General features: G+C 35.5%; 2 pseudogenes; one reads left to right on the top strand and one right to left on the bottom strand.

Moving 5' to 3' along the window:
* Nucleotides 1-26,584: 26,584 nt before the first annotated feature.
* LOC129045494 (transmembrane protein 138-like) lies at nt 26,585-27,700 on the bottom strand (annotated as a pseudogene).
* Nucleotides 27,701-34,224: 6,524 nt separating this feature from the next.
* Nucleotides 34,225-35,311, top strand: LOC123835818 (elongation factor 1-alpha 1-like; annotated as a pseudogene).
* The last annotated feature ends 36,778 nt before the right edge of the window (nt 35,312-72,089 follow it).

The raw sequence follows: 72,089 nt of genomic DNA, 5'->3' as shown, positions 1-72,089 counted from the left end.
GGTCCCGATCTCAGGATCATGGGATAGAGCTCCACATCTGACTCTGAGCTCAGCATGGAGTCTGCTTAAGTTTCTCTCTCCCTCTCCCTCTGCCCCTCCCGCTCTCTCCCACGTGCACCCATGTGTTCTCTCTCAGATAAATAAATAAATATTAACAAAAAGAAAAAGAAAAAGAAAAAACAAACAGGGGCATCTGGGTGGCTCAGTTAGTCAATCGTCCAACTCTTGGATTTGGCTTAGGTCATGATCTCAGGGTCCTGAGATTGAGCCTGCCTCGGGCTCAGCATTGGAGTCTGCTTGAGATTCCCTCTTTTTCCCTTTGCCCCTCCCCCTGCACTCTCTCTCTCACTCTCTAAATTAAAATGAATAAATAAAATCTTTAAAAAAAAACCACAAATAACAAAAAAAGTGGAAGACAAAGTAGGAAAAAAGAACATGGGCAACAAATAGAATAAAAGTGATAATTAGGGTAGATATTAATTCAATTAGATCAATAATCATTTTGAATATCAATGATCTAATGTACTAATTAGATAACAGAGATTGCCAGAGTGGATTCAAAATATGACCCAACTACATGTTGTGTATAAGAAACCCACTTTTAAGTAAAAGATACATATAGATTAAAGTAAATGGATGGAGAAAATTATACTGTGCTAATGCTAATCAAAGAAAGCAGGAGTAGGTATGCTATATTAACTTTAAACAGAGCAAACTTCAAAGCAAGGAAAGTTACCAGAGGGACAGCTGGGTGGCTCAGTCAGGTAAATGTCTGCCTTCAGCTCAGGTCATGATCCCAGGGTCCTGGGATCGAGCCCCACATCAGTTTCCCCACTCAGGGAGAGCCTGCCTCTCCCTCTCCTCCCCAGTCGTGCTCTCTCTTGCTATCTCTCTCTCCATCTCTGTCTCTCTCTCTCTCAAATAAATAAATAAAATCTTAAAAAAAAAGTTACCAGAGATGAAGAAGGCATTACATAATGTTAAAGGGGTCAATTCTCCAAGAAGAATTCCATTACAGTTCTTGATGTGTATGCACCTAACAATGCTGTCAAACTATGGAAGGCAAAAACTGAGAGATCTGCAAGGACAAATAGATGAAACCACTATCATAGTTAAAGACTTCAACACCCCTCTCAGAAATGGATAGATCTAGCCGGCCCCAAATCAGTAAAGACATAGTGGAACTTAATAACACCATCAGTCAACTGGATATAATTGACATCTGTAGACTACTCCAATTTAACAATAGGAGAATACACTTTCTTCCCAAATTCACATGAAACATTCATCAAGATAAACCACATTCTGAACCATAAAATACACCTTAACAAAATTTAAAAGAATAGAAATGATACAATGTCTGCTTTCAGACCACAATGGAATACAGCTAAAAATTAATAACAGAAACAAAACTGGAAATTCTTCAAATAGGTGGAGATTAAATAACACATTTCTGAATAATACATGGCTCAAAGAAGAAATTTCGAGAAATTAAAAAATCTAACTAAATGAGAGAATACATGACTTATCAAACTGTGGAATATAGCAAAATCAGGTCTTAGAGGGAAATTTATAGCATTAAATGCATATATAGAACAGAAGAGAGACCTAAAATCACTCAGCCAAGTTTCCACCTCATACATTATAATAATGAGGGAAAATTAAATACAAAGTAAGCAGAAAGTAAGAAATAATAAGAATGATAGCCACAATCAATGAAATTGAAAATAAGAAGTCAATAGAGAAAATAATAAAAACAAGAGCAGATTCTTTGAAAAGATCAATAATATTGATAAGCCTCCAGCCAGGCTGACTAAGAAAAGAGAGAAACAAATTTTTGATACCAGTAATGAAAGAGAGGACATCACAGTAGATCCCATGGAAACTGAAAGGAGAATAAAGGATAATAAAGGAATATTACGAATAATCTATTTTCACCAATCTGATAACCTCAGTAATATGGAGCAAGTCCTTGAAAGACATAATCTTCCATACAATATAAAGATCAGTGGTTGTGGGGGACAGAAGAAGCGAGCAATGACCACACAGAGCGCAGATTTTTAAGGCAGTGAAAATACTGAGTGATATTCCAGTGATGGGTATGTATGATTATACATTTGTCCAAACCCATAGAATGTATGACATCAAGAGTTAACCCTAAGGTAAATTATGAACTTTGAGTGATCGTTACATGTCATTGTAGGTTCAGCCTTGGTAAAAAAAATGTGTCATTCTGGGGAGTGATGTTGATAATTGTGGCAGCTATACATGTGTGGGGGCAGGAGACATGTTTAAAATCTCTCAGCGTGGTTGCATATCTAAAAATCCTCTTAAAAGTCTTTGGAAATAAATAAATAAACTTACAATGTGCACACACAAATCTCCAGGGATGTGAGCTGAAGCAAAATTCAGATTCTTCCTCATATCTAGTCATCCAAATTTTATTCTTCCTTGTATGTAATTTACCATTAATTCTTCTGTTTATGAAAAAGTAATGTAATATGATAAGAAAACACAATTTGGGCTCCCTCCCCCGATTTTTATATTGAGAACTTACTGTAGTATATTTCAGCCAACAATGGTAATTTATACTTATTAATTGCTATGTGCTGGGCACTGTTTTAAATATTTTATATCCTAATCAATCCTCACAAATATATGAAATATTTACTGAAATATTCAGTCCCACTTAAAGATAAAGGAAATATGTCACTGAGAGTCTAGGTAAATTTCCCAAGACAACACAAATAATAAGTGGAAGAACAGAGATTTGAACCTATGCGGTCTGGGTATAGACTCTTTCCTGTTCAACTTCATTCTCTTTTGTGTAAATTAGACCCTACAGTAGGGACCATGAATGCAAAAAGAAGGCAAATGGGGAGTGTCGAATTTAGAAATGGATATATTGATAAACTGCCAACAATATTTAATAATTGAAGTAACTATGAATGCATGTTTGCCTGAGACAATCCTGGGTTATTCCCTCTGTTCTCTTATTACAATTAATACTGCCTCTTTTATTCTCAATTTTTCCTTGTTTGGGAAATTAATTACAAATTTATCTTATGAATAATGCATTTGTGCTGTTAGAACATAGGCTAACATTTCAGACAGTCACTGTACTTCAAAATAAAATCAAAGTCTGATAAATTAAATATATGAAATATTTGGGGTAACCACATAGGTAGAGATTACTCATTGATATTGTTGATGGAACTGATGTGTGCTAAATATATTTCTTCACATATTTATAAAGTAGGGAAAGTAATCATTAACTTCCTATTTTTTATTTAGTGATACATTTCAGCTTATCCACTGTGGTTTTCAATCTTACCTCATATTGATAAACTCTGAAAGATACATAAAGCTAAAAGAACAGATTGAGCTTCCAGTTTGAGAAAAATACATTGTATTGATTTAAAATATTTTTAAATTTATCATCATTGTTCTCCAAAATTCCAAACTACAGGACCCTTTACTGAAGATGTGCCATGGAAAATTTCAGATGCCCTTTCTGAAAGGACAGATTATGACTTTATTTAAGTGGATTATAGCTGCCGTAAATCTATTGTTTTATCAACTGAACAACCTTATCAAACCCTCCCCCAAGAAAAAAGTTAGAAAAACGTTTGGGGAGTATTTTATGGGGCATGAATTAAATAATAAAATAAATCTCTTGTTCATAGAACATGGTGATTAGGATAAATTATATTGTTTTTTTTCAATTTGACTCATCAATTTATTTGAGTATTTCTATGCAGACCAAAAAATATTTAATGTAAAGTACTTAAACCTAATTATATAAAACCAGTAGGCTACATAAAACAAGTAGCACACATAGAAGTGAAAAAAAAAAGATTTTTATGAAACAGTAACAAAATTTTGACAAGATTGCTCTAAAAACTAAGACATGAATGTATGCAATTTGCATTGGGTAATTGGTACCATCACTCAGGGCTGGCTGACAATAAGTTTTTGTATGTATGCCTGTATGTATTTTGTAAATCTCATGTTGTTTTTCATTTTTCCAATCTCCGTTTTTTCTTTTGGGTAATGGTCTTTGTTATATAAGGTTATGAGTGATATTAATGAGAGCACCTAACAGAAATACAGAAAGTATCAACCTTGTCCTTACTAGGGCACAAGATTAAAGTTCCTTCTTAGCAAAACACAAAAGGGAAATCAGAAGAAGTGATTTAGTATTTTCAAGTAGGAAATTAGCTGCTTAAATGCATTTTGCAATTTACTGTTTACAAGTGAGAAAGCAAAGCATGAGTGTTTCAACAGGCTAAGGGTTCTCTTTTAACTCTCCAAAATTCATGTACATTTCTAACAATATTCCAAGTAAGGGGTGCTAGCAACTCAAATTCAAAACAATACTGAAGAGAAAATTTAAAGGTCAATATTCAGTAGTGTTTTTGTTGAAATACTGTCAATAGAACATCCCCATTTATTAGGCTCCTCTAGTTCAAAGCTATGTTACCTCTAAACATTTTATTTCTTCCTAAAGATGATATTTCATTTCACCTTATATCTAAAAGGGTAAGGATTTTCCTCTCAGATAAATGAATGTAGCTGAAGTGAATATTTAAAAAAGAACTACATCAGCTTTCTATCTCTTCATTTGATGAAACCTCCCTTTTAAAATAAAACAAATAGTAACTCTATCCATGGTAAGCAAATTATCTCCCTATATTAATGCATGCATTATGTTTCTCTTTCTAAGTCTGAAAATGTCTCAATGAGTCTTCCTTGTCACCTGGTTATTAAAAATAGAGCATGATTTCTTCTACTTCTTTGTTTTACTTTACAATGCTTTTGTAGTCAGATCAGATCAGAAGTGGAAAGAGTGTACAGATAAGTGGGAAACAAGGATTGCATAAACAAGAATAAGCAGGTTTTGAAACTAATCAAGAACCTTAGTGATTGGTCATGTGGATCCCAAAGGAGGTGCAGGAATTAGCTAATATGTACCAGCAGGAACATGATGGTGCTTGCTTAAGGGTGGCAGGGCAGACAGGTATAGAACTTGAGGCTGAGTGAACAAGAATTCATAGACTTGGGGGCACTTTCCCAAAACAGTTTAACAACCAGCGAAGACCCAGAAAATAGAACAAGTTTGCTGCTAGAGTGGCCCTTAAAAGCCTGGAGAGAATAACTGTCCACACTGAACAAAGTGGGAATGCCTGAGTTTCCCTGGGATACAGTTGTAGAAGGGGTCAAAATGGCTCAGAAAAGTGACTTTGTAGGAAGGAATATACCATGTGAGACCAGACCACTCAGTGGAGGATTATATTCTGTAAGAATAGCCAGAGAGCACATCCATTTACCAAAGTCATCAGGAACATGCTGGTGAAAGGGTACTAGGACCATTTTGTACAGGAGAGACTTTCTTCTGTAGGCCAGGACTGATGGTAAGAAAGACGATCACAGAGTTTGGCTTTATAGCAGTAGAAAAGATGGAACAGCAAAGCAATAGTGGGGAGGTGGGAGTTTTTAACTTCCAGAAGCCAAGGGACCACAGTTACTATAGTGATCGGCATATCAGAAAGGTAAGCAAGGGTCTCGACCCACAGGAAGTTAAGGAGATGATTAATAAAGCATAGTGTCTTGGAAAGCAAAAGAGTTGGGCAGAAAATGGATTCGATTACAGGCAGCTTTTTCTTTTCTTTTTATATCACTTGTCTTGTATTTGTATATCTTCCTTTTCCTCTCCTTAGATGTATATTTATTTTCATGACTTAAACTTTTCAAGATTATATTTGACATATATGTGTATATGGTTGTGCATATAACATGTATCTCCACCATTTTTTGGCACTCAATAACATTTCCTGCCTTTATTCATTCACTCAACTGATGTTTATGGAGGGCATATTACTTGCTAGTTTTACTGGAGATACTAAAGTCAACAAAACAACATTTGTGTCCATTTGGCACTTACATTCTCTGAAAGACAGAGAGAGTAGAGAAACAATCATGTGAAGTACCAGGAAGTGATTGCTGCTCTGGAAAAAATAAAGCAAGGTAAGTGGGATGAGGTGCCAGGAGTTGGCAGGGAAGTGTAGTTTTATTGTATTCTCCTCTCTTTCCTCTCTGTTAAAAAGAACAATTTTCATCTCAGTCTGCGGAGGTTTGAAAAGATTACTAAGGGATAGTAGTATTTGTGATTTTCATTAATTGTGAAACGTAAGATTCCTTCATTTTTTGGTACAGGAAGGATTTGAAGAGATCGGACAAAAGAATCTAATTGTTATCTTTGGACCAGCACTGAGTCCTCTGCTTATATATTACCCCCAAACCTTACATTAGTATCTCACACCTTTGTATATAAATTATAAAGACGAAAAACCAGAAATGATTTAAACTTGCGTTTGATCCTTGTATCTGAGCATCCACCACAAAATCAAAGTTTTCTCCAAACACATAGGTTTTAATATGAGATATTTTATAGGCAAACATGCAAATTAGTCAACCAGACATCCAAGCTCTAGTCTCCTGTTTTGAATTCTGTGCAATGGTTTAAACACTGCCAGGGTAAAACAACTGTCATTGCTGGTAAAGGCTGATATTACAGGCTGTTTTGCTCAGGTGGTATAGCAAGGTAGTATTCGCTGCCACTTTTAAGATAATAGTTAAGAATCTCACATACTGTTAAATTCTGTCATAAAACTAATAGCCTAGTTTAGGCAAAGCCAATGCCACACTGATCTTCTAGTTCAGAGAAGAGATATATTGTCCCCAAAATAATAGGTATAATCAGTGGCCCTGCTTTCTTCCTCTCTTCAGCACCAGAGAGCATGTGATCTGTTTTTCTCTTGCTATTGGGGTTATTTAGAAGACCTCATGTCCCATGGCATTTTTTTTTTTTTTTTGTCATGCTGCCTTTTCCTGGTCGTTGTGTAGAAGCACTAATATGACAGCATGCTACCTAACCTGTGTGCCCTGAGATTAATTAGCTTGCCTGGACCTCACAGTATCATCTGTAAAATGAGCCACATAGAAAAGAAACAGCAAAACCATACTAATCCTATGAATTACGGAACATTCCATTTTGGCAGAATTTCATCTTGAGAGATACATTTCAAACTGTAATTTATTTCATTTTTATTTGGGAAACAAGATTGTAATCTCAAAAAGATGGTAATCATGTGTTGGAATTAGATTAGGGATTTTGCTAATATGAGAGAAAAATAACACGTTGGAAAGCATTATGGTTAAATCCCTGGGAAGTCAAAGTTGCTGGAAAGGCATATTTCAAATTGGGTCACATGCACGTTGCTGCAGCCATTTGCAACCAAATCTATGCTAGGTGATGGGAAAGCGGAAGAAAATAATGCTGGAGCAAAATCCTCCCCTTAAATACTGGATGCAGGTAGCTGTGGCCAGATTGCTTATGCTCTAACTTAAAATCAATATAATTCTCAGTCATTTATTTACTCCCATATAAGGGCTTAAAAACAAAAGAGGCCAAATTTGAGTGTCCAGGGTAAGAAATAAGGCTATGTTTAAATAGCTTTGGACTTAAAGAAATCTGATTAGGGGCAAGAACAAGACTGCCGGTAAGTAAATAATAGAAAAGGAAAAGAATGGCTTCCATGTTGTTTTTTTCTGATTGGTCTTGTACTGAGAGAGTAGAGTTTCAGCTAATAATACCTCTTTTGTCTTCCTAGTAATGCACGATATGAGCTACATCTCTCTGGTTATCCCTGGATGTGTGGCTCCTAAAAATATATTAATGGCATCAACAACAAAGGCAAGAACAAATGGGAGAAATAAAACTCTATCAGCATAATCAGTATGGTGGGGACCACAAACCAGAACAGAGAACAGCATTCCTCCTATTTGCAAAGCCTTCCCCTTCTTTGTCTGATTGGATCCGTCTCCTGCATATTAAACACACCTGGAATCCCAGTGAATACTCTGCAGTTTAGCAGAAATCATTGATTACAGGACTATTGTATGAGCTACAGTTTGTTGTTGGGTTTTTTTTTTTTTCCGCATAAAGGTCTAGAAAATCTCAGCTATGTGTGGATCCTTTACACTGATTTTGATTTTGTTAGTTTTCTCTGAGAAATTAAAGTCTTGGAAAACATTTCTTCATAGTAAAATGGAATGGGGACACGATGAGTAGATTTCCCCATTTCTCTGAATTAAAATTCACCCTAAAGCATTTCAACAAGAAATTATAATACCAAATATTCAAAGAGGAACCAAAAATACTAGCAATGAAACAAAGAGTTGCTAGCATACATTTATCTCATCTGAAGCCTGAAATGACAATAAGTAGCGTAATGATACACAAGAACAATCTGGAAATATTCCGAGTACTCTTTGTTTTACTTCTGACTTGACCTTTGCTTCAAGTTTCTGCCCATTCCTCTGTTGCACATCTCATTGAGAGTGTTATCTATAGTTTCTGCCTATAATGCCTCCTCTCTTTCTCATTAACCCTCTCTAATCAGACTTTCACCTCACCATAACATTATAACTTTTTTGTCAAAGTAACCAGTCAGCCTCCATGTTACTAAATCCAGTAACAGGGGCGCCTGGGTTGCTCAGTCGGTTAAGCGTCTGCCTTGGGCTCAGGTCATGATCCCAGGGTCCTGGGATAGAGCTCAGCATCGAGCTCCCTGCAGTGGGGAGTCTGCTTCTCCCTCTCCCTCTCCCCCAGCTTGTGCATTCTCACTCTCTCTCTCAAATAAATAAAAATGTAAAAAAAAAAAAATCCAATATCAAATCTCAGCCATAATCTTAATAGGGAATTTAGGGAACATTCAGGAGCTGTTTCTGAGAGTCAAGACACAACTGTTCTTTTGCCGCTATGCATGTGGTTCCCTGATCTTTAACCTTCATGAAAGCTAATAAATTTGGTGCTTTATGAAGGCTATTGTGCTTTATGAGTTTGATTATCAATCAGAACCCAAGACCACTGCCGCAATTTAATCATTGTAGATCTTACAGGCTGGCATCGTGAAGAGGAAGGATTTACTTTCAGACCTACAACTCAATATGGCAAGGGTACTTTGTGGTGAGGCAAAGAAGAGGTAAGAAAGAGCTCAGATTTCAATGCCAGGGCAGTTCCTGACCCCCTCTCAGTACGAAGCAGCCAAACTTGTGTGGTAGAGGTATGTTTGCTTGTTTGTTTATTATATATGAGTGAAAAGTTTTGACTCCTGTTGAATTGGCAAAATAAATTCATAAGGAAAGGCAGACTGAGAGGAGACAGAGAAGGACTATAACTGGGTTAGTACTTAATTGATTTTTATTGTAAATAGAATTGCTGAAAACCTAAGAAAAGAGTCAATCATAGTAGGTAAAACAGACAGTTAAAAAAAGTGTTACGGTACAAGGAAGGTTCTGTTGGAAATTTGAGAAATACTGTGATCAGTTATGATTTTATTCAGATATTGTCATTAATCACTAGCCACACTCCCAAGCACATGACAGGAGAGAGGCGACCATGGAAGCTTATGAATGTAGTTCAAAGGAATGTGACATTTTGCTTGAAAGTATTAGCAACTGCCTGATACATCTTCATTCTCTCAGATTTGTTACTTAAATGATTGGGAGACTTACAATTTCATGGTAGACATAATTGAACAGAATGGACTGTTCAGGCTGAGTTCCATCAGTATTCAACACACAGGAAATCCCCCAGAATTTAGATGTAATTGCATTGACCAATTTGGAATGAGTGAAGTCATGAATTGAACAAGTTTATGCTGAAAATTTTACCACTTGATTGTCTTACCTTCTTTAAAGAATGAAATATCCCCTGAAACCCTTAAAATGTTACATGTACAAGCAAGGTGGACCTAGCCAAGATAAGCAATCACCCAGCCAAAATGATATGCCTCTGGTCCAAACAGATATACCTTGTGATACAGGCAGTTCTTTTTGCCTGGGCCACCTTATTTCAACCTCATGTTCAGAGGGTGATAAACCACATAGGAAACAACCTCTTGCTACCGTATCTGCCATGTATTGCTCTAATAATGAGAAGCCATTCCAAAGAACGAAGAAGGCTAATAGAAAAATAAAAATGATAATAAGAGAAATGGAAAAAAATGGTTTCAGTGAGTCAACTGTTCAGGTGATGGATAAAGAACAGGATGAAATTCAGAGTGAGATTGGCAGTACTGTTCTTAAATACTGTTGATACATAATCCCCAGATCATAATGGTAATGAATCCCAGCTCATGTGGCTGCCTGTCTTCAAAGGCACCATAAATCCTTCCCCATTTCACCTAAGTTGGAAAAATATAAGTCCAGTGATGCTTAAGAAGAACGGAGTGGGGAGGACCTGGGTGGCTCAGTGGGTTAAGTGTGCGACTCTTGATTTCGGCTCTGGTCATGATCTCAAGAGTCTTGGATTTGAGCCCCGAGTCAAGCTCCACCTCAGCTTGGAGTCTGTTTGGGATTCTCTCTCTCCCTCCCCCCCACCCCCGCTCCTCTCCCCACTCATGCACTCTCTCTTTCTAAAATAAATAAATAAAATCTTAAAAAGGAAAAAAAGAAGAATGGGGGGAATAAAAGGAAATGGTATGATACATTAATAAAGGCTTTCAATTGCTGGCCTGTGCTTGGATGTCAAGTAATGCTCTTCTATGTGCCTTTAATGGTCAAGCCAAAAAGAAACCTTTTTTTAAAAAACAGTTTTATTCAGGTATAATTTACATACTATATAATTTGCTCTCTTTGCAATTAATATTAAGCAGTACTGAATGTCAAGATTTATGTCTTAATTCTATTTTGTATTATATAAACAAATGTCCCCCATCCGCCTTTCATTGGTTAATATATATTTTTACATTTCTTTGATTTTAAAATTTTGAAAATCTTTTTGCCTAAAATATATTTATTATATTCTGTAAATGACAGGTTTTCTCTTTTATTCCATTCTAATAGTTTCTTCTTTTAAATAGATGATTTTAATATGCTTATATTTTATATTTTTCTATGAAAATTTCTTTTATAGTTATTTTTCAATTTAAACTATAAATATCACTTCCCAATTCCAAACTCTTCAGTTATATTCCCATCCTTTGAACATAACAATAAATTAGCATGCTTTATCTACCAACAGAACCCCCCCACACACACACACATATTCTTTTTATGGTTGTCTAGAATTTTAGTTCCACTGAAAATATGGTTATTTTGTAGTGAATATGCACCATTTACCAATAGTTCCTGTTTTCTTTATTTTTTTTTATTTTTCTTTTTTTCAATTTACCACTATCTTTAAGACAAGAAAGATTGTTTTATGTTAGAATCTATTGCATTTCGGTATTCAGTTTCAATAAAACAAATAAAACATCTTGGAAATTAACAAATTGAATAGCTTTCCTTTACAGTGTGTATGTTGAGGACAACTTTTTCATCAAATTGTTGAAAGTTAGAGAATTCATTAGTAGGCAATCCTGAGCTACATTGATGTTATTGCTACTGATTCTTTTGTGTCTGCTTTTAGGTAGCTTTTTTCCCCCAGGTTTGGAGGCTCCTATTGAGATATTCTCAAGGGCAGAGATTTTTTTCCTCAGCTGTGTCCAGTCTACTAACAAGCCCATCAAAGGTGTTCTTCATTTCTATCACTGTGTTTTATCCCTAACATTTCTGTTGGGTTCTTAGGATTTCCATTTCTCTGCTTACACGGCCCATGTATTCTCTCATGCTGTCTGCTTCATCCATTATAACCCTTAGCATATTAATCACAGTTGTTTTAAATTCCTGGTCTGATAATTCCAATATCTTTACCATGTCTGTTTCTGATGCTTGCTATGTCTCTTCAAATTGTGTTCTTTGCCTTTTTGGTATGCTTTGTCTTTTTTTCTTGATAGCTAGACATGATGTACTGGGTAAATGGAACAGCTGTATATAGACCTTTGGTGTTGCAGTATGAGGTGCGGGGAGAGGGGAAACATTCTATAGTCCTATGATTAGGTCTCGTGATATTTTAGTTAGTCTTTTAGTTAATGTATGCCTCTTCTGGACTATGAACCTCACAAGGATTTCTCAGGGTTTTTTTTTTTTTTTTTTTTTCCCTTTCCCTTAGGTGGTACAGGATGGCTAGAACGGGCTCTACTGGGCATTTCCCCTCTTTCCCTTGGAAAATTAGAGCGGCTGGACTTGCTTATTTTTCTTGCAGGTCAGCTGGATCTCAACACCCCAGCAGGTTAGACTGTGGTTAAATAGTTTCCCCTGAGGGCAGGCTTTGTTAAGGAGAAAGCAGCTTGCTCTGGTTCTTTCTTTCTTTTTTTTTTTTTTTTTAGCTTTCTATCATTGTTTTTATTACTGTGGAAAATTTCAAACATTCACTAAAGTAAAAGGAATAGTATAATAAGCTCCAAAATACTAAGCATTTCATCCTCAATAATTATCAACATTTGCCAACTTGAAATTTTCCCCTCCCCCTGCCCGAAACACAAGGCGGGGGAGTTTTCTCCATTACTTATTGAGGGAACCTGGTCAAGCTCCTGGAGGTAAATCTTGTGGGGGCCGTTTTATGACTTTTCTCTCCCGGAGTTTTTAACTCTCAGAGTTGTTTGTGTTGAGCCTCCAGTAACTCGGCAGCTGGAGTTCGGGATTCCTACCCTGGTTCTCGGTCCGTGGTGGTTTCTGCTAGAGTCTCTACTGTGGTAAGTCATAGCTCCCCTGTATTCCTGTGTTTGTGTCTCCAGTGTTGGAGGCAGTTGGTTTGTTCGCCTATGTCCTGTCTTTTCTTAGAGATCCACGAAGAGTTAATGATTTTTCAGTCTGCTTAGCTTTTTCATTTGTTATAACACAGCAAGAATTTCCAAGTTCCTTACGTATGGAACTGGAACTGGAAATTAGGGTTTTATTTTGGTTCTTTTTTTAATTAATGAATTATATTTTAGAGTAGTTTTGCTTATAGAAAAATTAGGCAGAAACTGCAAATTTTCTATATATCCTCTTCCTTCACTTATAGTTTCCTGTATTTAGTTTCCCATGTTAGTAATTTCCTGCGTTAGTGTGATACGTTTGTTAAAATTGAGTCATTACTGATATGCTATCATTTCCTACAGTACCTGGTTTATGTTAGGGTTCACTCATTGTGTTGTATATTCTGGAAGTTTTGCTAAATGCACAGTATCATGTGTAAATATATATATATATATATCATTACAGTGTCCTACAGAATATTTTCACTGCCCTAAAATTCCCTGTGCTTCATCTATTTATCTTTCGCTCTTACCCCTAATCCCCAGCAACCGCTTATCTTTTTACTATCTCCATATATTTGTCTTTTCAGAATGTCATTTAGGTGGAATGATACTGTATGTAGTCTTTTCGGACAGGCTTCTCCGTAATAAACATTTAGGGTTTCTCCCTATTTTTTCTTAACTTGATAGTTTGTTTCTTTTTATTGCTGAATAATTTTCTATTGTTAAGATGTACCAGTTTATTCACCTATTGTATGACATTTTGGTTGCTTCCCATATTTTACAACTATGAATGAAGTGATAGAAACTTCATGTGCTGCTTTTTGTGTGAACATAAGTTTTCAACTCATTTGGGTAAATATTTAGAAGAGTAGCTGATGGATCATATGGTAAGATTGTGATGAATTTTGTCATAAACAGCCAAACTGTATTTTTTTTTTTTAAAGATTTTATTTATTTGACAGAGACACAGCGAGAGAGGGGAACACAAGCAGGGGGAGTGGGAGAGGGAGAAGCAGGCTTCCCGCCGAGCAGGGAGCCCGATGAGGGGCTCAATCCCAGGACGCTGGGATCATGACCTGAGCCGAAGGCAGACGCTTAACGACTGAGCCACTCAGGCGCCCCGAGCCAAACTGTATTCTAAATGGAAGTGGCTATACCATTTTTTTCCTGCCAGCAATGAATGAGAGCTTCTGTTGTTCCACATTCTCATCAGTATTTGGTGTTGTCAGTGTTTTGGGTTTTAGTCATTCTAGATGCACAGTGGTATCTCGTTTTAATTTGCAATTCCCTAATGACATAAGATACTGAGCACCTTCTCATGTGCTTTCGTTTGTCCTTTTATTTCTTCCTTCTCACCTTGTGTACATTTTATGTACTTTTTTTACTTACTACATTAGCAAGGACTTCTAGTACAATGCTTAGTAAGGGTAGTGAAAGAAGATATCCTTGTCTTGTTGATGATCTTAGGGGGAAAGTATCTGGTTTCTTGCCATTAAATATGACATTAGTTTTGTTTTTTTTTAAATCAAGTTGATTACTTTCCCCTCTATTTCTAGTTGGAAGTTTTTTGTTTTTTTAATCATTAATGGTGTTGAATTTTTCAAATAATTCTTGTGTATCAATAAAATTTTTCATGTTTAGCTTGTGATGGTTTATAATAATTAATTTTAAAATGTTGATACAGCCTTATATACCTGGAATCAATTCCACTTGTTCATGGTGTATAATTATTTTCATACAGGGGTGAATTTTATTTACTAATGTTTCTTTGTAGGTTTTTATATCTGTTTTCATGAAACATCTTGGTTTGTAGTTTCTTTTTTTTTTCATATTGCCATCAAGTTTTGTTACTTGAGTAATGACCTCACAGAATGAGTTAGGAAGTGTTTGCTAGCTATTTTCTGGGTAGACTGTACAGAATTGGTATCGTTATTGAAATGTTTGTCAGAATTCTCTAGTGAAACCACCTGCAACAGGTAATTTCATTTTGGAAGGTTGTTAATCACTGAATTGATTGTTTTAATGGAGATCTATTTAAATTATATAACTTCTGTGTGAGTTTAGATGATGACTTTCAGGGAATGTTCTATTTCATCACGTTATCAAATTTGTGGGCATAGAGTTGTTCATATTCATTTACTAATGTTGCCGTGTTCATGGGATCAGTGATGATGGGCACTCTTCAACTTCTGGTATTTGTAATTTGTGTCTTCTCTTGTATTTTTTTCCTTTGGTAGCCTGACTAGAGGCTTATAAATTTTACTGTTAAAAAAGACTGAAAAAATAGTGGTCCATAGTTTGTTTTGGCAAAATTGAAAGTATTAGCCTAGTTAAAGCAGAAGGTAGAAACACCTATTGAAGTTGCTTTGGGAGAACAAGTTTGAGACAGAATGTTAATACTGCAAGTTATATGTTACTAATTTCATCTTACTAATGACTATAAAGTTGAATTCAAAAAGGAGTCGAACTGTTGGCAATCAGGGACTCATTGAAAGAAATAAAACACAGATTTTCTAGAACAATCAGCATGGAAAGTTGTGACTGTTTCTTTATAAAATCATAATAGAGGAGTTTGAGAAGGGCAATGAATAACATTTTGCTATCTTGGGTAAAGAGAACATTAAAGGAGGCATGTTTATAAAAGTCATTGCTAATATGCATGTCATTAATTTAGTTCTTAGGGAATATTTTCATATGGACATCCCAATTCAGCTTTCCTATAAACCAGTCAAATTAAGAGAGCCTAGAAAAATTGAACCAACCAACTGAGCTACAACCATCCAGCAGACTTCACATAACATGAGTCAAAAATAGAGGCACCTGGGTGGCTCAGTTGTTAAGTGTCTGCCTTCGGCTCAGGTCATGATCCCAGAGTCCTGGGATCGAGCTCCGCATCAGGCTCCCTGCTCTGCGGGGAGTCTGCTTCCCCCTCTTCCACTCCCCCTGCTCTTGTTCCCTCTCTCACTGTGTGTCTCTCTCTCAAATAAATAAATAAAATCTTTAAAAATGTTATTTTTGTAAGTCATGGAGAATTTGGTTGGTTTTTGCAGCAGAAAAGAAGTTGTGTAGTACAGGAAGAGGGACAAGGAACCATTAAAACTATTATTTCTCTAAAAAAATTCCAACCTTCCCAATATTTAATGTATGTTGTGCATTTTTTGTCATTAAAAAATGCTTTCACAGTGGGGACATCTGATCCTCATAATGTTGTGAGTTAGACCAAAACTCTAATCTCTAAAGTTTAGAGTCTAGAAAACTGAGGTTTATAGAGGTAATTTTCTAGTTCCTAGGAAAGCTGAGGAAAGACCTAGGTCTTTTGATAATACAGCTAGTATTTTTTATTACACTAACTTGTTTTGAAATGTTATGCATTAACTATGTAATTTTACCTGGTTTATACTTGTATTAGTCACTTAAATAGCAATACAAGAAATTAAAACTCTTCAAAGAAATACAGGTATTAACTTCTTCATTGGTTTGAGAAGGCCATAAATCATTCAGAAACCAGACTATGTGTGGTCATAAAAAGCACATATATCACCTTGATTTTCAGAAAATATCACTGCATCTGGCTTCCTGATTTGTATCATAAGTGACATTTAAAATCTGAAGAAATTACAAACGTTTCCTTCTGCTCTGTACCACACATTCTGACACCTGTTTTTATTTTCATTTGTTTTCACCTCCAAGACTTACATAACATCTGATGTCCTTACATGGATTAAAATTTTTTTGAGGACAAAAACTTTTCTGTTAACAGATTCACCATGGCTTTAAGAACAAATGGTAGATGTTTAAATTTTTTAATTTATTCAGTGACCAAACTAACATAACTTTTACTTTTCTTACCAAAATTTTAATTTTTGTTAAAATGGTACTAATCTATGCAAAGGCTAAACTTAAATTGTATTTATTTCTATGCATGAGCATTTTTCTTCTGATTAAGGAATAGTAAATGAATAGCCCTTCTTGTGTTCTATACTAACTTTTTTGGAGATTACCTGTTAGTATAATATGTATATATCTGTCGGACAAAAATAAAAACACAGTTCTGACCTCAGAGTTATGTTATAGAATGCTTTTAGTAAACGTTTGGTACGTGGACAGTTGCTATTATTAACAAAAACTTTTAAAGGAAATTATAAAATTGATTAATTCTCTGAAAAGGAAATGATTTCACTCTGCTTTATATTCATGAAATTTAATTTCATGGTTAACCAAAAAGTTCCAAACTGTCAGTGAAAACCTGTCTTCAGCCTAATTAATGTCAAATTTGGGGAATGTGCAGTCTATGCTTTGAATACTGATAGTCTGGTTAAGAATAACAAAATTAAACCTGGGTAGAATTTAAGAGGCAATGTATTACCTGTTAGTTTCATAAAATGTTGATCCATATTTGAAGCTTATGTAAATCTTCAGTGCTGCCCCATAGCTGCTTAAATCCATTTATAAGTTATTATTCCATTGCTCCATTCTAAGAGGAGGTAATTTGTCACTAGTCCCTATAGTCCAAAATGTAATAGTTCACCTGAAGATCGTTGAGTAACCCCTGAGGCTTTACTCCATGCAATCTCAAAACGATCATGCTTTCTTAGTAATGATCATGTTTTCAAAAGCAGAAGTAGACATCTATATAGATAAGTCAATTTTATTCCAAATTTTTCTTCAGAATGCATAATGGATTTATGTGTATATAAATAGGTTGTTATGTGAAAGGCTAACATTATTGTTTTAACTACTAAAATATTCCACTGTGCTGAACAAATTGTTTTTGTTTTTTGTTTTCTGTAATTTGGCTACTACAAAGTTCTTCGGGGTTTTTTAAAACACTGTGATGTCCAAATCCTCCTTGTGTGTTGGCTTTTCTAGTTGGTCCATGTTTTTATCTTTGATCCTAAGAGTCTTATTCGGCTCTCTAGAATTTAGGGATGACTAATTAATTAATTAAATTCCGAACTCCTATATTGAGCTAGGATCTGTGTTCAGCTCTGAGGCTGAGTAGGGTAACAATGCCCTATGAGTCTCCCTTGGGAGCGGACAAAAGAATATGAAAGGAGGCAGGGAAAAAAATAATTATTATAAGGTAAAGATGTAACAGAGTTAGGAAAATATTTGTTTTATGTGAATAAAAGGTGACAGTGCTACTCCAAATAAGAAAGATTTGATATTTATGTGCTACCAATAACCATCTGATTGTCTTATATAAAGCTATAATCTATAAATCTATATAATACCTCCAAACTTAATACCCTCAAACTTAAATTGTTTGCTTATTTTCTCCAAGTATTACAGTTTTAAATATATCCTTTAATTTCCTAAGCAGTTCTTAATACTAAAAAGAGTACAACGTACTTTATTTGATAAATGGGTCGAGCTATTTTTATTGTTCTCTTTGAAGCCAAGACTATGAAATCACATCTCTTGAGTGATTCTGAAAGTTCTGAGCAAGCATTACAGATGAATTAAAACCCCACATATGTATCATAGTTTCCTGTTAGTAGAGAAGGCAAACTGAAAACAGATCAGCTGCTACATTTAATTTTGGAAAACCTCAGATAATAGTGATATTGACAAGAGTTTGAGATACGTGTGTGTATATATGTGTGTATTTTTCTATATATATAGAAGACATGAAAATAAGAGCCTTATTACTCCTTATGTGGTTTATTTTGGTGGTTATTCAGTCTTTGTAATATCTTATTTTCAAAATACCATTCTGGTTCCTATTTTCTTAGCTATTAAAATATTATTTTGAGGTATAGTTTGACTTTAGGACTATTGACTTATTGAACTAGCTATATGGTCTTCGATACAGTGTTTTAATTTCCCTGGTAAGACTGAAACATGTTGTCTTGGTCCTGATCATGGGTACGGTGGTCTGTATTTCAGCATTAATTATGATATCAGCTATAGTTTTGGGTTTCAATTTTGTTTTTGAGATTTATGAGGTTGAGAAAATGTACTAGTATCCTTAATTTACTGAGCAATTTTATGATGAATGTCTGTTGTATTTTCTCAAGTGTGTGTGCTACATCTTTTGCAGTCAGCATATAATGTTCCTCCTTTAATTTTAAGAGAATAAATGAAGTAAATAGAAGGGTTTTTTATGTTGACAACTTTGACTCTGGGATTTTGGTCAACTAGCTTCTTTTTAAGATTTTTTTTTTAAAGAATTTTTTTATTATTTATTCATTTGAGACCGAGATAAAGAGCAAGAGAGCGAGCAGGAGCAGTGGGGAGGGGCAGAGGAAGAGAGAGAAGCCGACTTGCTGCTGAGCAGGGAGCCCGATGCGGGGCTCGATCCCAGAACCTGGAGATCATGACCTGAGCCTAAGGCAGACGCTTAACTGTCTGAGCCACCCAGGCGCCCCAAGATTTTTTTTTTCTTTTTTTTTTTTTTTTGAGTAATCTCTATACCCAGTGTGAGGTTTGAACTCCCATCAAGGGTCACATGCTCCACCCACTGAGCCAACCAGGCATCCCTCAACTAACGTGGAAGTTTATATCCTAGATTTGACTCTTGCTTCCTTTTTCTTTATTGCATTTAATGCTACGAATCTAAGCACTGATCAGCTTATGAGACAACTTTTATTAAGTTGTTATTATCAATTATTTTTGGGGTTTTTAATTTTTTTTTAGACCCATGGTCTATTAGAGATAGATCGTATAATCTTCAAGCCTGTGGAGATTTTCTAGATCTATACTACTTAGTTATTTAGAATTTGATATTACTAAAGTTCAGAACAAATTCTGTACAAATTCTCTTCTAACAAAATGTGACTTGTTTTGCGACTCAGCATATGGCTTTTATCATTGAATATTTCCAGTACATTTGAGAGAAATGTGTATTTTACCAATATTGGGTGTGATGTTATATCAATTAAGTCAAAATGCTTGGTACAGTTCTTCCAATCTTCTATATATTTACTGATTTTCTTTGCCTAATTAAAGACTGAAGGAAGGATATTAATGAGGCCAACTACTAGTTCATGAAGAGGTTTTTTAGGTTTTTTTTTTTTTTTTTAGGTTGTTATATTTACCACATATTTATTCTTCCAGGCATTGTTATCTCTTCAGAATTAGTTTTCTATATGGCATTCTTTCTCTTCAGTCTAAAGAAATTCTTTTAACAGGTTTTATTTAGCAAGTCTGCTGGAGATAAGTTCTTCCACATTTCATTTGAAATGTATGTATTCATTGATCCCTTATCTGCTATTTACAGTTCTCTTGAAAGTCCCCAAAAATGAATCTTAATGCCTAATGTGAGTTTTTTTATCATAGCATTTCTATTCAGTGCTTTTGAAAATTTCCATCTCTTTATTGAAAAGCATTATTTTTTCCCTCATGTTGCTTCCTTTCTTCTCTAAATTATTTAACAGGCTTATCATATTACCTTAATCCATTTCTGATAATTCCAACAGCTGGACATTTCTGGGTCTGGTAGTATTATTATGATAGTAATATGTTTTCACATTTCTTAATATTTGATTAAATGTGAGATACTCTGTATTAAAAAAACTGAGGTAAATGGTTTCCCATAAAAATGAGACTGTTTCATCTGTCAAGTTACTCATTTGGGATTGAAGGATAGAGGGCCTGATGCATTGTGTAAGGCTCAGCCACCTGTTAGCTTTCTCCTGTTCCTCTACATACATCCTTAGACTCTATCAGGCCCCTTGCTGTCCCTTGGCAGCAAGTGGCCCTTCTGCCTCAACTCCAGGGACAGTCATTTCCCATGTTTAAATTTCAGCTGTTTTCCTCTTAACAGCTTTTAGGGAGGTTTCTTTCTCCTCTCACTTCTCTGTTAAAAGTTAAAACCACCATGGATCTCATCTAGCAGGGGACTTGTTACTTTTTTGTATCCACAGGGTTTATATTCCCATGTCTGTTTCTAATGGCATAAAATAACTATGATTTTGAGTATTATTTGTCTTGAAATAATTACTGGGTTTTAAGAGGCATTCTTTAGTGATTCTTTTCTAGCCTGGTAGCATTTTAAAATGGCACTTGAAGATCTGGTCTTAAATAGTTGTACTTGAAACTACTGTGAAAATCAGTATATCACTACTTGTGCTAAAATACCCATTGTGGGGGAGGGTGGCTAACTGCAACCCCCAAATTACACTTTCCTTGAGCAAATTGTTGGAAATGGAAGAAGAAAAAGGAAAAGACCGTGTAATGTGTATAGTGAGAATTACAGGTTTGTTTTCTAAGGAATCAGGCAATAAGGCTTCCCAACTGAGTCTAATAGACACTCAAAAAAATACATAGTAGATAAGTTTGGGCCACTCCATATAAACATTCACTACTGCTATAAGAGTAAAAATGAGCATGAGTCCTCTTATAGGAGGTCTTTGAGTGGACAATTCTTATATCTTGCCAAATACATATTAATCTAATTCTGATTATATACTATGCAAGTGGAAAAAAAGGGACAATCACCAAAAAAAAAAATCAACAACAAACACATAAAGGACATGGGGGTATGTCTGCATGACCGGTAAGAAGACCTGTCGCTCTGAAAAGAGGGAGCCAGGCCATACTTTAGAAAAGATAGTTGATTAATAATCAGAAGACAACTTACTTTGGTGAAGTCCCATTGCTTTATTATTACTTTTGTTTTCCTTGCCCCAGGAGACCTATCTGGAAAGAAGTTGTTATAGCCAATGTCAAAGAGGTTACTTCCTGAGTTCTCCTATCGGATTTTTATGGTTTTATGTCTCACATTCAAGTATTTAACCCATTTTGAATTTATTTTTGTGTATGGTATAGGAAAGTGGTCCAGTTTCATTCTTTTGCATGTTGTTATCAAGTACTTCATCAAATTAAAAGCTGCTGCAAAGTGAAGGAAACAACAAACTAAAAGACAAACTACAGAATGTGATAAGATATTTGCAAATGACATATTTGATAAAGGGTTAGTATCCAAAATATATAAAGAACTTATCAAACTCAACACCTCCAAAATGAATTACCTAATTAAAAAATGGGCAGAGGACATGAATAGCCCTTCTTCCAAAGAAGACATACAAATGGCCAACAGGCACATAAAAAAATGCTCAACATCACTGATAATTAGGGAAATACAAAACAAAACTATGAGCTGTCACCTCAAACCTGTCAGAATGACTAGAATCAAGAAACCTGAAACAACAGGATGTGGAGAAAGGGAAACTCTCTTGCATTGTTGGTGGGAGTGTAAAATGGTGAAGCCACTCTGGAAAACAGTATGGAGTTTCTTCAAAAAGTTAAAAATAGAACTACCCTACAATTCAGTTGTACTACTAAGTATTTACCCAAACAATCCAAAAATAATAATTCAAAGGGATACATGGAACATTATCTACAATAGCCAAATTATGGAAACAGTCTAAATGTCTGTCAACTGATGAATGGATGAAGGTGTGTGTGTGTGTGTGTACAAATAAATTTCATAATTTTTTATGGCTGAGTAATATCCCACTGTACATAATATACAATGGGATATTAGCCATAAAGAATGAAATAGTGCCACTTTTAATGATGTGGATGGAGCTAGAATACATAATGCTAAATGAGTAAGACAAATACCATATGATTTCACTCATGTAGAATTTAAAAGAAAACAAGTGAGCGAAGAAAAAAAATTGAGACACCAAGAAACAGACTCTTAACTATAGAGAAAAAATAATGGTTATGAGTGGAGATGGGTGAAGTAGGTGATGGGGATAAAGGAGGGCACTTCTCATGATGAGCACAGGGTGTCTTATGGAAGTGTTGAATCACTGTATTGTACACCTGAAACTAATATTTACACTGTGTTAACAAATTTAAATAAAACTTAAATCCATTTTCTAAGTTACCTTTTTTAAAATTCATAATAGGACACAAATTCATGAAATTCAAGCAGGAATTCATAAGGAAAGAACAGATGAGAGGAAAAGAATGTAGGATAAAAAAATGAGTGAATAAAGCAAAATTTAAATTATTTAGTAATAAAATGTATTAAAGTAGTTGGAAACAGGAGGCAGGATTTTAGCTTTAAAAAATCAAATCAAAAAGACACCATTGAAAATCGTGAGAGAGAAAAAACACCTTTTTTTGTCAAGGTGGTAATAAAATATTTACTTTCAGAATGAGAGTTTTCTCAATGAGAGAAGATAGAACAATTGGAACAGACCAATGTAAATCATAATTTTGAGATGCATGTAAGGTTTTAAGGTTTTTGATTTTTTTTTGTATATTTAGTGATATTCTACACTAAAATGCATATTTAATATGATTTGAATATATTCTTCAATCCTTCTTAGCACAGTATTTCAGAGATTCTCAAAGCCCAAGCTAGGTATAAAGAGGGGATGTTTAGCTCCAAACTGTGGTGGAGTCAAAGTATTTGAGGAGCTAAACAAAAACCGTTGAATGGACTTAACCATCTTCCTCTGATCTTGTGCGTGCTTGAAAATGAAATATGTTGTTTCGCTAATATCAAACCTTTTTTTTTTTTTCCTAAGGGAAAACATGAATATGAGTGTACTCCAGCAACTCTGAGTTACATATAAAATAGTTTATTTCCTTGAAAAATGCTTTACTTCCTATTTAGCCCATCTGGTGTCATAAGAAAACTCACCTTCTTGGATACAAATACTCACCTCTCCCATTTTAGAGAAATGTAGAAGAATATGCTAAGATGCCCTATTTGAAAATACATTAGAATGTAATTCATTTTAAAATGATTATCAGTTCCGAGAAGGAATCCTTATAAGATTCTCCATAAAACATGGCATATGCAACTTCATGGGGCACAGACCTATTTTAAGGCTCTCCTGGTGAAATGATCTGTGCAGCGGTCATAAAATATGTTATACTAAATATTCTTTATGCTAAAAAATGATTCTTAAGCTCCAGATCCATGTAATACAGAAAACATCTGATAACACAGTGCCTGATTTAATCTAATATGAATCATAGGGTTATGATCCAGTGCCGTGTTTATCTCTGACAGGTGTACTACAAACTGCATTGCAGTCTGAGGCCAGTAGACATACTAAATCCTTGATTTACCTATCTACAATTTATAGCTAGAGGATTCATATCTTAACTCTCTTTAAATAAAAATAACCGTACTGGTAGTAGTAAAAAAAAAATGTTTCTTATTTAAGTGTGAATCAAAGAAGGAGGTAAAATGAAGTGGTAATCATTTCAGCTCTTTTCTTACCACATTGTCTCTCAAGGTGATGTAAAATGCGTGAAGTACTGGAATGCTTTTATATGTAGTTTATCTCAGTGTGGATTTGTTTAATCTTAGGTAGCTAAACTGATGAATGCATGCAATAGAATACAGTCAACATCTACATGTATCATTCTTCATCTCTACAATAAGATATTGAAGGAAAAGATCGAGTTGGAAAAGTATCAAGTTCCATTAATAAAGATTTTGAGAATGCACATATCAATACATACTTTAATGAACAAACATGTAAAAGTATAAAACACTTGAATGAGAATTATAAACACCAATTTCAGTATTGTTTATAGCTGAATTGGGAAAGAAGTACTTAACCTGTATCTATAAAACATAAAAATGTGAAATAGGTCTCCTAGGGTGCTCATGGAGAAAGAAGTAATGTACTGCTATTTCAAATTTAAATCTAGTTTAATAGTAAATAGTAACTTATAATTTTTCTCTGTCAACAAAGAATGACTTGGGCTATTTTCTGAGTATATGCACCATCTAAAAAAAAAAGAACAGGGCACAGAATAAATTAATAAAATAATGCGTGTACCAGAGAAGTGACCATCATTTTTTTTTTTTTTTCCCATAAAGCATTAGCCAGAGCAGTTCTATTACATACTTTCTACCCATCTTTGTAGAATTATATTTTTGGTAGGAATATTCCTAGGAACCTCCCCTTTGGTCTGTTTGGCCCAATGATAGTGACATTAATAAAAATTACAATTGTTAGATTTATTTGAAATTATTTTCTGCATGTAGCAGCACTTAGACTTTTACTTTTAAACACAAATCTGGTGGAACTCCGCAGTATTTCTCTTGACTTTTAAAGCCAATGTCAGGGCACCTGGGTGGCTCAGTCAGTTAAGCGACTGCCTTCAGCTCAGGTAATGATCTCAGGGCCCTGGGATTGAGGCCTGCCTCGGGCTCCCTGCTCAGTGGGGAGTCTGTTTCTCCCTCTCCCTCTGCCTCTGTGTGCTTGCTCACTTTCTCTCTGTCTCTCAAATAAATACATAAATAAATCTTTAAAAAATAAATAAAGCAAATATCTTCTGTGAGGCAGTCTCATGATCCCTAAAAAGGCAAGGAGGTAATTCTCAGGTTAGGAAAACCTGAAAGCTAGTTCTTACCTTTTTAGTGCTGTTATTTCGTGTGTGTGTGTGTGTGTGTGTGTGATGCATATTAAAAATCATACAAAAATATCTGCTGTTACATAATATGCACATATTATATGTATATAATACGCATGATACATAAAAATCATGGTTAACCTTACAGGAGATAAAAAAATGAGAAGGCTCATATATATAAAATCCTTGTTGATTGACAGGTCACATATTTGAAATTTCAGCAGTAAAATATTTTTCATTTGGGTTAAAGTGCATTTTCTAAAACTTTTGTCAAAAGAAAGCCAATTTACCCTGTTACCCAGGCTCCCCCAACATAGTAATGTATTAATAATGAAAATTACCATGGATTAATTTATTTTAATCTAGTTCTACTTAGCACGTGCTTGATAGATGGGTGAATGGCATACTGTGTAAGAAACAGTATCTGATAAATATACCAAGGTCATGGCCACAGAACAAATGTTATACTGATAAGAAAAGGATTGCAAAGAAGTGTCTATCAGGAGATAAGATTTATACCCAAGCTTTGTTTTTAGAAACAAGATGAACACACTAGGGTATACCTTCTTTCCATACAACACACACATGGGCACGCATATGTTCACACATATGCTTATGTGTGGTACAAATATTTTTGCTATTTCTTAAAATCATCAAAAATTCTATACAAGTGTATAAAATGTAGGACAGTAAAACTCAAGGGATATACTTTTGTATATATTTATCAATATATACATCTAGACTATTAACATCTGAACTCTAATAATTTTATAGTCACTAAATGTTACCATAATGAAAAATAAAACCACTTTAAAAAGATGGAACTTATGTACAGATTACTCTAATGTTAGTTTATGCATGAACCCTTAGGCTTCAGAATTCTAATACTGATTTTTCAAATGAGCATCTGTTTTTTTATGGAAAAAGAATTCAATTTATTTCCTATCTTTAAAGTATAAAAAAAAAAAGTGCCTTGGGTATAAAATCTAAATGTCTACTGTCTGATCAGTTAGGAGTTTAGAGTGCTCGCTTCAGCAGCACATATACTAAAATTGGAACTAGGAGTTTAGAAATGTCACTCTTCACGACCTCCAGTCCTTATTTAGTGTTTGGCGCAAAGAAAGCAGGTGCCAGGAGCCCCTCCTGTACCAGGCAAAGTGACAGCTTCCCAAGGATAATGTGTAAGCCTTCTGTGAGGAAGAGGGGTGGAGAGCAGGAAGGAAAGGGGGAGAATGGAGGTGGGAGGCTAGGGACAGTTATGTACTGAAGTCTGTATTGGGGAACACTTCAATTTGCAAGAGGGAGGATCTTCCTGCTTAACTGCTGAACACAAGTGGCCTGAGCCTGTCCTAGGTAAGTGAAACTGTTTCGTGTGCATGGGGCCAACCCCCATCCCACAGAGGCACAGATGCAGCCTCTATGAGTTAGGAAAGGCATCCATCAATGTGGCAAGAATTGGTCACCTTTGGACTTGGTGAACTTGTGCAGTTACAAAGAGTCCTGGCAAGAGCGAGAATCACCCAGTCTCAGAGCTGTCCGTTTGTGGAAGTAACGGTCTAACACTGCTGTGCTAGTCTCTGGGATACAAACAGCGTTTGAGTTCCCTCTGTCCGGACAAAGCAGTTGGAGTTTCGTGACCCAGACATGAAGGGAGATGCGGAGGGTGAAGAACACAGCTGTGAGGATGATGGTCCTTTTGAACTTACTGAATACAAGCTTGACCAGGCCAGCCTGGAAGACAAAGGTGTTGAAGAACAGGAGGAAAATGATGATGAAGTTGAAGAGAACGCAGTGTCCTGGATGAGGAAAAACACCAGCAGGATGGTAGGAGCCATTGGGAGTAGCTCTGCGAAGGAATGAACGAAGAGCTCATAGGACAGCGGCAGGGCGTGTAGGGAGAGCAGCGGCTATGGTTACCGGTCTGGAGCCTCTTCCTTTTGCTGAGTGGAGCACCTAGGTTCCATCAGGGCTGTTTCCTGAGCTCTAAGACAAGGGCTTCAAAGACCCTCTACATCGGGTGTCACAGGGACGCCATCCTGACTTCTGGAAACTGGTTTTAAACCCCGCAAGTAGATGGCGGATGCAGCCTCTGGTCCTCAGCTTTCCCACAGCACTCAGTGGCCAGCCGGCCGCCTTGTTTGGGCCCCTGCTTACCTGGGTCCGCTCTTCTCCTACCTTCACAGCATCACTCCTCCAGCTCTTGAGCCTCCCAGCTGCCGCCCAAGGCCTACTGCACACAAGGCAGAGCCTTGCTAAGGGCCAGCCCCAGGAGAGAGGCTTCGCCTCTGCTGGAACCCTTAGGTTTCCACACCATGGGCAGGTGAGGGACGGGGCGAGCTGAGGCGCTCCTTGAGGAAGAAATGCCTCTGGAGGAAATGGGAGTTGGGAGTCGGCACCTTGGTGCGCTAGGAGCGGGCCGCCCCAAAGCCCCGGACTTAATTTCCCAGGCCCGGCAACTACTTTTTAGTCTCCTGTCTTCTACATTGCTCACCTATTCCAATTTTCTTAGTTACAGTGTGTGTGTGTGATTGTGTAAGTGCATGCACGTTTGCATGTGCATGTGTGTTAACTTACTGTCTTTCTCCCACTACTCCTAAAATGCAAGCTCCACATTTGTTGGAAATTTCTTCATTTATTTTCTTTTTGCTGTATCCGCAGACCCTTAAAAACATGCCTGCTATATAGTAAGCACAAAGAAAACATGTTGAATGAATGAAAGATGAATATGAATGACTTATCTATGTTAGCAATCCATATCTCAAACATATCCTGACCTACTTATGAGATATGAAATGTATGACTTATATAGAATTAAACGTGTCTAATCGAAAGACCTGTGTTTACAGGAAAGCCAGTATAATATTTACATATTATACTGGGAAATGATACAATTTGATTAAACTATATTAAAAGATACATTTTATATCAATCTAAAATGCTAGTTAAAAGTTACTAAAATTACAAGGGTTTTATTAACATTAGAACAGTTACATTATTGAATATGTATGTGAGATTTTATGAAGACACACACACACAACTAGGTAATCCAGCCATTCTAAGAAGAAGTAAATCAGGCTTACAACTTTAGGCTTAACATTTTGAAGTAAGGGTCTTTTATTACTTATGCTGTACAGAAACTTTTTGTAGAAGACACTAAGAGAAATAGTTCACTTGTGAAATCCATATTCAAAAATAAAGATCCTCTGGACAGATGGATAATGATGTGAAAGCAGTTTAAGACATATTTAAGGTTTCTGAAGTTTGTCCATTACTGCTGATGATAAAGTTGTAGGAAATTTCAATCTTTGCCCAAAAGACTAAATTAGGTAGTACTCTGTAATCCTTATTACTGTATTCGAGGATCATATGAAAGGGTGCTGATAAAGAAGAAACCTTGAACCGCAAGGCTGACTAAACAAAATCACTAAGCTCTATATTAGTCTCAAGAGAAAAAGAATCCAATGAAGTGACAGTGTTGCTGACTCAAGAAATCCTTGACTTTCACCGCTGTCTCCAATTTCCTAAATATGATTTTAGGTTCGTGATTGGCTAACATTATTAACAATAGAATTCTAGGTTATATATATAGTATATTCAGAAGCACATGGGAAAGGTTTATAAAATTCTTCCATAAAGTTGTGGTGTCATATTCATTAGTTATATTCACACTCAGCTTTTTTACTATGTAATAGAAGGCATTCATCACCATCCAAGACAGCTATAATTGACTCTTTGCAAGACGGTAAGCATGCTTGAACATAGCTCCTCTTTCCTCCACTGTTCAAACTCTACACAGCAAAAATTAAAAATGAGTACATTTTCTAGCAATGACCCATGCTAGGGTCAAACCTATCCCATTTATCTCATTAGGGTTATTTTCTAGCTAATTGTTGAGTCATGCTAATATGTATCCTATAAAGTTTGAAAAGAGGGAAAAAACTAAGTTACTGAATGTATCCTCTGAGTGCATTTATAAATGTAGCATTTATGAAGTCTTGTGAATATCTCTACTCACATTTAATGTGCCTAATAAATCTATACATGTAAAAATTGAAGATCAAAAAGGTTAAGCTACCTGTTGAAAGTTGCACAGCTAGTAAAGGCCAAAACCAAAATTCAAATCTAGATTGTTCCACTCAAAATCTCACATTGTTAACCAAAACGTTACATTGAGAGTTCTGTCTTTGTGGTTTTAATTTTTTTTTTTTTTAGCAGAATGTATACGCTAGTAACCTTAGAAGGAAGATAGTGTTTTCCTTTTTATTAATAGTTATGTTAATTATAAGAATAATTGCACATTGAATATTTCAGGAGACTTGCATAATCAATAGGTGGTTTATATCAATAAAAATGTCACTGGCTTCAAACAAAAAGTATAAATCTGTAAAACCAAAGAAAATGGGGGAGATGATGACCAAGAACCTTAAGAAGATGGAAAGCATGTCATTAATGGAACAAGAAAACTGAATCCAGGGTCAGAAATAAAAAAAATCCAAACAAATGAATAATTTGAATGGCGTATACACAAGAACCTTAGAAATTCATGACATTAGGCACCTCTATAAGTGAGGTTGAAAATAGCTGACATAGGATATTGTTTTGAAATTCTATTTAAGATTTCAGTTGTGTGTAAGGGGAGTGAAATGGAACTAAATAGAATCTATTGATGAAATACAAATAAGTTCATATGTGATTAGTAAATAGAGGAATGATTATCACTTTTAGATGGACTGTATGTTGATACATATGAGAATTTTCCCAGCAGTTTAATATTTTGTGCTACCAAGTACCAGCAGTTGAATGCAACAGAAAGTGCCACCTGAAAGCAACAAGGTGCTGCGCATACATGATGCAAATCCCACTCCACATTCTTCTTTTTTTTGCCACAGGCTTTGACTTAGAAGTGTTATTGGGTGGGGTCTTCTCTAATCTTCCTATAGTTCAGTACCTTTGGCTCTTCCTTACATCCCCTCTGTTGAGGTACTTCATTTTTTTTTTTTTTTAGGTAAGATCATATATTTATTACAGTGCTCCACTATTTGATGATCTGCCATGCTTACCTAATACTAGTATTTTTCCGTAGGAATTATTGTTGGTATTCCAACTTTAAGTTCCATTGATACTGAGTACACTGTTCCTAATTCTGGTTTTTTCTTCTAACTCTGTTTAATTTAGCACCATGTAAAAATTTTTAGCAACCTGTCCATTATATATGATAAATAATAAGTCTAAACTGCCATGGAGGGGCACCTGGGTGGCTCAGTTGTTAAGCGTCTGCCTTCGGCTCAGGTCATGGTCCCAGGGTCCTGGGATCGAGCCCCGCATCGGGCTCTCTGCTCAACGGGAAGCCTGCTTCTCCCTCTCCCACTCCCCCTGCTTGTGTTCCCTCTCTTGCTGTGTCTCTCCCTGTCAAATAAATAAATAAAATCTTTAAAAATAAAAAACTGCTATGGAAAGATTTTCAAGATACACGTAGAGTTTTTAAAAAAGGAATACATAATAGTATGCATAGTGTGATTGCATTTTGGTATGAAAGAGAAAAAATGAAATTATATATAGATTTGCTCTTGTATCACAGAATATATTTAAAAGGTTTCCAGGTAGATAACACAATGGTAGCTACCTAGGTCTGTATCTGCAAATACTTTTTCCTAAAGCAAAAAAAAGAAAAAAGAATGTACTAAAATCACGCCTTCAGCTTTCACAAGTTGAAAATGGAGAATGCCCAAACTGTGTAAAATTAAAAGTAGGGAGAAAAGAGAAGTCGCTAGATTCCAGTGTGCACTGTGTATTAGCCCTGCTGCAAGGCTTTGTGTGAAAAGAGCAGAGAGAAAGAGATGATGAGAAAAGGGAAGAGTGAGAGGGAGAAAGGGGTGAAGGAGGAAGTGCTAGGAGGAGAGAACAGAGGAGCTAGTGATCTAAAGTTAATCTAAACCAACTGCCATTAAGAGTATGACAAGTATGGGGTGCCTGGGTGGCTCAGATGGTTAAGCGTCTGCCTTCGGCTCAGGTCATGATCCCAGGATCGTGGGATCGAGACTCAGGTCAGGCTCTCAGGTCAGCGAGGAGTCTGCTTCTCCCTCTGCCTCTGCTACTCCCCCTGCTTGTGCACTCTCTCTCTCTCTCTCTGTCAAAATAGAATCTTAAAAAAAAAAAAAAGTATGACAAGTATAATAGTGAAAATACTTTATAAAATAAAGTGTTCAGAATTATCACAGAAGAAACTTAAGTTCTTACAATGTGAAGTGGCTGTCTTTGAGACATAGTATTGGAGAGAAAAAAAGGAAAAAGAGAGGTACCCCTTGGGGGGTGGGGAATAATGGAATATAACCAAGATTTTAAACTAGAATCTCAAGTGTCTTTTTGAAAATAAATGAAGACCTGAATCTACAAATTAAAGGGCAAATAGGAGAAAATGATCTCAGAATGATTAGGTCTTAGAAGTATCCTAGAAAAACTATTAAACTTTGAAAAAAGAGATGAAAAAATATTCAAGTTCTTTAGCCAAAAAGATAAAATAACTTACAGGGCAAAAAGGAATTAGACTGATATTCAATTTTTGAAAAGCAACATTCAGAGCAAGACCATAATGGAGCAGGGTACGCAAAACATCATTAAAAGAAAGTGTGAACCAAGGATTTTATATCTAGTTAAATATTCCTTAAAAAGGTTATAGAAAAAGTTTTAAACATATATGAACTTAGGGAATTCTTTACTAATGAGACCTTCTTGGGGAAATTAGAATGAGCTCCATTAAAGCAAGAGATGCCTGGGGAAATTTCAACAAACGGATGGATACTGAACATTTTAATGTATGCAATTTAAACTTAATGCTGAAAACTGGAGATGAGGACAGACTACTAATGTACAAAATCCATAGATGGTGACCTAGTACAACTTTTTTTAATGGGAGGAAAAAGAAGGAATTTGGATGAGCTCATTGATTCTTTTTAAATTGATGTATAACATTATATTAGTGCTTGACACATGAATAGGCAAAAGATAGGAAATAAAGGATCCCATTAAAAACTGACAAACCAGATATTAAAAGTTGGTGTATGGAAACTGGGAACTAAGGGCATTCATAACTTACAAGTACAAAGGTAGTAACTAGAACAAAAATACAAGCCTTCCAAAATACACTTTAGTTAAAATGAGATTGTATCATATAAAGAAGCATGAAATTAAAATATAAAACCTATAATTATAAAATATTGTTACAGAAATAAAGCCAAATATATTTGGCAGAAAAATAAATGGGAACAAGTTTAGTTTACCTATTAAAAAAAGATACTGAATTTGCTCACAAAACAAGATGTGGTTATTTTCAAGAGGCAGATGAAGACAAAGTGATTTACAAAGACAAATTTTTTAAGGAATGTCTAAAGTTATATTAGGCAACTAGAAACTGAAGAAAGTAAGGGTAACAATGCTACTTATTGGACCAAGTATAATTTAAGTCCACAAGCTAAAACCTCATTTGACAGAGATGTTGATAAATCATAGTAATTATGATAGAGAAGAAAATAATTGATGTAACTATTGTCTTTTGATTATCTACTAAAGATTAAAGAAAAAAAACCTACACAATTATTGTAATCTAGATATTTTTTACAGGCTTATAGTTTAACAGTTCAAGCACCATGTATATTTGAAGATCGAGCAAATTAATATATTATGATGAAAGTCAAGGCTCAATTGTTAGAGAATGTAGTTAGACGTAAAGAAAAGGGAAAGCTAGAATAAACCCCAGGGTGTTGGTGTGAAATGGGTAGTATCTACAAGAACTCATTACTCTCTAGGTCCATCTTTGGAGAGATCCTAGAAGCAGTGGCACCGCAGGAGAAAATGAGCACCCCAATTTTCTTGATACTGGTTTTTAAATCTATTCTCAGTTAAAAGAGTCCAGCTTCCTTAAAGAAATGGTTGATTGCATGGCAAGGAGAAAGCAAGATGAGTTTGGAACATCTTGTGGTATAAAAAAGTAGGAAGTGCTCAACAGATAAAGGAGGCATTGCAAACAGACAAAACATTATATTGGTGAGATATGTGGTTGGTACATAAAGTTAAACTTCATTCATTCTTCTTGCTGCATTATTCCCATTGTATGAATAGACCAAAATGTTTTTATGCATTCCCTTCTTGATGGGCATTTAGGCAGTTTCCAGTCCAGGCCTATTTAGAACTGTGCTGCTATGAATATTTTTATACATGTCTGTTACTAAGCATGTGTATACATCTATGTTGGGTGTATATTTTAGAAGGGGGACCACTAAGTCCTAGGGTATATATTTTAGAAGGGGGACTGCTAAGTCATCTGTTAAGGTTTGATAGATACCACCAAACAATTTTCTAAAGTAGTTATCCCAATTTACTTTCTCATCAGTGGGGTGTGAGTTCCGCCTGATCCGTATTTTCTCCAAATCTTGTAATTTTCTTCATTTCTATGTTAGCCATTCTGATTTTTTTAAAAAGCCCGTAAAGAGAAACAAATTATCTTGAAATCGTAGTCCTATGACAACAGACGTCATAGCAGTTACTCTGGAAGTCAGAAGGTGGTAGAAAATACATCCTCAAACAGGTCTTCCAGCTTCTGCCCTTGACTTTGTGTAGCCTACCAGCAGCACAGCAACCCGAGTCCTTTTATCCAAACATTAAGTCAGATCATGTCACTCTTTGCCTCAAAATTATCCAATGGCTTTGCCTCTCATTCTATTTAAAAAGCCCAAATTCTTAATACAGTATAAGACCTTCATGAATTGGTCCCCTGTTACGCTTCATTCTACTCACTTACTCAGCCCTGACCACCTATTCTTGATCACACACCAAGCATGCGCCTACTCATGTCCTTTGCACAGTCTGTTCCTTGGCCTGGAAAACACTCCCCCCAGATGTCCACATGTCTTCCTTGTCAAATATTTTCTCAAATTGCTTAAATAGTGACTTTTTTTTCACTTCATAGCCTCTGTCTTGCATTATTCTATTCCTTGATATCTATCCCCATCTAAAATATTTTTTTTGTCTTCATCTCACGTGATACATAATTTGTGAGTTTTTTTAATCCTCTGTTGTATAACCACAGCTTAAAACAACTATCATGTAAGAAAATCTTGAAAAATCAATAAATTGCTTTTTCTCAATGGGTTTGGTGCCAGAACACAGGTGTCATGAAAACCACTGCCAAACCCAAACAAAAATGGGAAAGGAAAAGACTCACATCAAAACTGTTGTTATTGGACATGTAGATTCAGGCAAGTCTACCACTGCTGATCCTCTGATCTACAAATGTGGTGGGATTCACAAAAGAACTATTGAAAAATTTGAGAAGGAGGCTGCTAAGATGGGGAAGGTCTTCAAGTATTCCTGGATCTTGGATTAAACTTAAAGCTGAACGTGAATGTAGTATCACCACTGATATCTCCCTGTGGAAATTCGAGAACAGTAAGTATTATGGGACCTCCGTTGACACCCCAAGACGCAGAGATGTTATCAAAAACATGATTACGGGCACATCTCAGGAGGACAGTGCTGTCCTGATTATTGCTGCTGGTGTCAGTGAATTTGGAGTGGGCATCTCCAAGAATACACAGACCCATGAGCATGCCCTTCTGGCTTACCCACTGGGTGTGAAACAACTAATTGTTGATGTTAACAAAATGGATTCCATTTCTGTAAGATGGGTGTTCTTAAACCTGGTCACCTTTCCTCCAGTCAGCGTTACAACGGAAGTAAAAAGTCTGTTGAAATGCACCATGAAGTTTTGAGTGAGGCTCTTCCTGGGGGCAGTGTGGGCTTCAATGGCAAGAACTTACCTGTCAAAGATGTTCGTTGTGGTGATGTGGCTGGGGACAGCAAAAATGACCCAGCGATGGAAGCAGATGGATTCATGACTCATTTGATTATCCTGAACTATCCAGGCCACATCAGTGCCGGATATGCACCTGGGCTGGATTGTCACACGGCTCACGTTGCTTGCAAGTGTGCTGAGCTGAAGGAAAAGATTAATCATTGTTCTAGAAAAAAAAGCTAAAGATGGCGCCGAGTTCTTGAAATCTGGTGATGCTGCCATCGTCGATAGGTTTCCTGGCAAGCCTACGTGAGTTGAGAGTTTCTCTGACTAGCTGGGCCATTTTGCTGTTGGTTACATGAGACAGACAGTTGCTGTGGGTGTCACTGAAGCGGTGGACAAGAAGGCAGCTAGATCTGGCAAGGTCACCAGGTCTGCCCAGAAATTCAGAAGGCTAAATGAATATTCTCCCCAATACCTGCCACCCCAGTCTTAATCAGTGGTGGAAGAACAGCCTCAGAACTCTTTGTGTCAGTTGACCACTTAAGCTTAATAGTAAAAGACTGGTTAATGATAACAATGCATCATAAAACCTTTGGAAAGAAAGGTTTTGTGGACTATTTGCTTATTGTGTGTGTGTGTGTGTGTGTGTGTAGCAGTTTTAAGTTACTAGTTTTTAAAATCAGTACTTTTTAATGGAGACAACTTGACCAAAAATCTGTCACAGAATTTTGAGACCCATTACAACAGAAGTGTAATGGGGGAAGGGGAAGAAAATTTAATAAACTAATGTAACATAGAAATTTATATTGAAAGTACATTTTTAAGCTTAGTTACTTGTTCGAAGGAAATTGGTGTTATTTTCTCTACTGCTTTAAGTATTTCTTTCTCTTTGGTTTCAGAGTTTTAATCGTAGAAGCCTGCCTGTGCTTTGGCTTTATATTTATACTAGTGTGCATTCACACTCATTTTTGAAATTGTGGCTTGATAAGTTTCATACATTTTTGGAAAATTTTCAGCTTGTATTTCTTCAGACATCCATTCTCTCATCTTCTGTATTCTGGAACTGTATTTGCACACATTTTGAATCTAACATATTCATATGTTTCTTTCAGACTTTTCTATAATTCTCATCTCTGTTTTCTTCACATTTCTACCTGGCTGTATCAGTCTTTTTTTTTTTTTAAAAAAAGATTTTATTTATTTATTTGATAGAGATAGAGAGAGGGAGAGCACAGGCAGGGGGAGTGGCAGGCAGAGGGAGAGGAAGAGGCAGGCTCCCCTCTGAGGAAGGAGCCCGACGTGGGGCTCGATCCCAGGACTCTGGGATCATGACCTGAGCCGAACGCAGCCGCTTAACTGACTGAGCCACTCAGGCGCCCCATGTATCAGTCTTTGAATTCCCTAATACTCTCTTCCATTGTATCTTCAACATCTGTTTGTAGATATTATATTTTTAATGTCTAAGAGTATTTGCCCTTTTTTAAATAAATAGATGCTAATTCCCCAGTGAAATTATCCATCTTTTAAAAATCTATTTGATTAAAATTAGTAGTTTAAGTCCATTTTGAAAACTCCAGTATCTGGTTCACTTGCAGGTTTATCGTTTTATCTCTGTTCTCCTTGATTTTTGTCACTTGGTCTTATTTCTTCTTACTCGGGATAATTTTTATTGAATGCATTGTACATGAACGATAGTAAAGGCCTGAGATGATGTTTTGTTTCTCCACACTCTATTTAATTTTCTTTCTAAAGGCAAATGGAATGTAGGCAGATCATCTTACTCCAGCTCACGTTTGTCTGTTTGTTTTTTCCTTCTAGAGTTTACCTCTTTCAAGGTCTGACATGAAAGCCTGAATTTTAACCACAGTCCCTCATTCTTGTCAGGCTGTAAAACCAATTTTTGTCTTCGCTGTGTATATTCTAGAAACCCTGATTAGTGTTATAGACTCTTTGGTGTCTGCTTTAACATTCTCAGCATCTCCTCCAATGCAAGTATTATTTATTTCAAGATGAGATTATGTGAGGCCTTTGGGGCTCATTTAATTTTAGTTCCATAATAGTGACACTCCTTAAATCCCAGCTGCCTTTGTCTTTCTGCTAGGTTTAAACATCTTAAAAAAAAAACAAACACTTGTTTTAGTTTCCACAAGAACAGTTAAATACAAGTTTTATCATTCTAGCTAAATGTGGAACTTTCTCTAGAAATATATTTGAGATTACAATTTGCAACTATTTCAAATGAGAGCAAGTTGTGTTGACTGAGGTCCCAGAAAAGGAAAAAAAAAATCCTTCTTTCATTTTTAGACCAATACATATTAAACTCTAACACCTTTCTTTCTTTTGAGTCAGGCTTTTAATTTTAATATCAGAGAATCTATTGATAACTTTGAATTGTGTTAATTTCTTGTTGTACCATGGTTCATGGAAACCTATCTCTATCTGTCTACATATGGAGAGAGAGAGTTGGGGGCTATCTTTTTTTATTGTGAGAGCTGTTAAATCTTCCTAATAACAAAACAACAACAAATAATAATTGTCTGTATTAAGCAAAAGAGAAATAAGAAGGAAGACTGGCTACATAATTTGTCATAATTTGACAGAACGTAACATGAAAATGCAGGGCCCTTATTTAAAAATGAAGAATTTCAAGACACCTAAAGCAGAACATTAAGTAGATTTTAGAATAACAACTGTTCCTTCTTTATTTCTAAAGTTTATAAATAGGCTAGGGTAGAAGCAACTCTAAAAATTCCCCTCCTTGTAATGTTCCAAGTAATTTCTGTAATGATAAGTTGTTTGGTGCCCAATATGATATGTATACAGTAATACATAATCTACTAGGGAAAAAATTCCCTACAATAAGAATGTATTTAAGAAGTATTTTTTTTTAAGTATATAGGTGAGTTATGTAGGAAAATAACTTATACCTCTCTGGTCATAGTTACAAAAATACATAAACATACGTTTTATATATTAACTATAATGTGTATTTTCTTCTTGAGAGCTCCTCTGAGAGCTGCCTATTTTATACTTAGAGTCATTGTTTGCATTCTGCTGTTACAGGCTGAGCCCAAATTTCCACAAATGGTACAACTTCTTTTTCATGTCGTGATACTTTTTCTTGGTAAAAATTAAATGTAAAATTTGATACTATAGTCTTATAACCCTTCTAATTAGAAACATTTGATAAAAGTGACTTTGAACCATTGCTTAATTAAAAAAAAATAGTGACTTAATTTTGTTCCTCATAATCATGTTTTCTCATGCTTTGAAATTTCTTATTCTGTTCCTTGGCCTAAAATGCTTTTATCATCCTGATTTCACTGGCAAGTCCTTGGTTTAATTTTAGGATTCGGTTTAGACAGAAAGTCTTGTTGGAACTTGCTGGCTGAGCTCTGACTGACTCTGTGCTCCCTTTAGCATCTTATACAGACTTAGAGCCTCCTGGGCCATTAGGTACAGAATATCATATACCCTCCGTGTACCTGCTTTTTATGACAGTGCCCTGCTTCATTAATCTTTGTGATCTCAGCCTTTCTCAGGTGTTCAGGAAACAACTGTTTGACTAAACTGAAGTGAACTAAAACAATTGTGTTCTTAATTTCACTCATCAAATGTTTCTTGAGTGCCTACATTTTTTGGACAATGGACATATACTACTCAGCAAGACAGATTTGTCACTGCCCTCAGAGAACTTAAAATACTAGCAATAAAAATTAAAAACGAGAAAGAAATACTGTGAACATTCCTATAAGGAGAGTAAAGAGGGTTAAGGGCATGTAACTGGATCTTAGGACCCCCAAATTACTTAGCTTAAAATGAAGTTGCTTAAGTGATGTATTTAGTATTAGCATTACAAATTATCAGAAAGATCGTGCAGACAACTAATCTTGTTAAGTCTGTTTTCTCTTTGTTATTAGATAATGATGTCATCCCCCATTTACTTATTTCAGACTTGACCTTTGTATTCATGTGAACCTTGAGGCAAAGAGATAAGGGACTGGTGTTTTAAAAGCTAGATATTGAGGTTTTGCATTTTCTTAATTCCAACCACATTCCCTTATTGACACTCCCTCGCCTCCTTGTTAGGAGCCTAGCTGACATTTCCCATTTATTGGCACCGGGTCAGCATGGGATTAATACTGCCTCCCTCCAAACAGAAAGAATAAAGAAAATAGATTTCTACAAAAATCGTAAGAAATAACCTCAGTGTCATTTTCAGAAATCTATGACCTTAAATTTATGCCTTCCTATTATAAATATTTACTGTATATTTGTTCTTTGATAATATTAAAATATATAGTAATATACAGATAAGAAAGTAAATCATATGTCACATAAATGTGCAACATACTACTTTTAGTGTGTCTTGTTTGAAGTTGTAGGTAAAATAACAGTACATCAAAAACTCTTAATCACTTAAAAGCTTTGTTAGGGAATTTGATTATTCAAATGTGGCGTTAAGTAGTATCACATCTAGTTATAAGTGGAATGGACTCCAAGATCACCTGGTCAGTCTGATAATCTTCATTTAGGCTTAGATACCTCTTCATCTAGATACTATTCATAAATAAAGCTGAATTATTTGCCCTCCAAAGCTGATTTTTCCTAATATACAGATAGTAACTTGTTGGTTTATATCACTAGCACATAATTTATATTAAATTATCATTTATTGTCATCGTTATTTGTAAAATGAACATCCTCAGCTTTGGCTAAAAGCTGTGTATGACTTAAAGAGTGAATAGGGTCTTGGAGGACATGCTAAATGAGAAATTCTTGTGGTCTCCTATACCTACACCTACTATTCCTTATTGCCCAAGCACATGTTTCCTATCGTAAATGATTTTAGTAGTTTAATCTCTGTTATTTTAGGGAAACTGCTGTTTCAGGTAACTTTAGGGGACAAGTTTACCATATTCAGGTAGAATATCTTGAGAAATGCCCTGTGCATTTTTAACCTTTAAGTACCAATCTGCTAAGTAATCATACATTACAGAGAAGCAAAGTTTCTCCAAAAACAAGGAAAAAATTCTTATTCTTAGGTAAAATAAGATAGCCCATTTATAGCATGGCCCACCATGTTTGGAACTTACATTCCCTCTATGTGTTTGAATACTAATCAGAGATCTGATCTTGAGAGAAACTTAGGGGAGATACCTTAAAGTCCTCAAATTCTAATTACTGAATGTAATTAAAATGTGAGCTTTGGGGTTGGTAGTTTTTCAGTGGATACCATGATCAACTAATCAACTACTTTTGATCAACTAATCTACTTTCTTTGCCAGCATTCTTGAAAGACTGAGGCCACAGGTGGATAATTTTCTCTCTCCTACCCATTGGGGAAGATAGCAGATTACCTCATTTACATACCCTGGCCTTTGATATTCGAACACTAGGACTAAATTAGTTTAGAAAAATAGTCTAGATGAGCTAAGATTCTTCTTTCCTAAGAGCAAAGGAATAATACAGCAAATTAATTTTAATACATTATTTCTAAAGCCTACATGGCCAGAGGTATGACATAACAAATCTATGTTTGAATTTTAAATTGGTTTCCAAAAGTCTTTTTAACAGAGCTAAAACATGACACACACACAAAAAGTCTCCACTTTTAATATCAGGGGAAACTGTTTGCATGTATATATCTTCTAGACCTCACATCCATATCTGGGCTAAAGAAAATGTTGAATAATGACTTATTGAAAGAGAAAAAAATATTTAAAACTCTAGAAAAAATTTCACCCCTACTTAATCTTTCCTTTTCTAAATTATGTATTTTAAGTATTAAACTCCATTCATATTAATTTTGCTTTCAGTCTCTAGGGACCCAAGAAGTAAAAACTATAGGGGAAAAAAAAAATCAGAGAAAAAGTCAATACTTAAGGAGAATAAAAATAGAGTAATTCAGATTTTCTTCCAGAAAGGTGTACTTGTGTTTTTTCTCTAAGCACACCATTTGTTGAAGGCCCAACTGCATAATTTGCAGGACCCAGTAGAAAATGAAAATGTGGGGCCTCGTGTTAAATTATTAACATTTACAAGACAACGATAGCAGAGCATGAAACCAAGTGTGAGGTTCTTTTCAGGTTGGGGCTCTGTGTGTGATTGCCTAAGTTGCATTAACATGAAGCCACCTCTACTTCAGTATTTTCCACATAGTTCCTTCTTATTCCGAAATGGCTTGTCAGTTCTTTGCCTTTTTCCATTTTAAAACCACACTAGTACTTATTAGAAAGTAGGTGGATATTTATTAAAAACACTAAACATGTTCATAATTTTTGATGTGAAAAAAGAATAAAGTTATAGTACATTTGGTGCGTTTATTGGTTGGCAAATATATTCAAGAAAATTATCCTTGGTTAATCCATTATAAATACTGGGTGAAGTAAAGCCAAGGATGAACTTCCTAGTTGAATTGATATCAGTTGCTGTGTAATTGATTTATTTAGATTAAGTCATTTAGCCCTTGTCTATTATGCTTAAGATATTATTTTATCTAATATCACTGCAATGTGGACTAAGTTTTGTTAAGTACCCACTGACAAGTTGAGAGCAATTAAATGTAATAAAGAAATGAACATTATTACGTTTATATGAAAACTGTTAAATTTGATTACAGGCAGAACATGTGAGTAAATTGAGAGTGAGTAAAAGTCACTACTGATAATTATGTTAGATTTATTTTAAATTAACATAGGAAAACTATTACTTGATGGCCCATAAAAATAAATTTTGCCTATGTTTGAAATGTATCTGTAATAAGTTATTAGTTTCATAATTAAAATTTCAAAACAGACATGTATACAGTGCACTGATTTGTATTTTCATATTTAATATACAGCATTGGCTATATGCATGGTATAAAAAAAATAAGGGATCATAACTGAAAGCTGGAGTCCTAGCCCAAACCAGTACCACTTCTCACAAATCTCATTGTTACCTCCGTATCACTGAATAACGTGGTCTGTGTTCTTTACTTATCTTTAGAAATTATCTCATGACTTACTGTTATGTCGGCTGAGTGTAGATCAAATTCACCATCTTGTCTCCACTCATATTATTTTAAATTTTTTAGTTTTAGGATATTTAAGTAATACATTGAAACTTCTATTTTTTTCTTTTGTCCTAACTGGTTTACGTGCTGCCTCTTGACTTGCCTTTAAAAGGGAGAAAATTCCTCCGCCTGCAATTCCTTCTCCTTCCCATCCGTCATTTTCTGGCAGTTATAATCTTTGCTTTCATGTTGTCTAGGTTGATTAAAATTTACACTGTTGAATATTGACGTTTTTAGCCAAGATGAAAATAAATGTTAAAATTCTATGCCTTAGAACCATGCTACCTGCATAGACAATCGTATACTGATGACAAACTTCTTTCTCTGTGGGTCAATGTCCTAGCTCTGACCTGCTCAAGAATGGAGCTCACACTTTGTTGAAATGGATTCTGTTTTCTTACTCGTCATCTAGGTCTCAAAAGTGTGATTTGTTACAGTTAACTTTATATTCGAATCCAGCTTGTCTTGTTTTTCTTTTTCTAGAATATCTATTTCACCTTTATGCTGTCCTTATTGACTGAAGTAATGTGAGCTTTCTTTAGCGTGGACTGTTTATTCCGTATGTATTTTTTGGTATGTAATCAGTTCCTTTTCTTCAAGACTATTTGTTCTTTAGATGTCCCTCTACTTATGTTCTTATCTTAATGTTGTATTTCAAGGTCTCCTTAATGCACATACCAAGTTACTGTTTCCATTTTGCTGGAATTCTAGATGAACTTCACTATTGTGGATATAGTCTTCCTTTATTTTACTTGTAACTCATATTTCTCTTAGTAATATGTTCAAACAACATCCTTAAAAAGAAACGAAGATAGGGAGGGAGGCAGGCAGGCAGGAAGATACAGGGAGCATGGGAGACACAGGAGGAGAGAAAACATGGGAGGTAAAATTTCTGTCTGGTGGTCTTGGTAGACAGAGAATTTTAGGTTCCAAATGGTATTTTACAATCAAAGTGTTAAAGATACTGCACGATTTTATTTGTAGATTCCTCTCTGATGAAAATCTGATGAAATTCTCCTTTACTTTCTCTCTAGAAACTTAATGCTCTGCCTTTCAAAGTTATGTATCAAGGGGAAGATTTAGTTAGTTATATTTTCCACCTATTCTCAAGGGCACTGGGCATGCCCTTTTATTGTGAAATTTGTGATTTTTTTTTTCCCTCCAGCTTTTATAAATGACTTCTCTTTCTGCTGTAGGTATTTCTCCCTCTCCATTTTTTTTTTTTCCTCTTCTCCCAAGCTCAAATACATGCCATTCATATAGGGACACTATTGGAATGCTGCACTAGGTTGCTTTTCTCTCAAAATCAATCTCTCTTAGTCCATCTAGATGTCTTCTTTGGAAACATGTTCATGTATTCTGCCCATTTTTCTAACTACATTATTTGGTTTTGGGTGAATTGTAGAAGGTTTTTTTTTTTAATATATATTTTGTATACTAACCGTTTATCAGATATGTTATTTGCAAATATCTTCTCCCATTCAGTAGGTTATCTATTCAGTTTTGTTGATTGTTTCCTTTGCTGTGCAGAAGCTTTTTTATTTGATGTAATCCCAATAGTTTATTTTTGCTTTAATTTCCCTTGCCTCAGGAGGCAACTCTAGAAAAATGTTACTACAGCCAATGTCGGAGATTATTGCCTGTATTCTCGTCAAGGATTTTTATGTTCTCAGGTCTCACACTTAGGTTCTTAATTCATTTTGAGTTTATTTTTGTGTAAGCTGAAAGAAAGTGGTCCAGTTTCATTCTTTGGCATGTTGCTGACCAGTTTTCCCAACACATTTGTTGAAGAGACTGTTTTGTCACTGGTCGGATATTCATTCCTCCTTTAAAAGATTAATTGACCATATAATTGTAGGTTTATTTCTGGGCGTTCTGTTCCGTGGATCTATGTGTCTGTTTTTGTGCCAGTACCATACTGTCTTGATGATGACAGCTTTGTAATAACATAAAGTCTGGAATTGTGATACCTCTAGTTTTGTTTTTCTTTTTCAAGATTACTTTGGCTATTTGGGGTTTTTTTGTGGTTCCATATAAATTTTAGGATTGTATGTTCTAGTTCTCTGAGAACTGCTGCTGCTATTTTCATAAGGATTGCATTAAATCTGTAGATTGCTTTGGGTGGTACATTTTTTTAAAATTTTATTTTATTATGTTAATCACCATACATTACGTCATTAGTTTTAGATGTAGTGTTCCATGATTCATTGTTTGCGTATAACACCCAGTGCTCCATGCAGGACGTGCCCTCCCCTATACCCATCACTGGGCTAACCCATCCCCCCACCCCCCTCCCCTCTAGAACCTTCAGTTTGTTTCTCAGAGTCCATAGTCTCTTGTGGTTCATCTCCCCTCCGATTTCCCCCCCTTCATTCTTCCTCTCCTGCTATCTTCTTCTTCTTTTTTTTTTTTTTAACATGTAATATATTATTTGTTTCAGAGGTACAGGTCTGTGATTCAACAGTCTTACACAATTCACAGCACTCACCATAGCACATACACTCCCCAATGTCTATCACCCAGCCACCCCATCCCTTCCACCCCCACCACTCCAGCAACCCTCAGTTTGTTTCCTGAGATTAAGAATTCCTCATATCACTGAGATCATATGATACTTGTCTTTCTCTGATTGACTTATTTCGTTCAGCATAATACCCTCTAGTTCCATCCACGTCATTGGTACAGACATTTTAACCATATTTGTTCTTCTGGGGCACCTGGGTGGCTCAGATGCCCTGGGTCAGGTCATGATCCCGGGATCCTGGGATGGAGCCCCGCACGGGGTTCCCTGTAGAGCAGGGAATCTGCTTCTCCCTCTTCCTCTGTTGCTCCCGCTGCTTGTACTTGCTCATGCTCTCTCTCTCCCTGTCAAATAAATAAATAAAATCTTTAAGAAAATAAAAGTAAAACAAAACAATATTTGTTCTTCCAATCAAAGAGCATGGAATATTTCCATTTCTTTGTGTTATCCTCAATTTCTTTTATCAGTGTTGTATAATTTTCAGAGTACAGGTCTTTTCTCTCTTTGGTTAAGTTTATTCCTAGATATGTTACTGTTTTTGGTGTACATTTTTCTGTTAAGTTTCTGGGTACTGTTCCTCCTTTATGGGCTGTCCTTGATGCTAATTGTGGATTTTTTTTTTTTAATTTTGGGTTGTAAACTAATCTTTAATGTAGAACATGGCAGTTCTATGAAGGCTTGATTGTGGAAATACCTCTCTGTATAGCAGGTGGAATTGATCATATTAGTATTTTGGTTTGTCAGTATAAGTTCAGACTCTGACTTTTTGGTAGCATAGGCTAGAAGTTTGATTTTTTCTATAAGTGACAATCTTTGTTTTTTATTCTCCTTCCCCTCCTAAGGAACCTTGACCCTGAGTGCATATTAGGATCCCTCATGGCTTCTTGGTCAGTGGGTAGAGTTCTGTCTCCTGTTCCTTGGGGCAGCCTCATGAGAATCTGTGTAGAAATCTTACTTGTAGTTTCCTGGCATGTGCAGAAGTAAAACCTTATTTTATAATTTTCTTGCATATTATCCATCACTGTAGGATCTTTTGGCAGAAAATGGTCTTACACAGTTCCCCATGCTGTCAGATCATTCTTAAGAGTAGGTTACAAATTACTTGAATTTTCTGTTTCCCCACACATATTCTAGATTTGGCTAACATTTTCTTTAAATGGCTAGATTGCAAGTACTTTAGGCTTTGGAGGGTCATATGGTCTTGTATCTACTCTGCAATTATAGCATGAAAGCAATCATAAATAATAGGTAACTGAGTTAAGTTGTGTTCCAATAAACCTTCATTTATAAAATCAGCCACTGGGCTGAATTTTTCCCATGGGCCATATTTTGCTGACCTCTGCTTAAATTAAATTTTTATTCTGATTCTCTAAACAGAAATCAGGAATATATGGTTCTTTATAAAAACATATGAATTTACAAGAGCTTTTGTTAATGTGTGCAAGTGTGTATAATAGTGTTTGTGTGTGAGTATATGGATATGGGTAAGAGTGTGTTTGATGTGGGATTATGTGCATGCACCTGTAATTTTTTCTCTGGGGAAAGTCTACATCTATTTTCAAATGTTTGAAAATCCAAGGCTCTAAAAATATTAATGACATCATGCAAGTATTTCTGAATTCTGAAACTCTAGAATTCCCTAATAAGCTCTTATCTTAACACGTTCCCTTTCCAGCATAAAAATAATTCATTGCATTTATTTAAACTTTAATATTCTGCTCCCTTTTTCACTTGAATGTGGGCAAGGAAGGGAGAGCAGGTGGGAGATAAGTGAAAGGTAGTTGGATGAGACAAGATGAGAACATTAGTTTTGGATAATTTTAAAGGCATGCCATGACATTTAAAGAACTTAAGGTCAACTTTTTGAACAAAATACTTTGTGTCTCACTAATTTAAACTGCTAATTTTAACCTCCCATCAGCAAAACCACATACTTGATGTTCAACTTCTGATGCAGAGTTCAAACCACCCATCTGGACTGACTGTTATTTTCATCATTAATTTTTGGCTCCAAAAATAAAAAATAGTGCAATCATAGCTTTACCTTTGAATGGAATACACACTTCTCTTTCTTTTTTCTCCTTCTCTTCTTTTCTCTTTTCTTTCCTTCCTTCCTCCCTTTTCACTTGGGCTAAGATATATCTAGTAAACACAGGTGTTTATTTCTGACTTTTAGCCAAAGTTTCTGTTTAAGGTGGTTGAATTGGAGTAGGTCATCACTGGCAGGTGTTTTTTGCTGAAGTTGTTTCTTACAGAATAAAGGTAAATGAATAATGTTCTAATAAGTTCTTTCTGGGCCTCTGTTAGGATTTAATTCTTTCTGTGTATTCTTATTTAATCATTAACAATTATAAGTAGTCTCTTATGATATGGCTATCTGCAAATCTACTTAGAAAAAATAAACTAACATTTGAGTACAGTATAACAATAGGTATTGATAAGGTTTAAAAACCCAACTTGAGCGGTCTGACGGTCAAAAGTAAGTTACATGTCATAATTTGAATATTAACTTTTTGAAAAAAAATGAAATTTATTCTTAGAATAGTAAATTTCAGGAACATATTTTAGAGTTTTACAACAACCAAGAGCATGTTATTTATACATAAGAGGCCATGAAATATTTCTTCCTACACATTAAAAAAAGAACTAAATCTAAAGTTCTTGTTCCTCTAATTTCACACAGTGGTCCTTCTAGAGTAATTACACCCAAGTTATTTGTATATTTTCTTTGTTTTGTTCTTCTCATCATTGAAAAAACAGTATGTATGTTTTAAAAATACATATTTATAGGGGCACTTGTGTGGCATCTGACTCTCGGTTTTGGCTCACGTCGTGATCTCAGGGTTTTGAGATTGAGCTCACTATTGGGCTCCTCAATCAGCAAGAAGCCTTCTTCAGATACTCTCTCTCCCTCTACCTTTGGCTCTCTTCCCTGCACTTTCTCTCCTCTCTCTCTCTCTCTCTAAAATAAGTAAATCTTTTAAGAAATACATATTTACATGTGTATGTATATGTTTATATATGTATATAGGTGTGACTGTATATATAGAAATTACTAAATACAACTGGATTGTGTGGATAAATACTAAACAATCACCTGCTAACAATGATGTAGTTTTATTTTTAGGGGGAAAATCACAATTGACTAACATTAACCCCTTGTAAATTTCTTGCATTTCAGACAGGTGTGAAACACATTTTTTTCTTTCTATGCGCTGTCACCCAGCAAAGTTGTCTGATCACCAGTTTCAAATTTATACATCCCAAGGGAAGCACACTATATTTATGTTTTCCTTTTAGAGCTGCATGTATTTTTCTGTTTAGATAAACTTGAAAACATGTCATATTAGCCATGTAAGGATCCAGATTAAAGCCATGCTTTAATGTCTGGGTCTGGGAAGGAAGGCTCAAAGGAAATGAAAGTCTTTTTTTTTTTTTTTTTTAAAGATTTTATTTATTTTTCAACAGAGAGAGAGAGACAGCAAGAGAGGGAACACAAGCAGGGGGAGTGGGAGAGGGAGAAGCAGACTTCCTGCCGAGCAGGGAGCCCGATGTGGGGCTCGATCCCAGGACCCTGGGATCATGACCTGAGCCGAAGGCAGACGCTTAATGACTGAGCCACCCAGGCGCCGGAAAGTCTTGAAATAAACTGTAATGTTTAACCACAATCCCCCATTCTTGTTCCTCTGTTCATCTACTAATTAATTCATCCTGATTAATGTTTATTACTTAAAATGCTAGACTCTATTCTAGAAGTAAAGATTAAGTGAATAGAACGGACAAAAGTTTCTACCATTTTGGAGCTTATATTCTAGTGGAAGAAGTCAAAAAGAAAAAGTCCTACATAATATAATAACATGGTCATGAGTGCTGGGGAAAAATAAAAATCAGGAAGGGGGATAAGGCATTTGTGCAGGGAGGTCCAGGGGAGACAGGAGAGGAGCTATATGGGGGTTAGAACAAAGGCACTGAAAAATGTTATGGATTTGGATTTCTTTGTGATAACCTACAGAAACAAGAATAAGGAGAATAATAAAATTAGGCCTTATGGTCTCAAGGCTAATAATCATGCCCAAGACACAAGGAACCCCTTTGGTGAACAGTTGCTTGTCTTTTTAGTCTGTCGTCCTCTCCTAGTAACTTGTGAGAGCTCATTTTTTTCTTTTGTTCAGCCCTGCTTTAGGAGAATTTTCATGTTAATTCTTGACCAGTACAGACCCCGTTGCAATACTTACTGGAAGCAATACTTTCAGTTTCTGACCTTTTCTGTATGATACACTACTGTAAAGATTGTGGAAGGGTTTGAGATTTTACCCTAGATGCTAACAATTTAGCCTGCCATAGTTTTATAGATGCTGGCAGAGCACACAAGACTCCTGGGCCAGAGACAAAGAAGTTTATTATTCATGGCCCAGCAGGAAACATGCTGTGGTTAGGATAGGTGAGCTGGCAAACCTGCTTTACCTTTTCCCCAAGAGGAGACATTATCTTGCATAACCTGGCAAAGAAATTTATCTGCCTCTACCCTGAAAGGAGATACTATCTCTTTCTTGTAAGGCTGTTTTCTATATGAAACTTTGAGAAGATAGTTTAGAACAAAAGCTGTCAATAGCTCTTTACAAGATGCGTAGAATCATAAAAGACTTGTGGAGAATTGTTTCCCGCCAACTTCTTAATTGCTCAGCAACATTACAAGTGCCTAGACTTGGATGCTACCATTGAGATTTGTAATCGTGACTACTTTTCTCTTAGCCATAGTTCCTTAATTTCTGACCACTTCCCTGATTCTATGGATCTTCCAAATCCAGGATTCCGTGTCAGTTATTTTATAATAAAATTTAATTAAAATTATATTAAAATATAACTGACCTGCATCTTACAGAAATTTGAAGTAGCTGAAGTTTGATTTAAATAGTCTAAACTTCTATCATATTTCTGGGTAGAATATGTTTTGTCTATTTTCTTGCTTTAAGGAAGCATTGTGAAAAGGAATTTATTTTTTAGTGTGTTAATAATTGATAATGGACTGAATTAATTACCCCTGCAAGGACATTTGTGTTTTAACAAGTGCATAGTCATAACCAAAGGAACTGTCATTATTTGTACCAGCAATAAAGGTTAATGGAAAAGTTGTTTTGGATCAGAAAGAGCCTTTTGTGACCTATCTATGGGACTCCATCTAATTTAGAAAAAGACTTCATCATGTGAGTATAGTGCGTGACCTTAGCTGCCTAAAGCAGGCCCCCATCACCCAGACCTGCTTAATCCAGAGCAGCTCCATCTTCTTTCTGTTACATAGTGGATCCCCACTAAAGATGTCTTTGAATTAAGAGCTTTCCAGCTCAAGAAGGGAAAACAGCAGCAAAAGCAACAAAAAACATCTGAAGGTCACTGGTCTAATTTATTTACGATTTGGAGTTGTCCATACCTAAGTTCTTGGCCTCTTCTCTCCTCTTGTCTGTTAGACATCACTGAGGTGAGGAGGCAGTATTTGGAAAAGATTATTTCTACCTATGTTTCCTATTAACTACAGGACGAAGTTTTTAAATCCAGACCTATCTCATTAGTATCTGGAAAAAATACATTAGTCCATGGTGATGCAGTAATTCTATATTCTAGAGAACAAATGTTCGATAGAATGTGTAAAAACATTTAAAAATAGATTACCTGAGGAAAACATGTCTTTCAATTTATTTAAGGGGCATTTACTGCTAATTTCTACTATACGTATTCAGAGAAGACACATTTTCTTTCTATTATATTTGGTGGGAGGGTATGCAGTGTCCATGAGTACTGGAAACTTGTAACAATCTAAGAATGTGACTTTGGAGTTGTAGAGTCGAGTCAAGTAGAATGTGTATAATTGGTGGAAATTTGCATTATGACTTTCCAGAAAAACTGGTTCTTCTTACTATGACTATATTCCCAGAATACCCAATTATTTCAACTCAACGAGATATACCAAAGACTTCTGTCTTAGTGACTCAATCATTAAAACTGCATGACAGAAAGAAACTTGATTATAATACCCAGGAGAGTTCATATTTATCAGAATTTTAAAAAAATGCTGTTTTTTTCCTTGGGATATTATTTTTCTTGTAAAAAAAAAAAAAAAAAAAGGCTTTCTTTTTTTCTCCCCCAAGTAATTACGTGGTTGAAGTTTAAAGCTAATTTTAATTTTACGTTGGCTACTAGTCTTAAGGAGAAAGGAACTTAGAATAATTATTTAAACAGCGTCCATGTTTTTGATGTCCATAGAAATCCAAGCGAAAGAATTCCTACTCTTTAGTAAATTCTTCCTGGTCAGGCTAATGCCACTGCCCCTCACCTTCAGGGCATGTTTGCCTTTAGTCTGCATGATCATTTGCTAAACATGTTGTGATGATCTGTCTACTTTGGTTGACAGCATTGAGTTCTGTCTAGGGCTAGGCTGCATCCCTCCAGGAGTTACATAAATAAATTACTGTCACTTCTTCTACTGCCTATTAAACCTAGGAAATCAATATGCTTCTCTGTGTCTGTGGGCTTCCAGGAAGATTGCTCATAAAAACTGTCAAATACTGCTTGATAACTGAACTAGTTCCAGTTTCAAGCATGTGAAGTTGCTGTTTTGGAACACACTGTAAAAGCAAAATGTTACTACAAATTTAATGTGGATATTAAAAAAAAACAAAAACAATACTCATGGGAATTCTCTTATAGATGGGCTCCATTCTCTAAAAAGTAAATAGCATTTTGTCTTTTGTCTCATTGAGTTTTCTGACAATTTACTCTGCCTATCTCTAAGATTGCTCTTCAAACAGTTGAAGTGAATGTTTTCTTTGAAACTTTTTATTTTCTCTTATTGTCTTTATTTCAGCTTTATATGGGATTGAAGTAATCAACTTTGCAACTCTTCAGTCAGTTTTGGCAATTTATGTCTAAAATTGTCTTTTATGTCTGTACTTTCAAATTTACTAGTTTAAAATCTATGTATGAAAAATATGTTCATTAAAAAAATAACTTCTCAATTTATAATGTTTATTTGGGTTTACTATTTTTTATCAACACTTTGCCAAAGATTTAACCATTTTTTTTAATAGATACTATGCTTGATTGCTTTTTCCTAGTTTATTAATATGTTTATGTTTTAATTTTGCATTAAATAATGAATTTAAAAACTGTGAAATAATCCAGACTTGGAAAAAAATTTATAGCTTTAAATTCATATGTTAGAAAAAAATAAATGTTGGAAATAAATTAGATATCTATTTCTTAGAGAAAAAAAGAAAACCCAAAAAGGAAGGAAAATTGAAGATACAGATGGTGGTTAATGATATTGAAAACAGAAAGGAATGGACAAGTCAATTAAAAAATTGATTTTTCAAAATTAATAAAATTGAGAAAAATAAAACTAAAATCAAAATATTTAAAAGATCTGTTATACCTATCACACATACTTAAAAAATAAGAAAATATTATGAATAACTTCATGCCAGTAATTAAAAAAAGGCATGCCATGAACCAACTCCTAGAAAAATACATCTTACCAAAACTGCGTCAAGAAAATTTGAAATCTAATATTCCTGTAACTACAAAAGAAACATAATCCATAATTTCAAATTCTCTCTCAAAGGAAACTCTGGATTAAGGCAACTATTCTGAATAAATAATGAATAAGTAATACCAATGTTACATAGACTAATACAGAGAATAAAGTTTTAATGAGGTCAACACAAACCTGATAACACTATTCAATACTAGGAAGATGTAAATACTCCCCAAGTTACTCTATATATTCAATGTAATCACAGCATTCCAAACTTTTTTATATTCTTATTGTAGAACTTGACAAACAATTTTAACTTTATTTGAAACTTTGAAGGCCAAGAATAGACATGGGGTAAATAGAAGATAGGGAATATATGCTTTACTGGATATCAAAAGGTTTGATAAAGTGGGATTTGGGGTCCTAAAAAAGAGAAATAAACTAGTGGAACTCAAAAGAGTTCAGAGACAAGCCCAGGACATGATTTAAAGGAAAAAAAAAAAAAGTGATATTACAAAACATTGGGAAAGAATGGTCCTTTTCAGTAAATGGTGCTAGATCAGTTGCATAATCTTATGGGAGAAAATAAAGCTTGGTGTTTACCTTACATCACACAAAATTCAATCACAACAGAAATCAATAGGTAAAATGCAAAATAATTAAATTCCAGAAGTTAATATAGGCAAGTACTTATTGTCTGGCAGTAGGCAAAGATTTAATCAACAGGACATTAAAAATAAGCACTAAACATAAAGGTAAAAACTGATAAATTGATCCACATGCAAGAGATACATCCCAAATCATTTAGAATTGCATTTTTTATTAATCAAAAAGTAGAAACAACCCAAATTCCCCTTAGCTGCAGGATGTATACATAAACTCTGTTTTATTAATAGACTGGAATACAGTGCCTCATTAAAAATCAACAAGCTGCAGCTCCATACAACACAGATGGATCTCACAGATAAAAATTTGCAAGAAGCCAGACCCAAAAGTACGCATCTCGTATGATTTCATTTGTATAAAACAAAACGAAAAACTAAACAGTGGTGTTTAGAGATTTTAAAGCTATAAATAAATGCAAAGAAATAAATGTCAAAATACAGGTAACATTACATGAGAGTTTGAGAGGGGCTGTGGTACACTGGATACATTGAATCTCTTGACCTACGTGTCTCCGTTAATTGCATGTTTACTTTGTGATATGTCATAAAATGTTTACTTTGTGATATGTCACAAAGCTGTGGAATTCTGTGTTCTTCGTACATTTTATTACATCCAACACATAATGGTTAAAAAGGAGAGCGGGAACAATGAGGAGAGAAGACAGAAAAGAGGGGAGAGTCTCCATGTTCTACTCAGGGTAGTAGATGGTATTTCTGAATAATTTCTCCAACATAGATATGGTATATTAATTTTGCTATATTTAAATTTGGGTTTCCAGGTCCTAACTTAATCCTAGTTCATCTTTACCAGTCTTCAGAAAACTCTAAAATCTGGATTATTAATGTTATCTGTTAACAATTTAAGTCACAAATAGAAAACAGATCATCAACATCAACCATGATATTTGCAGTTTCAGCTGGCTAGTAACTTATTTCACTTCCTAGAGGTCCACATTCCCTTTTTCATTTCCCGAGGAACTCTTTTCAAAAGAGTCCTGAAGATGTGAGTCAAAATATGTTACTAAGAAGCACTATGTGATCTTTGTTAAGTATAATTTTAAAAGGAAGAAAATTCTGTCCAATCTGTCCGTGTACAACAATGAAACAATGAATCTGTAGACTACTTGATACTATTTTAAGTCCTAATGTTTGACTTCATTATAGTGTCACGTTAACGAATCCACAACAGTGACCTGAGATTTGATGCTTAGTGACTATTTGTTAACATCTAATTCTATTTATTTTTAAGCCCATTTTAGATTGAAAGTCCTTCCTTGGAGGAAGTAACACTTAAATGGAAGTCTGTTATATAAATGGATTAAAAATTATGCTGTTCTGGTGTTCATTTTGGGGGACACGGGCAGTAGTCAGAATCTCGAGCTTGCCTTCCATGATGTGGAACAGTCTGACAATTCCTTTCGTGTGTTCTGGATGTTAGTAGAAATTCCAATATTTAAGTAAAAATTTATATAATTAAATACAATCAGTGGGGCACCTGGGTGGCTCAGTCGGTTAAGCGACTGCCTTCGGCTCAGGTCATGATCCTGGAGTCCCTGGATCGAGTCCTGCATCGGGCTCCCTGCTCAGCGGGGAGCCTGCTTCTCCCTCTGACCCTCCCCCCTCTCGTGAGCTCCCTTTCTCTCTCTCATTCTGTCTCAAATAAATAAATAAAATCTTTAAAAAATATATATATATTTTTTAAATACAATCAGTGTAGGTAATAATTCACTTGGAAATAAAAATTCACACTTTTTCATGACCTAGTCAGTTTTCCGATCATGGTAAATGACTTATTCTGCTTTGGATTTGTCAGGTGACCCTCATGGCTTTTCAACCAGTTTTTAGGAATGCCAAGTTAGTAGCTTCACTCAAAAATAAAAAGTGACTTTTAAAATTGGAAAACCTGAGCTTTTTAAAATTTAATAACAAGAGGAAAGATCTTCACTACAAGGGGAAGTTTAATAGCCAATTATTTGATTTAGGTGCATCCAAAAGCTAGCAAAACATACTAATTTGTATTCAGTTCTCACGAATACCAGCAGTACACAGCAAACAAATTTTTGTCTAGATTTTTAAAAGCTGGCGTTGCTTTTATTATTTATGTTTTATTTAGGTATTTGAGTGGCACAGGCTGGTCTGTACTACACAAAGTTTGGTCAGCATTCTTGGCAGGCTACAGATGAAGATTTCAAGAACCTTTGCTGTGTTACTGTTTCCACTCTCCCTACCCTGCTTTCTCACCTAATTTAAAGCAATACTTTCTCTAGCACCATGGAAAAGTGTTGAAAGGTCAAGTAAAGCTTGTGAAACCTAACTGTAATTTGATTTTACATTAGCACTTTACAACATATTTAGAGGTGCTTAAAGATAGTTCACCTATTCTTTCTTTTTTTTTTTTTAAAGATTTTATTTATTTATTTGAGAGAGAGAATGAGAGACAGCACGAGAGGGAGGAGGGTCAGAGGGAGAAGCGGACTCCCTGCCGAGCAGGGAGCCCGATGCGGGACTCGATCCAGGGACTCCAGGATCATGACCTGAGCCAAAGGCAGTCGCTTAACCAACTGAGCCACCCAGGCGCCCTCATCTATTCTTTCTATATGGTGATCACAGTATTGTATCTTTTGGCATAATATATTGCAGATAATCTGGCACAAACGAGGCAACTTGTGTGTTCATACTGATTGAAGAGTAAACAGAGAGGCTGGATTTCTCTCAGAATAGTCTTCATTTTCCCAGCTGTGGAAGAGGAAGAAAATAAGACAGTTGCTGTATTTCCAAATTTGTAATCATCTCTTTAGTCCAACGACACAGATCACTGATCGTGAATATGATGTTTCAGTCTGAGAGGACGTGAACATTTGTTCTACTAGTCAGCTTGTCGACAGAGTAATGGTACCATTTGTGCAACTCCTATGTTCCTGTGACAGGTCCGAGTTTCTATATCCCATCAATTCCATCTTCATATACTGCTTTTCACAATCTCATAAGAATCATTAGAAAGTTTCGAAAAAGAATTTCAAAAAGACCTATCATCATGGAGCTTACTTTTTTCCACTTGGTAACATACCGAAAAGAGTTGTGCTACTCTCTGTATCAGTGAGTACCTAATAGCATTAATTATTTTTCTAAGCTTTATTTTCCCTGCTCTTAAAGCTCAAACATTGGAAAAACCACTCCGTGGCATGATTATCAAATGTAATATTCTGAAATTTCAAAATTTCATTCTGCATGTAAGGATGGGAATTCCTAATGGGAATAACCTTTAAAACAAGTCAGTAGAAATATCAGCAAACAAAAGTCTGCAATTAAATTGATGATCACACCGTGGGTCTTAGGCATCCCGTGAAGATGAGCCACTGAACAAGAATACCATGCTTGAGGTGACAGTCGCTCAGCAGATGATTATGAAAGAGATGTAGATAGTAAGGCCTATGGGTGCTAATTCATGGCCTTTGAAAATGCAGTTAAATGCATGCATCACTTTTTAATATGAGAATTATATAGAGCAATATAAAAGGGAAGCAACTTTTCTTCATTTATTATTTTGCTCTTTGAAAAGCTTGAAGAAAATAAAACACCTTTTTTTTAATTCCTCTGTAGATGGAGGCAGTTCTCATCTGTGGAATAAGGTTTAAGCTTCACATCACCTGCGTAAATTCTTCCTACTTCCCTCTCATCTGTTTCAGTAGGCCAGCAGAGAGGCTTCCTATTGGCTAATTTAACATCTGCAGATTGTGTTCCTTATGAGCATAAAATCTGAATAACTTAGATGTCCTAAAATTCCTTCTGCTGGTTCAGAAAGCTTTCCCTAGCTCTGAGACCTCTCTCATAGCCAGGAACACACAGAGTGAATTTTGAACTGAATGAATGAGACAGAGCGACTGTATGCACAGACAGGTTCCTGGGATGAGCTCCCTAATAATGTACTGCTCTATTTCTAGAATTGAAGACCTTTCACATGTAAAGCATTCATTCCTTCTTCCACTTGAATCTCCCTAACTCAGTGTAGATTCATTAAGCACTATAAATGAGTACTTAGGAGAGTCTTGTGTGTGAATGGGCGCTCACAAGGTATTATGAGAAGTAACATGAACAGAATATTCCAGAAAGTTGGTCATCTAATAGAAGTCCTATCATTCATATACTAAACCACCTTTAAAAAGTTCTGTGTGAGTGAGTGCATCTTACTATGGTACAAGTCCCTGAGCATACTCAGGCTAAAGGAACATTCCAAGTGAAATAGGATTATCCACATAAGCCTTCTTAGAGAAATCCTTTAGCCTCAGCAGAGATTGGGGAAGGAAATTGGCTACCTTCTAGTCAGCACTAATGCTATAAGGTAAAACATCTCATTAAATGGCCTCATTGCTTTATTTGTTTTGCCTTTTAATCACCACATTTGATTTCTTTTGTTGATTAAATGACTAAATTGCCATCTCCATTAAAACCATAATTTTTTGCACAAAACCGTAATGATTTGCACAAAATTGTATTCCCAGAAATTAACACTGGCTCTATCGGAGTGGACAATTAGTAGGCATTTGTTGAATTGTTTAGTAACAGGTAGAGGTGGAAACAAGTAAGTCATAAACAGGGTTCAATTCATCAGGAGAAACTGCAGAAATGTCATTATCTCCCAAATTTGGACTCAGGAATGAAACTTTTTTCTCTGATTCAGATAAATTAATGCTTCCTTTCCCTGAGGAATTTGAGGTCAACCTGTTAAAGTTTCTTTATCTTGATACAAATTGTTTTTGTCATAGAAGTGAACTCAAAGAAACATCAATGAGCCCCTAGCTAAAATTTAAAATAAATCAGGTTGCTGGTGCCTATCATTCCCAAAGAAGCACCAGCAACACAGAAACATTCCAGTTATGATAGATACACCTGCAGACAAATTGGGTTTAAAGAAAGCAGGTGACCAGCAAAAGCAAGCAAGACTGCAGAATAGTGAATTATCCTTTCTGGTAGAAGAATAGAGAAAACAATATTTGTAATATTTCTAAATACTTTAATAATTGCTATCAGATTCAAATGCAGATCTTGAATTACTGAAAAGTGTTTAGAAAACCTATTTTTGCTTTTTAAAGATATGGATGTTACTACACTGATAGAGAATCTATTCTTTTTCTACCAGGGACTTGGAATTTTTAACATTCAGTTGATACAGCAGAGGTAAGCACAAGGTCATCCCTGGACATGGATGGTCACTTTGGTATTCACAGAAGTGCTGACAATCGAACTGAGTTTTAGGAAGGAATAAGACTCATTTAGAGTAAGGTGTAGGTGAGGTAATCCAGGCAAAAGAAACATCATGAGCAAACAACTGCTTTAAGCAGGGTATTGACTTGATCGGGTTGAGTTATAAATGGTTTGCTTTGACAGCAGTGGTGAGTATTAAGAGGGAAGGCAGAGAAATTAGGACGAATTTTCACAAACTGAATGTATCCGTATAAATAGCACTAACATGAAGAGAGAGAATACCATCCATACCTCATAATGACCTCTCATGCTCCTTTCTGGTCCCTGCCACATGAAAGGATAAACACAGTCCTGACTTCTAAAATATTTGTCTTTTTTTTTTTTTTTTTTGCACTATATGTGAATGAGATAATGTACTTTTCATTTGGGTCATTTTTCATTCAGTTTCATAAATTTATGGGTTTCGGCTCTGTTACATGATTTAGATATTTTGTCTTATTGCCATGTACTTGGTGTGACTGTAGCACCATTTATGTATCCATTCTTTTGCTGAAAGGTTTTTGATTAGCCTGGACGGCTCAGTTGGTTAAGTGTCCAACTCTTGATTTCAGCTCAGGGCATGATCTCCTGGTTGTGGGATCTTAGGCCCAAACTGGGCTCTCCACTCATTGGGGTATCTGCTTGAGATTTTCTCTCTCTCCTCTCTCTTCTCCCTCTCCCTCTGCCACCCTCCCCCAACTTGTGCACTCTTTCTCTCTCTAATAAATCTTTTTTTTACAAGACGAGTGCTCTAACCCCTGAGCTATGGAGCCAACCACTCAAATCTTTTTTTAAAGAAGATTTTGTTTTTATTTATTTGACAGCGTGAGAGAGGGAACACAAGCAGGGGGAGTGAGAGAGGGAGAAGCAGGCTTCCCGCGGAGCAGGGAGCCAGATGCGGGGCTCAATCCCAGGACCCTGGGATCATGACCTGAGCCGAAGGCAGACGCTTAATGACTGAGCCACGCAGGCACCCCTCAAATAAATATTTAAAACAAAAACAAAAACAAATTTGGTATTGCAGTGAACATTCTAGTCCATATTTTTGGATGGAATTGTGTGTGTATTTATTTTAGGCATAACCATAGAACTCCAAGAGCGTATAAAATACATTTCCAGTTTTAGGAGAGATTGCAAAAACATATTTTCAAAGAAGTACCAACTTACAGTTTCTTCAGCAATACAAGAGAGTTATCATTCTCCATATTTTCTCCAAAATTTAGTATATTTATCATTATTATTATTGATCCTCACAATTCTGGTGGATTTGTGGTTGCTACATATGGTAGTTTTAACTGACGTTTATCAAATGATAAAAAAAACTCTCCAATTTTTGTTGTGTGTGTTTCTACATAGTCTCTTGTACGTTCTCTTTATCTGTGTTTTCTCAAATATTGGGATTATACTTCTCCACTTCACCCACTGACCTTTTACTCTCTTGATAGTTGATAAGCAAAAGTTCTTACTTCTATAATCCCTCAATGGCTAATACTTTTTGCAACCAATATAGAAATTTTGATCTTCTCTAGTGTCATAAAAGTGCAACTTTCATCTCTGAAAGTTGGATTTCATTCATGCATGACATATATTTAAAATACATGGTGTTAGCCCTGGGAGTTCACTGTGTTGTCTTAATGTGCCTTGGTACTCAGTTTAGGAACTACAGAGATAGTGCAAATTCATGTTTCTTCTGTCTGCTTTAGCAAGTGTTTTTTTTTTTTTTTTTAAGATTTTATTTATTTATTTGACAGAGAAACACAGAGAGGGAACACAAGCAGGAGGAGTGGGAGAGGGAGAAGCAGGCTTCCCGCTGAGCTGGGAGCCCGATGCGGGGCTCGATCCCAGGACCCTGGGATCGTGACGTGAGCCAAAGGCAGCCGCTTAACGACTGAGCCACCCAAGCGCCCCTAGCAAGTGTTATTTTGAAGGAGTTTGGCAATAAATCAGTTAGCAAATAAAGATATTAATAATTACTTCATATGATCTCTTCTTCAGACCTGTCATCATATTCCCTATTTAATCCTGATATAGTTTTTTATTTTTCCTTTGCATCTTTTCTTTTTCTTGAACAAATGATTAAGGGGCTTACTTAATTTATTGTACTATTTAAAAAGTAAGCTTTGGTTTTGTTGAAATTTCATATTATACATTTGTTTATTTTTTTTGTTAAAAACACTCAGCCTTTTATTTTTATTTCTTATGTTCAATTAGCCAACATGTAGTACATCATTAGTTTTTGATGTAGTGTTAAATGATTCATTAGGAGCATATAACACCCAGTGCTCATCACCACAAGTGCCTTTTAAAATTAGGACAAAAAATTTTAAAACTTATTGCTTTTAGGAATCATAACTGGATTTAGTCACTCTAATATATCTTACAATTTATTTTTCATTTCTGAAGTGTGTTTTTCATTTATTAACTCTTTCCTGCTATTCTCACCTCATTTCTGAGATTTTTATTTTAAAATAGCAAATAATTACTTTTATCTGCTTTATGAGTGTGAACCTAAGTCAGACTTTAATTGTGTGTAAGGTGTTATTTTTCTCTTTTTCCTCTGTGATAACATGGTGATAACATGTGATACATGGTGTTTGACCTCTATTTTGAGTTACTCATTTTTATATGAGATTAGTTGTCCTAAAGCCTTAAGAATGAGACAAAAATTGGGATAATTTTTGTAACTTAACAAAGTAATGGAGTAAAGATGTTCATAATAGTTCCTTATTTTTGAAATTTTTGAGATTTTAGTGGTAAGACTACATTCTCATTATAGCAGTTGGTCTTCTCTTTTCTGTGTTCCTCTCTCTCCTGGTATCAGTCTTGTTACAGGTTGTTACAGTTTTCTTGATTGTTTCAAAGGACAAACTTCTGAACTTTTGGCTTTATTAATTTATTGCTTATTTGCTATGCCATTGATTCCTTCCTGAAATATTTCCCTTCTACATCCTTGCCATTTAATTTGTTTGTTCTTTTCTAGCTTTATAAGATGAACATTTAGATAACTGACTTTAGGCCTTTCCTATTTTCTATTGTAAGAATTTAAAGCTATGCTTTTCTCTTTAAGCATCATTATATGCCATCTGCTAATATTGATATGAAATACGTCCATGATAATTTATTTAAAATCACTTGTAATTATTTATTTTTTATTTTTTTTATTTTTTATTTTTTTAAAGATTTTCTTTATTTGACAGAGAGAGCGAGAACAGGAACACAAGCAGGGGGAGTGGGAGAGGGAGAAGCAGGCTTCCCGCCAAGCAGGGAGCCCAATGTGGGACTTGATCCCAGGACCCCGGGATCATGACCTGAGCCGAAGGCAGACGCTTAACGACTGAACCACCCAGGTGCCGAAAATCACTTGTAATTTTTTAAATTGACCTGTGAATTCTTCTTTTTTGACCTATATGTTATTAAAAAGCAAGTTGTTGTTATTTTTAAATCCTTAGGACTTTCTTAGGTATCTAATTTTACTGATGCTAATTTCCTTCTGTGCATGTCAGAGAACATAGTCTGAAAGAGTGCCCTCCTTTGAAATTGAATAACATTTGTTTTCTGGCCTAGCTCAATGTCTACATGGGTAAATGCTTCGTGTGAGCCTGAGAAGAACTTATATTATAGGTATTGAATGTAGTTTTCTATAAATACCATTTGGGAAAAGTAATCAATAGTGATATTCAAATCTTTCATATCTCTAATGATATTTTGCCTAGTTGGTCTGTCAATTACTGAGTGGTGTTAAAGATCACAATTATGATTATGGATTTGCCTGGTGGTTTTGCCAAATCATACTTTACCTATTTTGCAGTTCCATTATTTCCATTATTTGGAGAATACATATTTATAAATGTTAAGTTTTTCTGATATATTGAGCCTGTAATCATTGTGAAATGTCACTTTTGCCTTCTGGTAATATTCCTTGTCTCGCTATTTGTTCCTATATTTAGACAATTATTCTAGTCACTCTAGCTTTATTATGATTCAAGATGCATAGTACGTAATCTTGCTTCCTTTTAGTTTCAGTGTCTCTGTGCCTTTCTATTTAACATGTATCTTTAGTAAAAGCATATACTTGAGTTTAAATTTTTCATCTAGCCTAAAAATCTGTCTTCTGAGTGTTTAGTCTTCTTGCTTGTACTGTATTTATTTAAATTGGTTGAATTTTTATTTATTTTGTGATTTTTATTAACAGATATTTTTAGAGCAGTTTTTTAAACTATTCATTTATTTATTTATTTATTTGAAAGAGAGCTGGGGAGGGGCAGCAGGAGAGAGAGAGAGAGAGAGAGAATCACAAGCAGGCTTCATGCCCAGCGCACAGCCCGATGTGTGGGGCTCAGTCTCAGAACTCTGAGACTATGACCTGAGCAGAAATCAAGAATCAGATACTTAACAGACTGAGCCACCCTGGCACACCTAGAGCAGTTTTAATTTCACAGAAAAAGGAGCTGGAAGTAGAGAGAATTCCTGTAAACCCCTCACCCCTCTACACATGTAGTTTCCCATTATGAGTATCTTGTATTAGTGAGATACAGCTGTTAAAAGGATGGGCCAATATTGTTAGATTATTATTAACCAAAGTTCGTAATTTACTTTCCTCCTATTGTCAATTATATTGCTTTTGACAAATGTATAACTACATATATCCACTGTTACAGTAACAAACAGGATAAATGCCATTTTCTGCCAGTTTTTTTCCCTCTGTCCCTCCCCTGAACCCCCTAACAACCGTTGAGCTTTTTTACTATCTCCATTGATTTACCTTTTCCAGAGTGTCATAGAGAACATAAACTTTTCAGATTGGCTTTTTTTTTTTTTTTACGTAGCAATATGTATTTAAGTTTTTTTCATGTTACTTCATGGTTTGTTAGTGCGTTTCTTTTTAGTCCTGAACAATATTCCATTATTTGGATATGTGACAGTTTATTTACCTATTGAAGGACATCTTGGTTGCTTCCTAGTTTGGGCAATTATAAAAGAAGCTGCTATAAACATTCATATGCAAGATTTTGTGTGGATACTTGTCCTCTAAATTTGTTCTGTAGGTTTTCAACTTAGATAAATGCCATGCAGTGCAAGTGTTGGACTGTATGCTTAGCTTTGTAAGAAACTGTCTTTCAAAGTGGCTGTACAGTTCTGCATTCCATCAACAATATGAGTTCCTGTTGATCTATATCCTCACCAGCATTTGGTGTCGTCAGTGTTTTTGGATGTTTGCTGCTCTAAAAAGGTGTGTCGTGGTATCTCATTGTTTTGTTTGTTTGGAGAGAAAGAGCGCACTTGCACTCACACGTGTACTCACACATGTGCAGGGTAGGGGCAGAGGGAGAGGGAGAGAGAGAGAGAGATTTCTTAAGCAGGCTCCCTGCCAAGTGCTTGATCTCACAACCCTCAGATCACTGACCTGAGTCAAAATCAGGAGTTGGATGCTTAACCAACTGAGCCACCCAGGAACCCCTTTCTCATTGTTTTTTTTGTTTGTTTGTTTGTTTTTTTTAAGATTTTGTTTATTTTTATTTATTTGACAGAGAGAAACAGCATGAGAGGGGGGAGGGTCAGAGGAAGAAGCAGGCTCCCTGCTGAGCCAGAGCCAGATGTGGGACTCGATCCCGGGACTCCGGGATCATGATCTGAGCCGAAGGCAGTCGCTTAACCAACTGAGCCACCCAGGCGCCCTCTCATTGTTTTAATTAGCAATTCCCTGGTAACATATGATGCTGAACATCTTTTCAAGTGCCTACTTGCTATCTGTGTATCTTCTTTGGTAAGGGATCTATTTATATTTATCCAAGTTTTAATTAGGTTATTTATTTTCTTGTTGATTTTTAGGAATTTTTTATATAGAATACCATTCTTTCATCATATGTGTTTGCACATATTTTCTGCCATTCTCGGCCTTTTTATTTGCATGACAGTATCTCTCAAAGAGCACACATTCTAATTTTTGTGAATTCCAACATATTAATTTTTTTCGTGGATCATTCATTTCAGGTTGTAACAAAAATTTATCCCCAAACTCAAGATCATCCAGATTTTTTTTGTCTTTTTTTCCCTCCTGAGCTTTATAGTTTAGTGTTATATATTTTGATCTATGATCCATTTTGAGCTAATTTTTCTGAAAGGTGTAAGATCTGTGTCTAGATTCAAATCTTTGCATGTGGGTGTACAGTTTCAGCACTATTTGTGTTGAAGAGGCTTCATTGTCTTGCTTCTTTGTCAAGTGTCAATTGAGTATATTTGTGTGAGTCTATTTCTGGGCTCTTCTGTTCCATTGATGTATTTGTTCTTCTATAAATACCACACTGTCTTGATTACTGTAGCTTTACATTAAGTCTCAATTTGGGTAGCATCAGTCTTCCAACTGGGTTCCTCACCTTCACTGTTGATTGACCATTCTGGGTCTTTTAGCTTTTCATATAAATTTAAGAATCAGTTTGTCGGGACGCCTGGGTGGCTCAGTTGGTTGGGCGACTGCCTTCGGCTCAGGTCATGATCCTGGAGTCCCGGGATCAAGTCCTGCATCAGGTCCCTGCTCGGCAGGGAGTCTGCTTCTCCCTCTGACCCTCCTCCCGCTCATGCTCTCTGTCTCTCATTCTCTCTCTCTCAAATAAATCAATCTAAAAAAAAAAAAAAAAAAAGAATCAGTTTGTCAATAACCTTAAAAAACTTGTTGGAATTAGGATTGTGTTGACTCTGTATATCAAGTTGGGAAGAACTGACATCTTGACAGTGTTGAAACTTCTCAAATATGAATATGGAACATATGATTTCTTTAATTCTTTGGTTTCATTCATGAGCTTTACATTTTTCATCATGTAGATTTTGTACATGTTTTCTTAGATTTATAGGTGTTTCACTTCGGGTATGTTAATGTAAATGATACTGTGTTTTTAATTTCAAATACTACTTGTTTATTATTGGTAGTCCTTTTTTTAAAATTGCTATCTTTAGAAAGTATATTTTCTACCAATCTGTCTTTGACTTCAAGTCTGTTGTTAAGCCCATCTACAGACTTTTTGAAAATATATTAAAATTCTCAAATTTAGAAGTCCCGTTTGTTTTTAATTTTTATTTTTTGAGATTATGTGTATGCATTTCTTTACATATTTTAATGTGTTTATAATTGTTTATTTAAATTCCTTTTCTAGTAGGTACAACATTTTGATTGCTTCAAGGATTGATTTTTTTTTTCTTGAGTATGAGTCATTTTCCTGTTTGTTGATATATTCATTTGCTTATTTTTAATTTGAAATTTTTTAAAGATTTATTTATTTGAGAGAGAGAGAGAGCTTGAGCAGGAGGGGCAGAGGAAGAGGGAGAGAGAATTTCAAGTAGACTACGCTGAGCACAGAGTCTGATTGAGGCACTGATCTCATGACCCTGAGATCAGGACCAGAGCTGAAACTAAGAGTTGGATACAACCAACTGCTTCACCCAGGTGCCCCTTAGTTTCAGATTTTGAACAATATATTGTGCAGTGTATATTGTACATTTTGAACAATTTATTTAGAAGTTCATGGACTATGATGTCTCTGAAGAATGATTTTCTTCTAGCGTACAGTTAATTTGAATGGACTCAAACTCCAGACTGGATTTCCTTGCAGATAATGGTAACTGAAATCTCTGCTGAGATTTTTTTAGTTTCTAGAAGCTATTTTTTCTTTGTCAGCTGCCACCAACCACCTCCCACTCCACCCCCCGGCCCTTCCCTGTGGTTGTATAATTTAGTGGTCAGAAAAGGATTTGGATAAATTTTACATGCAGATTTTGGCATTTACCCTTGATTTCCTTCTTCCCATGTTCTTCATTTAACTCTCTAGATTTTTACTCTGCTCCAAACTCTGTGCTCTGACATACAGCCAGGAAGGCTCTAGCTTTCTGCCTTCCCAAGAAGGACATAGATTTGAGATTGTAACTGAACAAAGACTCACAAATTTGTTACTTGGACAAGTGTGGTTTCTTCTTTCAATTACACTCTTCTTTAGTATTAGTTTCTTTTTGCTTATTTCTCATTGCCTTTAAGTAGATTTTCTGAGATCTTCTCTTGGAACATTAACCTGAATTAACTACACTATGTTGATAGTGACGGAGTTTAGGACATGCCATCCCAAAATATGCCACTTTGGTATAAGTTATTTTGACTTAAAGTCTCTCTCGCTCTGAATTCCCCTCATCTGCCTAAACAGAGATCCTCCAAAAATCTCAATCATGATAAATCCCCTCCCTGGGGATTTCATCAACCAGAAAAGACTGGCTACTGTCACAGAAAGAAAACTAGAAGTTGACTCCAGGTTGGCACAAACTATCGTATCTCCCCATCCATTCTTCTGAGGGCCCATTTATCATTCCTCAAAATCACTTACTCTCCCCTAAGATGCCTTCACCCCTCTGCCCATTCCCTTATTAAGATACAAGCTTTCACAATTCCCTGCCTTTTGGGTATTCACTCTTTTTTCCCCCATGGAGTTAAAAACTCAAATTTGTATGCCTATTTTCCTGTTACTCTGTCTGTTTCAGTTTATTTTATAAGCCAAGCTATCAAGGGAAAGCTTTCACTCCCTTACAACAGAATTGAGGAGTTCTGAGTTATGAATCATCTACAGTAGTGAAAGTCATGGTCGTCTTCTATGCTTCCATAACATATGCATATGGGGTGGAAAATGTAATAAATACAGTTTTTACATTATGACATTTTATCAGTACATGAACGTATGCTAATCTTGCCAAAACAAGACCTTAAGTTTTGATCCTTATTCTCTAGAAGGGAACTGCTGGTTGTTATTTATATCTTTTTTTTTTTTCCCTAACTTTTATTTCAGAAAGACAGTTTTTGCTGGGTTTTCATTGTGGGATGATGATGTTTTTCTCATATAACTATATTGCTCTTATTTTGTTGCTTTGTGGGTTTTATGACTGCTGCATATTTTTATTTACAGAACAAGGAACAGGTGTTTCAGCAAGACTTTGCTGATGGATTAAAACAAAACAAAACAAAACAAAAACCCTCGTACAATTAAATAGTAAAATAGCAGACAATCTAAATGGAAAAAAGGGATAAAAGTGTTCGGGAAAACTCTTTGCCAGTTGCTTTAAAAGTTAAGCATATAGCTCCTCTGTGACCTTACAATTCCACTCCTAGTTATGTATACCAGAATACTGAAAAAGTAAGTCCATTAAAAGTCTTATACATAGGGCGCCTGGGTGGCTCAGTCGGTTGAGCGACTGCCTTTGGCTCAGGTCATGATCCCAGGGTCCTGGGATCGAGTCCCACATCGGTTCCCTGCTCTGCGGGGAGCCTGCTTCTCCCTCTCCCACTCCCCCTGCTTGTGTTCCCTCTCTCGCTGTGTCTCTCTCTCAAATAAATAAATAAAATCTTTAAAAAAAAAAAAAGTCTTATACATAATGTTTATAGCATGTTTATGCAGAGTAGCCCAAAAGTGGAAATAACACAGATGCCCATTGATGGGAAATGGATAAACTGCAGTATAATCATAAAATTAAATACCACTTAGTCATAAAAAAGAATGAACTACTGATGCATGCAATAACATGGATAAATCTCAAAAACAATTATAATCAGTTGCAGAAGTTTTACACACAAAAAATATAAGAAGTTGCAGAATGGGTAAAACTAAACTATGGTGATAGAAATGACTTTTCTGGATATTTAGTGGTGAAGAAATTGTGTTGTTTGAGTATTGATTGATAAGAAACACATGAAAATACTCTGGAGTCATGGGAAAATGATCTGTGCCTTGATACTCAGGTGGGATATAGGAGCTGATAGAATTTCAAACCCTAACATTGAAGTAATTTTAAGATCTGAGCATGTCACTGTAGGTAAATTGTTCCTTAGTAAAAAAATTAAAATAAATATGCAAAATACTTGAACAGAAACTTCAGTATTAGTTATCAGGAAAAAATCACATTAATAGATATGACCTCATAACAAGTGGCTATAATTAGAGACTGAGAGCATCAACTGTTGGCTACAATATGAAGAAAATGGTAAAATGTTATTGAAAAGTAATTGGTAATTTTATATAAGGTTTAACATAACCCTACTCTACTACCCAGTAATTTATTAGTATTACTGACTCAACCTGAATCATCTATGTTCCGGGAAGCAGGTGATAAGAGGGAGGGAGTGCTTCCTGGGAGTCTGGGTGGAGATAGTAAGCTCAGGCACCCAGGGAAGCTGAACACTGAGTGTTCCTTCTGTAGGTGGGCAGTGATATGGAGTAGGGGGGTGCTGAAAGGAGGCATCTACAGCAAGTCCTAGTATCCTAGGGAACAGGGTAGTGACAGGTTAGGTAAAGAAAGTGGTCAGAGTGACTGGGAGTTTGGTTACATTGAGCCAAGTTTGTTGATTGGTCTAATAAGTCAATACATTGGGAATAGTTGGATTTACACTTAAATGACGCACTGACAAATGATTCACACACATGGCTGGGGTAAAGGCCAGTTTGAACCTTGAGATTTGGGGTTGGAATTGAAAATATGGGTATGAACTCTTATTATCTTTTTAAATAAACAACTTAATCCCAATTATTCATGGATTACATGTTTCAGGATGTGTTTACTTGCCAGAATTTATTTGTAACCTCCAAATCAACCTAGTCTTTTCATAGTTATTTGCAGATATGAATAGAGTCATAAAAAATCAGAGTTGTGTAACTTGCATTTTGCCAACTGAGGGCAAACAAAGCAATGCCCTGTTTTTTGTTTAAATGTCCGGATTGTGAACAGATTTTGTTTTTTCAGTCTGCTTAGTGCCATGGTTATCACATTTCTGTACTTGATGGGGGGCAGATTTTGTTGCTAAGTAGCCTCCCAAGCATAGTGCTGAAGTTCCGTCTGGTCTTCCTTTTTTTTAATTTTTAATTTTTTTCTTTATTTTAGAGAGGGAGAGAAAGGGGGCAGAGGGGGAGAGAGGGAATCTTTTTTTTTTTTCTTTTTTTTTAAGTAAAGATTTTATTTATGACAGAAAGAGAGAGAGAGCACAAGCAGGGGGGAGCAGCAGAGGGAGAAGCAGGACTCCAGGATCATGACCTGAGCCGAAGGCAGACACTTAACCGACTGAGCCACCCAGGTGCCCTGATAGAGAGAGAGAGAGAGAGAGAATCTTAACCAGGCTCCACGCCCACCATGGAACCTGAAGCAGGGCTCAATCTCATGACCCTGAGATCATGACCTGAGCCGAAATCAAGGGCTGGTCACTTAACCAAATGAGCCACCCAGGCACCCCTCCATCTAGTGTTCTTATGTACAAAGTAACTATGATGTATTTATGGAAAAATACATGTTTTAGATAAGCTTTATTCAGGTTTAACTTCTAATACTGTTAGCCATGAGTTTTATGTTAATTAATAATATATATTGAGTAATATGTTTTCAACCAGAAACACACATAAAATATGGTCATGTATCAATCAATTGGTGGAAATGTGACCAGAGGCTACTAGGAAATTAACCCTATATCCATAGGGACAATGATTCAGTATTTCCTAATTTGGAAATTGCAATGACTTCATAGAATAAAGTCTATTTTTATGCTATAAATAATGAGAATCAACTCTGTGTGTGTGTTTATATTCACAGATGAGTATAGGCTTACTGATAGCCACTTATCATTATTCTTGGCTTCTAAATAGCATCTGCACTAACAAGACTTCTTGTCCAGGAATAACTTATACCAGAAAGTGAAGACCTGCTCAAACAATGATAAAGACATGTCAAAGTATATAAAAGCCTACTTGATGCTTCTCTCACTAAGTATTATCTAGGACAATTGGGCATCAAATAATAAATACTCTCAGAGTATACCCCCTTTCATAAAACAGGAACTCATGAGTCCATAATGACACAAATAAGGGAGAAAACTCTTCTTTAATAAAATAACGAAATAAGGAAGTAATGATAGACAATAATGATGGTGGCTGAAGCTTTGTTAAGGAAAGGTATGCTGGTATAATATTAAAATATCTCTCTACACAATGATGATTTTACCATGGAGAAATCTAAATCTGGTTATGAGGAAACATCCTCCAGACCCAGGTAGGAGATCATCTTATAGTGTGAAAAGCCAGCAAAATTTCAAGACTGTTAAGGATATAAAAGACAGGACAGATTAAGCAACTCTTTCAGATTGAAGATTTATGAAACTTGAAAATCAGAAGCCATCTGTTTCCTGGGCAAGTAGCTGGACTGGAAATGAGAAAGGTACATTCATGTGATGGTTGGCAACATTACGGTGAAGTTTGTGAACTGGAACATAACATTGTAGGAATCTTGATTTCCAAATGGGCAGGTTGTATGAGGGTAATGTAGAAGAGTGTCCTGATTTTTAGAAGGTTCACACTCGAGTACTTGTGTTAAGGAACCTGGACTGGATCGCCTGACGGAAGAACCAAGTGGCACTCGGAAATCTTGGAGGATAGGAGGTTTATTTAATGCAGGTGGGCTTGGAGGAGAATCATCTCCAAAGGTCTGAGACCCGAGCACAAGCAAAGGAGGGTAATTTGTACACTTCTACTTCCGCATACTTGGTATTTTGGCACCCATGGGAAGCTTTTTGGTGTGCGTGGGAAGCGGAGCAGGGAGAAGAACCCAGAAGAGCCCTGGGGCAGGGACTGGGACTCCCTTGCTTGCTCCATCGGCCATCTTGGGACACAGATTTTTCCTCTTCACTTGAACAGTGATAGGGCATTATAATAGAAAAAGATTCCTTTCTTTTCTTTTCTTCTTTCTTTCTTCATGTATGTATGTATCATTGTATCTATGTAATAGATCTATATAATCTATAATAGAGAGCAATATTTCTTAATCATTTCACTCAGGGGAAATTTTTGGAATAATTTTTAGGTTTAGCCACACAAGAAGTTATTGTATTCACAGCTTTTAGTAACTTAATGGGGTCATTAATTTGTAGATATAATATTACAGTGATAATTTTCACTGCTATTTTAAGTAGAGAATGACATTTTCCTGTGGATTTGCCTATTTTGACCAATTCATTAGCTTACTCTCTTTGTATGGTTTACCATCCCCATAAATTATATCCACTTTAAGTCAAGAAGGCAAAGGAAATGTTAGTTTTCCATGTAAAAAAAAATGTATACAGTTAGATCTTAAATTCTTGTCACAAATTGCTTCTATACACGTTGCTAATAGAGTAAGTTGTACATGATTTATTTAGCGGCAGTTTCAAGGTTCCCCATTCTTAAAACTAAAGGCAGCCTCCTTGGAAAGAACAAAAAAGGCTCTTAGGAAGAGTTTACTTTTCTTTAATTTTGTTTCTTTGTATAAGTTTTAAAATTCATAAGGTAAATTTAAGTTTTTGTTAAATTCCTGGAGTAAAATCAAAGTAAGTTGATTTTCGTTAATGTTATTGACAGTGTTCAATAGCAAATTTTAACTCTGTCATAATCCAAAAATAATATGAATACAAATTAGTCTAAGACACAAATTTATATGACTTTGAAAAAACATTCCTTTACAGAGTGGTATCATAGAAGTGAATAGGTAGGCATAGTAATTACAGAATTATCATTTAAAGGCTTTAGTTCCTTGAACTCCTTTTACAGGCTTGTGTATGTATAAAAAGTATTATTTGTATATTACAAGTAAAGAATTGAAATTTCTTTAATGTGAGACAGCAAAATCGCTGCACAAAATATTTAATTATTAGGCAAAATTGAGTTAAATGCAGAGGGTTTTATTTTCAATTGAAATAAATTCTCTAGCTCAAGATGTCTGTTAAACACAGCAGCTTGCTCACACATAAAAGAATGGAAAATAGTAGCAAAATATTCACCGCTTTTTTATTAATGGCAAGATAGTTTTCACAGGAACTTGAAAGAAATACACTGCTTGCTGAGGACAGAAATACACTGCTTGCTTATCTCAGTTTGTGTGTCATCTTCCTACATACTACAGCTCACTGACATTTTCTTCTCTCAAAGTCCACTACTCTGGCTGAGCCAAAGGTTCAGAAAAAGGGTTACACTCACTCAGTCAAGAAAGGAAAGTAAATGTTAATTTTCTCCTATAGTGCTTCCCATCTTTCTTTCTTTCTTTCTTTTCTTTCTTTTCTCTTCTTTTCTTTCTTTCTTTTTTCTTTCTTTCTTTCTTTTTCTTTCTTTTCTTTCTCTTCTTTCTTTCTTTTCTTTCTTTTCTTTCTTTCTCTCTCTTTCTTTCTTTCTTTCTTTCTTTCTTTCTTTCTTTTCTTTCTTTTCTTTCTTTTCTTTCTTCCCTTTC

This window comes from Mirounga angustirostris, unplaced genomic scaffold (genome assembly GCF_029215605.1).
Source record: "Mirounga angustirostris isolate CCGP_5_RB_7025 unplaced genomic scaffold, mMirAng1.0.hap1 SCAF_12, whole genome shotgun sequence".
Lineage (NCBI taxonomy): Eukaryota > Metazoa > Chordata > Mammalia > Carnivora > Phocidae > Mirounga > Mirounga angustirostris.
The sequence above is the reverse complement of the archived record's forward strand: the minus strand, read 5'-3'. Positions and strand labels throughout refer to the sequence as shown.